General features: G+C 42.1%; 1 protein-coding gene across 7 annotated transcripts; it reads right to left on the minus strand.

Moving 5' to 3' along the window:
- Positions 1-40,404: 40,404 nt before the first annotated feature.
- On the minus strand, positions 40,405-54,763 carry LOC309335039 (uncharacterized protein). Of its 7 annotated transcripts, none has more exons than XM_081849951.1 (6): positions 54,230-54,622; positions 52,268-52,347; positions 50,924-50,963; positions 49,259-49,313; positions 45,899-46,108; positions 40,405-41,239 (listed from the first exon to the last, which is right to left on the minus strand). In XM_081849951.1, exons 1-6 carry the CDS (start codon positions 54,281-54,283, stop codon positions 40,872-40,874), a joined length of 807 nt encoding a protein of 268 aa, XP_081706077.1. In that variant the 5' UTR covers positions 54,284-54,622; the 3' UTR covers positions 40,405-40,871. The 7 variants fall into 7 exon arrangements, 5 of the variants coding, with proteins under 5 accessions (XP_081706077.1, XP_081706080.1, XP_081706079.1 ...); XM_081849954.1 differs by lacking the exon at positions 50,924-50,963 and adding an exon at positions 46,935-47,016 and having other exon boundaries at positions 54,230-54,610; XR_014153320.1 differs by lacking the exon at positions 50,924-50,963 and having other exon boundaries at positions 54,230-54,763.
- Between the last annotated feature and the right edge of the window lie 17,326 nt (positions 54,764-72,089).

The raw sequence follows: 72,089 nt of genomic DNA on the forward strand, positions 1-72,089 counted from the left end.
CAGAACCTTGAACTGCTCCTGGTAACATATTGGCAGCCAGTGGAGTTCCTTCAGCACTTAAATATCAAGGCAATGTCCAGAATGTATGCAGATACAGGGAGATGTGAAATACCATTTGAACAATGCAAAATGATGAGCTCACTATTGCCATACCCACAATACCAAGCAGTGCCACAACCATAGCCTACTTCCCTGAAGTCTCAGAGCCCAGCTGGGGCACAGCAGAACACCAGATACCTCCACCATCTGTTTTCTACTGGAAGTCTCCTGGCAGAGTGGAGAGATAATCATGAAAAAGGCTTCTGCCCCGGCCTTCATTCAAAGGTAAAGGGACCCCTGACCATTAGGTGCAGTCGTGACCGACTCTGGGGTTGCAGCGCTCATCTCGCTTTATTGGCCGAGGGAGCCAGTGTACAGCTTCCAGGTCATGTGGCCAGCATGACTAAGCCGCTTCTGGCGTACCACGGCAGCACACAGAAACGCCGTTTACCTTTCTGCCAGAGCGGTACCTATTTACCTACTTGCACTTGACATCCTTTCAAACTGCTAGGTTGGCAGGAGCAGGGACCGAACAACAGGAGCTCACCCTGTCATGGGGATTCGAACCGCCAACCTTCTGATCGGCAAGTCCTAGGCTCTATGGTTTAACCCACAGCGCCACCCGCGTCCCTTCCGGCCTTCATTAGGCAGCAGCAAAATTGGAAGCACCGAGATCCCTAGCTCTCAAAGGAAAAGTTGGGCCAATAATAACTCCAGGCCTTTCATCTATGCTATAAAAGCTTCCCTTTGCATCTTCTTTTTGATGTAGACTCCCTGGAGTCAGCTTCTCTCACACAAGGATGCAAAGGTTGGGCAGTGCCCTCCCCATTGCTCCTCTTCACTAAGTCTGACTGCTGTCCCAGTGTTGGCACAATGCAAACCTAATTCAAGGGGACAAGGAGGGCACAGTCCAAACCTAATCTGAAACGTTTAAGGGCAGATGCAGAGTAGATGGGAAACCAGAAGAAGCTGGGCTCAACTGGGGGTGGAAACAGCACTCAGGTCTTGCCAAGCTTGGGTGGGTTTTCCATAATACTAAAGGTTTCTCAGCCAGCCATAATCATTTTTCTCTGGCACTAAAAATTAGACCACCACACCTTTAATGGACATAACTGCCTCTTTTTGACAGTGTTCCCATTTCCAGTGAATCACTGTTTGCTTTTTGCCCACTTCATTCTGCAAGAACTCAACAGCCAAGCTGCTAGAGTTAACCATTTCCTTCCCTTGTGCTTTATGGGGATGCATAATATTATACAGCCAATTAAAGCCATTTAAGGAACAAGGTTTTCGGTCTCTTGTTTGCAGGTCGGGAAAAGTGATTTGTTTATTACTTAATCAAAGGGTGCAATGTCAGTTGGCTTATTTATTTGAACCTACTGATATCAATTGGTATGTTTTTATAGCTGTCCCTTTTAGCAATATTATTTATTTGGATTGCCATATTCTGTTTGGAAGTGAATTAGCATTTAGGCAGTTGTTGCAATGAAATATTAGTGATTGACTTATTCTTGGTCATTTTAGTCAATGTTCTGCAAGCAATGCTTAAAAACAGCAGCTGAGGGCAACTCTGGAGCACAAAGGACATGGCTGTGTACCTCACTTCAATTTCCACCTCCATGAATCTTTGGAACTCATTGATCCTGTGAATTATAGGTGCAGCTTGTCTTTAATTTGGGGGTTATTGACACTTCTACACAATTGCAAACTCCATGTCTTACATGCTTTCCAATAATGTATTGGGAGGAGAGGTCCACTAAGCCATCATCAGGTTTTGTTCTCTGCAAGAGACCCACTTAAACTAACACCACATTTTGTGAGCTATCCCCCAAAAGGTCTTAATCAAACCCACACTATTGATAGTGGCAGTCAGATGGAACTTGTGACATGCAGAGAGAAGACACAAAGATTTATTGGGGAGGGAACTTAAGCAGCAAAAGAACGCTGCCAATTCAGCTCCAGTTCACAATTCCAAATCATAAGGAAACCCTTGGCCAAATTTCAGCTCATGTTTCCGAGATAAGCAGCAGTGCTTTCATCATCATCCCAACCCCATATGGCAGGGCTATTTCTTCCAGCAGATGTGAATAAAAAAGAGACATATTTACATTCATAGTTAGACAAAGGCTGGCGCACAGAAAACACACATGGAACGGCGGTTTTCATCAGCGCTATGGCCATAATAGTCTGGATTATGCACTGTGTTCTTGCTGCAATAACATTCATTTGCTGTCAGCGCTCCTGTGTGAAAACAAATTAGCCAGATGATTAATGGATATCAAAAACAGCATGTGGATTCTCTGCAGTGATGCCCCAGCCCTGGGTGAAACATGTTGCTGAAGGAGCTCTTTGGGCTCCTTTTTGGCACTCAAATGTCTCTTCGGCACATGTTGCTAGTAGTCATGTCGTCTGTTTTCGGAACCTTTTCTTTCAGGGCTATTATTCATTAGGGATGACAACCAATTTATGAGCTTTGCTCTAGTCAGTTAACAGCTTTAGCTGATAAATCAAATCAGTTATTTGATTAAAACTCAACGCAGTTCAAGCTGAAATGGATGCTCCCAAAACTGGATGCCCTCAATAGATTTCCCTTTATGTACATGCACACATCCACACCACAGAAGATACCCCTATTTTCTTCACCATTTTCACACTATTTCTCCAACATTTTCACACACGCAAGGCTGGTCTTACCAACATTTTGATTACAGAGACAAATAAAGGAAGCTCTCTCCTTCTCAGTGCTGCCTGGGTACAAGTAATTGCAGCATTCATGGTATGTAGGGAGAAGAAGTTAGGCAAATACAAGTTTTTAGCAGAAAGATACAAGGTGTGGAATTGGTAAATAAGGAATCTGATGGGCATCCTGTTTAGGGGAAGAGATTAGGGCTGGGGGATAAATCTAGTTCAGCTTGTATTTAAAGGAGAACCAATATAATTTGTGCTTCCGGGAATTAATGCGCAAATTGAAGCACAGACATTCTTCGAAATTCGCTCTTCTCCCAATTTTGCAATACAATTGTCTGGGCAAGTAATGTGTGCAAAAGTGTATACAGTAGGGTGTGGTGTACATAAAATGCACATATTATTAAAAATAACATAGCATGGGACATAGGGAAATTGCTTGGGAAAATGTGCACATTAGGTGAAATTGCATACAAAAATACATTTGTTAGGAGAAATTTCCACCAAATGCTGGTTAATCTTCAAGATGATCTTTTTTAAAAAAAATAAACAAGCCTCAAGCTAATGTGAAAATGATAAGTGAACTTAAGAACGGAAACATGTGAAATGGAGAAAAACTGAAATAGAGAAATTCACCTTTCCCTAGAAGACATATAATAATTTCATTGTGTTTGAAAGGGTCATTGTGAAAATGTTCATTTTTTAAAAAATGTTGTTTATTCTCACTGTTTCCTTATCTCTTGGACTTCATCTGCATCTCCCTCCTTTTTGGTTATTGCCTCTGTCTGCTTCCTGGGTATTCATGTCAAGGATGGCAAAGTTTTGACTTTGCAATTATATCTCCAGGCTGTGTGTATGTGAGAAAGAGGGGAGGGGAGAGAGAGAGAGGAAGGAAGGAAGGAAGGAAGGAAACATCAAAAGAGAACAAGACAGGACAATGCAAATGAATAGTAGAACATTCTAAAGCCATTGGTGGGGGGGGGGGGAATAAAAAAATGATCATGGGAAACACTGCCACCCCCAAGTTTCCCAAAACAGTTAGTAGTTTAAAATGATGTTTATTTTAAATTGTTCCACTCTATTAAACACAAGTTCATCTGAAACTTCAGTTCTTCACTATATGCCCTCAGATACACTGAGGGCCTATTCCAAAGTTATCCAAAGAGTCATTCTTGGGAAGGGATGGAGCCAAGATGGGACATGGAAGATTATATGCTTTTGAATTACTTCGTCCTACTGTCTGGGTGGCTGCCTTGGGAAGTTTTAATGAAAGCAAATTGTGGTAAGGTTGACTTAATCTGAGCAAAGGTTTTAAAACAAATGCAAAACTATGTTTTTGGCCATTTCCATACTCTGGAAGAAGGAAAATCTAGCTCATGAGATACAGAGAGGAGTAAATAACTATAAATGTGCACTCAGCTATGAGGAGGAGAAAAGAGCCATAAATCTGTGCCCAGCTGTAGCTGGCAAGCAAATCTGCATGGGGAGCAACACGCTCCTTTTCCTATCTGCCTGTCTCCCTTTATTTGTGGTTATTCTCACAGTAGCAAAGTTGTGGTTCCCTTGATTTCCTCACTCATCCTGATGTTAGAGGAGAACCTGGCTTCTGCCACTGGGAACTATTTTTCTGTCCTCACTCTTTTACTGGTGCTGGAATCCCTGATCATAAAAACTATTTGTCATAAAGTTAAAACATGTCTCTACTTCTTCCTTCCCATTTTCTCTTGTGCAAATACCCTACAGTCAAAAAATGTGCTCATATACTTTATGCTTGAGAGAAGGTGACTATTGATGTAGAAACAGTAATGTAAGAAAAAAAAGGGGGGGAGCCACAGTCTCTGGGATGATGAAGGCCAAGGGAAATTATATTGCAGCTAGATACCAAAAGTGTGTCTTTGCAAAGTTTACCCTTGCAAGTTTGTAAGTCATGTCTAGAGTTGGCATCATCTGGTACATAATGTGTGCCTTCACACGTCACTTCAACTTTGAAAGTTACAGTGTCAAGTCAGAGAGGGAGATTTTCTTTTTGCATAGCAGAAATTATACTGCATCAAAAGGGGTGACATGAAAGCATCTCTGTGTGTACTTCTTCTTTTTCTTCTTCTTCTTCTTCTTCTTCTTCTTCTTCTTCTTCTTCTTCTTCTTCTATCACTCGTAGCCAAGTAAGATTGCCTTCCATAAACACAGTTTTAACAATGAGTCCGTAAGTGACTGTGGAGGCCAATTCTGGATCCACATCTCCATCCACAGTGGGGACATTAGGTTCTGGGTGGGAGTTGATCACGAAGGACGCCCCGTGCTTCGGACAAGTGTCTGCAAGCCTTGCGTGCCCGGGGGGAGTTCCCGCAGGTGCGCAAGGCTTGCCGATGGCAGCCTGCAGCCCGGAGCACAGGGCACCCTCCGGAGGACGCCCTGTGCTGCGGGCAAGTGTCCGCAAGCCTCGCAAGCCCGGCAGGAGGTCCCGCTGGGCGTGCCTGGCTTGGGGCGGCAGCCTGCAGCCCGGAGCACGGGGCGCACTGCGGATCACGCCCCGTGCTTCGGGCAGATGTCCGCAAGCCTTGCGCGCCCGGCGGGAGGTCCTGCCGGGCTCGCAAGGCTTGCAGGCAGCAGCCTGTTCTGGGGGCTGGGGAAACTTGGGGCTGGGGGGGAAATATTTTTTTTTCTTTATTTCCCCCTCCCCCCCCCAAAAAAAATCTAGGTGCATCCTATGGGGCGGTGCGTCCTATGGGGCGAAAAATATGGTTTATCACTCCAGTAAAACTAGCAAAAATGTATAAAGTAAGTAATAAATGTTGGAAATGTAAAGAAAAAGAAGGAATATTTTACCATATGTGATGCGAGTGTAATAAGGTTAAAGTATTCTGGGAACAGATATATAATGAGTTGAAAAAGATGTTGAAATATACATTTGCTAAAAAAAAACCAGAAACTTTTTTGTTAGGAATGGTTGGAAATGAAATAAATAGAAAAGATCAGAAATTATTTCTATATGCAGTGACGGCAGCAAGGATACTACTGGCCCCAAAATGGAAACTACCATCTATAGAAGAGTGGAGAATGAAATTAACAGACTACGCAGAACTAGATAAAGTAACAGGGAAAGTCCGAAACCAATGAGATCACAAGTTCACCAAGGACTGGAGTAAATTTGTGGATTATATGAGAAGCATATGTGATGAACAAATAACGTTTGTGTGTTTACAGGAAGCTTTGTGAAGAAATATGTATAGAAACATTGTAAAAAAGGGAAGAGGGGGAGTAGGTGGATTTTAAGATAAAAGACAATGACAAATTTTGAACTTGCAGTATAAAGACGAGAACATGGAGGATTCACGGATGAACGGATGGAAGTCAAAAATATGTATTTGTGATTGTATTGAAAATGTATGACAAAAAATTCTTTTTTATTGGAAATTAATAAAAAATAATTCAAAAAAAGAACTGTATATAAATAATTTGTCAATATATATAAATGACAACATATCAAAGTCCCCTAGACTATTCTGCAATCTGCACTGTGTGTTTTAAGGGATGCCCTTAAACACTGTGAGTTTTAAGAGATGCTGAACAGGCAAGAGTACTTTTTAAAAAAAATAAATAAAAATGATATTTTATTAAAGTTTCAAGAAAATTACAAAAAGGAAAAAGGAAGGAAAAAAACAAAAAAAAGACAAAATACAAAAAATAAAAAATAAAACAACAATTAAAAACATTTCAGTCTTTCCGTGTCTTATCTTTCATTTACTTATTTCCCTGACCTCCTCACACCTCCCTCTTTTGTATTCTAGTTCAATAGTTGTTTCAGCAAGTCCTTACCCTTTTTGCATTTATCTTAATGCTTTATCATAATGTATTATAACTTTACATTTTTTACATGTTAACAATCCGTTTTTACATATCTCTTAATAACACTATTGCTAAAACCACTTCACTTCATTCCAACCTCCCTCTAACATTCCTTAATTTTACAATGTTTCTGTAAATAGACTTTAAATCTTATTCTACCGACTCTTCTCCCTGGTCTCAGATTCTGCCAGTCATTTCCACCAGTTCCATGTACTCCATCACCTTCGTCTGCCATTCTTCCAGGGTGGGTAGATCTTGTGTCTTCCAATACTTCGTGATGAGTATTCTTGCTGCTGTTGTTGCATACATAAAAAAAGTTCAGGCAAGAGTACTTTCACGATACTTGCATGCTGTATTCATGAAATAGTTGCTCAGCGCTGTCCTGCTACTGGCTGCCTGCTATTGAACCAACCACTACATGAACGCATTCCAGATGTGCACTTAGAAATCGAATGGGTGAAACACCCCTTCTGAGCATCAGGGAGGGATGAAAAGGAAACTTCCAGACACAGTTGTGTTTTTTAAAAAATGACCAAGACCTAAAAGGGATGCAGATTTTGCTGCTCCATGTTGAATGAAAGATCGAAATAATATTGAGGGAGTAGTTTAGTAAAAAAAAAAAGGTAAAGGACCCCTGGACAGGTGACTATGGGGTTGTGGTGCTCATCTCGCTTTCAGACTGAGGGAGCCGGCATTTGTCCACAGACAGCTTTCTGGGTCACATGGCCAGCATGACTAAACCACTTCTGGTGCAATGGAACACTGTGACGGAAACCAGAGCACACGGAAATGCTGTTTACCTTCCCACCACAGCGGTACCTATTTATCTACTTGCACTGGTATGCTTTCGAACTGCTAGATTGGCAGGAGCTGGGACAGAGCAATGGGCACTCACTCCTTCATGGGGATTTGAACCACCGACCTTCTGATTGGTAATCCCAAGAGGCTCATACTGTTATTTTTCAGCTGAGTTCCACACCTCTGTATTGCCACCTTTTCTTTTCATCAAGGTCTGCCTGCTATGTCTCCTTCCTTAGAACAGAAAAATACAGAAGTATTACTGAAAAGTATCACGCTCAGTTTTTAATTCAATGTTATGAATCAAGATTTCTGAGCCTATAAGGCTCGCAATCCTGTAAATCGAGGAGAGTATGTTCCACTGGCCAGAGTGCAGTTCTTAGACCTCAGTTCAAACATTTTCTTCCCCTGAAGCTCCCTTGATGGCCTTTTTTATCATTCATTGCAAATAACCCATCTATAATTTGTAAAAGACAGGCAATAAGGGCATCACTCACAAATGCAAAACATTTCAGCAAGAAGGAAGCGGAGTCAACTATTACAGCAACTCCAATGAAGACAGCTGTAGTCGGTATGAGATCAATTCTACCGAGCATTGAAAGACTAAAAGGCTCTGTATCGGTTTCTTGCCAGTATTCCCGGTATCAAGTGTAGCTAATTATTGGCCAATGTTCTGTAACCCAAAACCTGAAACCTAATCCATGAATGTTTGCTTAGAAGCCGACCCTGGCAAGGAACCACATCGCCTTTACTCCATCTCTTCTCTGCCTGCCTGCCTTCCTCCCCTCTCCCCCATCCATTGAAGACTTTCCAAGCTTTCTGGTGGAAATACCCCCTGGCGAGTTTTCCACCACAGGTTAATGCCAGATTTCAGGTTGTTATTCCACTCCCCACTCTCTGACATGTCGCTCATCAAATTAACATTATTAGAATTTTCTTTTGAAGAGTTACCTGAGGTGAAGTCTAATTGGACTCTTGGCCACTGGAGGGGAGACACCAACGGATAGGAGGGCTGCCAGCAGAAACTGAAGTGGATCACACATAAAGTGTAATCAGAGAAAAAAGCTTGGTTTCATGCCCGGGTTTCAAATTAAGCGAGATATTGGTCTGTTTGGGGGAGGAGGAAAAGTGCTGTTGCCTGTTAAATGATTTAAAGTTAGGGACTTGGTGAGGAGAAGGCAAGCATCATCATGAAATAGCTTATGTTTAAATGTCTATCACTGCCCCATATCCAATCGCAACATGTTAACAAAGGAAAAGTTGAGCGGCAAAGTTTAGCTCAGGCATAGGCAAACTCAGCCCTTCAGGTGTTTTGGGACTACAATTCCCATCATCCCTGACCACTGGTCCTGTTAGCTAGGGATCATGGGAGTTGTAGGCCAAAAACATCTGGAGGGCTGAGTTTCCCTATGCCTGGTTTAGCTGAACCACTTTCTCTCACTCATTGCAAAAATCCTGGGGTTGCCAGCAAATGTTGCAAAGTCCATTTATTCAATGTCTGGATAAAATTTATGTGTTATGAACTGCAAGTTACACAATGCTGGAAAATAAAGCGGCCTGAAGCCTATCACCTTGCACTAGCATATGGGCACCAACATATATTTATTTAACCAGGGATAAAAGAGGATAACGATTGCGGTTATTGACCTAAGTATAATTATGCATTATGGATCTCTGTTCTGTTGGTAGTAGGAGAGGCAGCAAAGGTCCTGAATCAGTTCCTGGAGGCAGTAATGGGCTGGATGTGGACCAACAAATTGAGACTGAATCCAGACAAGGTGGAGGTTCTGCAGCTTCCAGGCCCAGGGTTTGGTGGAACATCATGTTCTGGATGTAGTTGCAGGTTGACAGCTTGGGGGTACTCATAGAACTATCATTGCCACTGGAGGTCCAGGTGACCTCAGCAGCTAGGAGAGCTTACATTTACCTTCAGCTGGTGCATCGGCCTAGGGCCTTTTCTGGACAAGGACAGCCTGGCTACAGTTATCCACACTCTCATAACCCCTGGGATGGACTGCTGTATGTGGGGCTTCCCTTGAAGAAAATCCAAAAGTTGGAACTAGTGCGGACTAGTGAACTGTTTTTATGTGGCCTGCAGGGATTCTTCATGAGAGCTAAACCAAAGCACAACAACAACAAGAAGAAGAGTTTGGATTTGATATCCTGTCTTTCACTCCCTTTAAGGAGTCTCAAAGCGGCTAACATTCTCCTTTCCCTTCCTCCCCCACAACAAACACTCTGTGAGGTGAGTGGGGCTGAGAGACTTCAAAGAAGTGTGACTGGCCCAAGGTCAACCAGCGGCTGCATGTGGAGGAGCGGAGACACGAACCCGGTTCCCCAGATTACGAGACTACCACTCTTAACCACTACACCACACTGGCTCTCAACAAGTGCCAGAGATTCCCGTTTAACAGTATAAATTTGAATGGCGACTTAATTTCGAAACAATTGGCAAGTGGTCAAACTTCATGGTGCCCCGAAGGTGCTGAAATTCCTCTTGAAGAAATCTAATTTTGCTTCCCTCCCCCAATATATAAAGAAGATGCTCAGTGATCTCATAAATGTGGAAGGAAAAGAAAAGCAGCGCTGCTTATTTTTCTGAAGTCCAATCAGATGTTTTAGAGATTAAGAGAGAACCACATGGGAGAGAAAAGAAAAGCAGAGCCATGTTCACTCTCCTTTGTCTTCCCTCTCTCTTCCACCCCATTTCCAGCATCGTGTAGTGATTTTGACAAATGATGGCGTGTAGAGAGAATGTATTCTGGTCTCAGGCTATTAGCACATTATCACGAGAAAAACAGAAACCTTGGACAGTGTCACTGGAGACCCATTCAGAATTCTTTGAAAGTGATGCATGGGTGAAGACCCATCACGAAAGGAACTGTGGCATGAGTCTGGGTTAAAACCCAGAGAGACCCAGGTGAAGACACTGAGCATTGCATGAGAAATGGTCAGAAACAGCCCATTCTGGAAAGGAAAGAGGGCTGGTATCTCTCTCCAGAGACCTGCGCACCAAATGATTTAATGGCTACCTGTAGGAAATGCCTTTTGCTTTATTGCTTTCTCTCCGTTTTATGAAAAAGAAACAAGACGTTGGCTCTTCCCCCCTTTTCACCTTTCTTCCCCAACTCTGCAGGCTCTGCAAATTTGCAGCATGAAACCTGTCATCTTTCCTCAAAACCCGCCCAAGTCACCTGGCAACAGCCTTGCAGATTAAAACGAGCAATATGACAGAATACACATTAAAATCATCATCATCATCATCATCATCATCATCATCATCTCCCCCCCTCCAGTTGTCTGCAGTGGGTTCCTGCTTCTGCCATCTTCATCTCTGAAGTCAGTTCAAGCAAAGCCAGCAGGTTAAAGCTGGGAATTGACTTCTGACTTTTTAAATAGGTGTCAAGAAACATGGATCAGTTTCCCAAGAGAGTTTAGCCAATGGCCAGAATTGTTCTCATTTGGTATGGCAACCAAGCTAAGTCAATATGGACTCCCTTGTGAAATGGCTCCCTCTGCTTCCCAAAACATAAACAATGATATCTAGATCAGGATGGAAAGCATATGTTTTTCAAATGCTGAAAATTTTCTTTTATATATAAGTTGAAAGCTGCCCAGAGTGGCTGGGGAACCCAGTCAGATGGGCAGGGTATAAATAAATTATTATTATTATTATTATTATTATTATTATTATTATTATTATAGAATAAAGGCAAAGGTAAAGGACCCAACAGTTAAGTCCAGTCACGAATGACTCTGAGGTTGCGGAGCTCATCTCACTTTACTGGCCGAGGGAGCTGACATTTGTCCGCAGACAGTTTGTCCGGGTCATGTGACCAGGATGACTAAGCCACTTCTGGAGAAACCAGAGCAGTGCACGGAAATGCCATTTACCTTCCCACCGGAGTGGTACCTATTTATCTACTTGCACTTTTGAAATGCTTTCGAACTGCTAGGTTGGCAGGAGCTGGGACAGAGCAACGGGAGCTCACCCCGTCGCGGGGATTTGAACTGCCGACCTTCTGATTGGCAAGCCCTAGGCTCAGTGGTTTAGACCACAGCACCACCCGCGTCCCTTATTATAGAATAGGATGGTCCTATTTCATCAGAGAAATGTTGGTGTATATGTTACTTAAGCTTCATTGAGCCCACTTCTGAGTAAACATGTCCATGATTGTGCTCTGAGTCTTGTTTGACTGATACATCAAAAACTCCCTCTGAGGTTCTAAGCTGAGGGGCACTTTATCTGGCAGCAAGAAGGGCTGCTTTCAAAAAATAAGTGACATAGATCCATTGCATATACGAAGCCAGTACAGGCCTCTTTACATTTTGAGGCTTATGCAATTTTACAACTTAGCTACTGTTGCAGATTGATTAAGCATGCTAGCAGCTGCACCGTGTAACAGACATTGGTCCTGCCTAGGGTACTTTCTATCTGAGGGTTACAATAAAAGTGCTGTTGTATCAAATAATCGGCTACCCAAGCTCCTGCACGATGTAGGTAGAGATGGAAGAATCTATCTGCTTCAGTTGCCTCAGTTTCTCATTTTTCCAAACTTAAATTCAGTTCTCTACATTTTTGCAGGGAACTGAGTGGGTTTATTTTTAAAATCCTCATAAAGAGTTATCAGCATTTTAGTGTGAATTTCTCCTAATATACAAATTCTCATTAGTTTTGTTGTTGTTGTTGTTGTTTAGTCGTTTAGTCATGTCCGACTCTTCATGACCGCATGGACCAGAGCACGCCAGGCACTCCTGTCTTTCACTGCCTCCTGCAGTTTGGTCAGACTCATGTTTGTAGCTTTGAGGACACTGTCCAACCATCTCGTCCTCTGCCGTCCCCTTCTCCTTGTGCCCTCCATCTTTCCCAATTAGTTTTATTAGCTTTGACTAATCTACACATTTTTGCATGCAATTACTCCTAATACAATGCATTTTTCAATATTTTCACTCAGCATGCTCATTTTTATGCACACCGTTACCCAATATAAGCATCTTTATTGATTTTAAGGCAAAATAAACAGTACCACACAAAGAGAAATAAATTAGAAACATGCATTTTGTGAACATTGTTTAAAGAACTCAATCACCTAATTCATATAGGTATGAACTTCAGTTCTAATATTGTTGTGGAAAATGCAAATTTGATGGTCTCAAGTTAAATATGAACTTAATTGCATTTATAACCATCCCTAGGTGCAGGCCAGCCTTCCATGCAGCTGAGGGGAATTATAATTGAAAACATCTGGAGAGCACCAGGTTGGGAAAAGTTGATGCTGGTTATAGACTCCCTGCAGTATCCAGGTAAACCCAAGGCTGCTCCTTAATTGATCAATATCCAGTGCTATTTTTCTAGAAAAAGAGGTGCTGTAACTCACCATGCACACCTCCCTCATTCTATTAGAATGGCAATGGCACCCACCTGAGAGGCGCCAGAACTGAGTTCCAGTGAAATCCGGCTGACAGAAAGCCCTGCGGCTAGATTTAATATAGTGATGTGTTTGGGGCTGCAAGAGCTGAGACACTATTTCCTGGAATTTCTGTCCATTCACTCCCTTACATTGTGAAATGTAAGTAGCCATTCCAACATCTCAATGGTCACATTTTCAGAACAAATACCCAAGAATTCTAATCTTTCATAATTTCTTGTGTCTAAGGTCATCTTAATTCCTTCATCTGAAGACTTCACACATTTCCTTTACATCTATGAGGGAAAATGGAAAAAGCTCCTGGATTCAGGCCTTGGCATTTCCTCTGTAGAGCTAGGAAACACCTCTCTTTGTCTGAAATCCTGGATAATTGCAGCTAGCCTTGGTAGACAATGCTGAGCTAGATCAACCAATGGTATTGACTCTGTACAAGGCCACTTTCCATGTTCCTAATATTGGCAAAATATGTTCCTGTAACTGTGAGAGGGAAAGAGATGAACCCGTTCAAGGAAGAAATGATTGCGATGGGCAGGCCAGTTCTTTAGCAGTTTGATCTTCTGGTCTAACTTGGACAAAGCAAAGCCGGGTTTTGATAGACACCGTTGTAATTGTGAGCTATGGAGGGGGAAATAATGTGGTTGATCATCAATATATTGGTGGCACATAAAAGGCCTGACGTTGAAATTTTGTAGCTCTGTGTTTACAGAGAAAACAGAGACCTGATGCTGTTCAGAATCCTATCAGTCCCAAGGTGTGTGTGTGTTTAAAAAATGCATTGGGGAGAGGGAAAAGATTGTAGCCTTTCACAATAATCTAATCCATAAGGGAATTTGAAATTATAGAATGCATGCAAAGAAGAACAAACCCTGATGAATTCAATTATCGAGGAATTATTCATGAAGCTGTGTATATAAACTAGCTCAAGGCAAACACTGTGGAGTGGCAAAATCTACTCATTCTAATTCATGGTGCCATTCAGCACAACGGCTGCTCCGATAGAAGCAGATAACAGTAAGTCCCCAGCCTCCCATTCTTTCGGCATTGGAAAGAATGCTACATAATTAGGGCCCTTTTCTTGCTATAAACAAAGCAATGACAATTCAAACAGAGGAATCTAAACAAAGCTCTAAGGTGACACAGCTTCCTCAACTAGAAGGTGGCATTGCATATTCAGTATCACCGACTTTTTAACTGGCATCAGAATAGAGTGAAAATATATTAACAAATGGACCCAAAGCTCCTCTGAATAGAATTCTATGCCAATAGCTTCCCATCCAAGAAAAAGTGGTGGCAGCAATTGTCACCAGTTTGCCACTGCCAGTCAAGAGGGGCAAATGGTTTGACTCTGCATACATCAGGTGGCCACCATTTTGTTGCTGTTTAGTCATTTAGTCGTGTCCGACTCTTCATGACCACATGGACCAGAGCACGCCAGGCATTCCATTTAAATAGCTGTTGTTATTGTCCGTGGAGTTTTCTTGGCAGGGATGCTGGAGTGGCTTGCCGATTCCTGCTCCAGGTGGATCACATTTGGTCAAAACTCTCCACTATGACCTGTCCGTCTTGGGTGGCCCTGCACGGCATAGCTCATAGCTTCTCTGAGTTATTCAAGCCCCTTCGTCACGGCAAGGCAGTGATCCATGAAGGTGGGCCACCGTTTTAGGCACGTCCAATTGATGGGCAGGTCCTTTTGGATCCAGAAGAGGGCAGAATGGGGACAGAACAGGAGGCAGAACGGGGTAGAACAGGGCAGGAGGTGCATATGTGCACTAGGGCCAACACATGCAGGGGCCAAGATGGAACCCCTGAGCAAAATGGTCACCGCCTGTACTGCTTCCTGTCTTTGATATGTTTTAATGACATTGGAAGGCATGGTTTGTCAAGACAGTGTCCTCCAGCTGCTGTAGACTTCCAATCCCATTATCCCTGGCCATTGCTGGGATAAAGGTGGCTGGAGCTGAGGGAAATTTGAGCCTACAACAGCTGGAAGGCACCACATCAAATACTTTTGCTCATGCATTTGTTTGTTTATTTAGAACATTGGAAACAAACAAAATGGCAGAAGGCAGGTTACCTGTAACATCTGGGATTTAGTGCCCAATTATACCAAACAGCACTAGACAAGTAATTGTTGGCAATTTGCAATTTAATCGCGAAGTACAATGATTGGCTATGACAAATCAGCGGAAATTGCAAAAAGGAATAGTCATGGAAGAACCATTGAACAAGCCGCAGTTCCCCTGCTACTTAACCATTTCCAAGTGTTTCCTTGATAGGCAACAGGAATGTTTCCTGAGGTAAAGAATATATAAAGGACAATGATATATCAGGCTTGCAGATATTTGCTTTGGATTTACTTTCTTTTTTATATATAAAAAAAACTTTTGATTTTTCTCCTATGTTAAAAGGAAAATTTTTAAATTATTCACTACACATGGGAACTATAAAATAAAAATGGAACACATTCAGGTTTCTTTTAAACTTCTAATAGGAAAAAATATAATAAAATATGGAAGGGAGCCAGCTGAGTGTAGACTGATAAGACTTAAGGTAGATAATTAAAATAAAAACATGTTCATGGGCAGACACCACAACCACCGGATTCCTTTAACAGAATACGCTTCAGGGTAGGAGGGGTAGGTGATGGCCACAACCTCCCCTCCAACACACAACACATTTTCCAATGCCTAACCACCAAACCTTACAAAGTTGTGACGATTTGCTACGAGGTAGGTGAAAAACCTACCTGGCCGATCAGAAGGTTGGTGGTTCAAATCCCCGCGATGGGGTGAGCTCCCATTGCTCGGTCCCAGCTCCTGCCCACCCAGCACGTCAAAGTGCTGGTAGATAAATAGGTACTGCTCCGGTTAGAAGGTAAACGTCATTTCTGTGCGCTGCTCTGCTTCTCCAGAAGTGGCTTAGTCATGCTGGCCGCATGACCCAGAAGCTATCTGTGGACAAACGCTGGCTCCCTTGGCCTAAAGAGCAAAATGAGCGCCACAACTCCAGAGTCATCCGCTACTGGACCTAACAGTCAGGGGTACCTTTACCTAGGTGAAAAACCAAGTGGCTGGTGACAATCTGCCAAGTGGAAAAAATTCCTAACAGGCCCCTTGGACAACCAAGGCGACCAACCAAAGTCCACAGCAAGGTCAGGTACAGAAGTAAAACCTAGAGGGAGGGAGGATGATCTGAGATCCGAGGAAGCCGGAACAGCAAGGCAGCGCTCGTGTGCCCGCGGCCGTTTTTGAACAGCTAAACCACACCCCACACCCCCCAGCCAGCCAGATTGGCTGGCTAGGGTTCATGATGCGGGCACAGGACTCCAGTGACGCAGGGGCCTGGCCACACACCCCCTGTGAGCACGAGAAGCAATTCCCGCTCACAACTCCTCCCCTCGGGGAAGAGGAGAGGTTCTATTGAAACCATTCAATTTACCATCCACTGTGTCTTCCCTCAAAACCTTTCAAGGGGTGGGTTTTGTTCCTGTGTCATGTAAACATGGTGTAAAGTGAAACCATGTGGGTGGAAGGTTTTGGTTTTTTTTAAATGTCCCAGGAGTGATTAGGATGCTACACTTGCAAACACAGAAGTAGAGGTAATCACATCATTCGAATGTTACGTGCTAATGGTCTAAGTGCAAATATGTAAGTTCTAGGTGGTCTAAATGCAAACAGAATCTAAATGGCTGTTTTCCGTGTAAAGGTGGTGTGGTGCAGCTGACTCACACAAGAAGTGGATGTGATCTTGTAAACTTAATATAGCTTGTTTTTGAAGGTTAAATTTTTCATCCTATGCCAACGCACTGTGAAATACTCAAGTCATGAGTTATATTACCAAACTGTGCATATTTTTATTTTTATTTTATTTTATTTTATTTTATTTATTTTATATAAAAAGGAATAAAGCTATGACTTCATGTAACTAAATGCTTATCGTACTTTCAAACTGTAGTCTAACTGGAGGAATTCTATATGGAATGCATACTGAAAATTCATTTCCAACCTTAACAATACTCAGGCACAATTGAAAGGAGATTGTGGCAATGTCAAGTGTCTTGAACCCTGCTTAGATGCAGGAATCCAATTCATGATTGTTATACACCCATAAGTAGTTGAGCATTTATCATGAGCAGGAGTCTATGCTTTCTGGTGGATTCTTTAAGAGACTGGATTACTAAATTAATTATATCTAGCCATAAAAGGCGGGCTGTGGTTTTGCAGCTCAATTTTTACACTGGGATTTCTTGCACCCTGTGGCTTTTTCCAAGGACAGACCTGAAGATGACACCTTATTTTGGAGCTGATAAATATACCGTATTTTTCGCCCTATAGGACACACTTTTTCCCCTCCAAAAATGAAGGGGAAATGTGTGTGCATCCTATGGGGTGAATGCAGGCTTTCACTGAAGCCTGGAGAGAGAGAGGGGTCGGTGCGCACCGCCAGCCCCACAAGCTCGGGGGCAGCGGGGAGGCGGAACGCCGCCATTCCGCTGTCCCCCGACCTGGTTTGGGGCTTCTCCCTGCCGCCAGCCCCCGCAAGCTCGGGGGACAGCGGGGAGGTGCAGCACACCATCCCGCTATCTCCCGACGTGGTTTGGAGGCTGGAGGTGGGCTTCCCCTGCCCCCAGCCCCGCAAGCTCCCAGTGCGGGCTTAGCGCAGCTCTCCGCAAGCTGTGGGAGCCCGGCGCGTCTTCGCGCTGGCCTCCAACAGCTTGCGGAGAGCTGCCTGTTCTGGGGGCTGGGGTGGAGGAAGTTCAGACTTCCCCCGCCCCAGCCCCGTGCCTGGGGGGGGGGAATAACAATTTTTTCCTCCCCCCCCCAAATCTAGGTGCGTCATATGGGCCAGTGCGTCCTATAGGGTGAAAAATACGGTAATTATTACAAAACAGAATGGCAGAACCAGAGAACAGATTACTCATCAAGCAACCCCCCCCCTTTTTTTAAAGGCAGGTACGAATACAAATTAGACTTGTCAGTCTGCAATCCTTCTGCCCTCCATGTTAATGGCAGAGGAATGGGGCTATGATTTAACACAGGTTATCCCTATGATTACAGAGGAAGGTATAGTTTTCAACATGTCCTCTGCACTGACAATGGCACACCCATTGCTTGGCTTCTAGGGGAAAAGGTGCTGCTACTTCTGAGTACACCCAGAAGAAAGCACTGGGAGTACCAATGATTGGGATGGTGGGTGGTGTTCTACAGTGGCAAGAGGGTTGACCTCCGTCTAAGTGGGCAGTAAGCTACCCCCAGCAGAAAGCCCTGAAATGGGTTGTTTTAAGAGCATCGGAAGCTTTGAGTCTGTGGAATTCCAAGATCCGTAGTTCCCAAAAGGGGTTTGGTCCTTGACTCCCTCAGCTCCACCAGCCCTGGATAATGTTGAGCAAAAATGGGTAGAAAAATTCACCACCTTCTATCCACACCAGCAGAAACTGGCAGGGGTTCAGATGTGGAAGTAGTTTTGCTACTCTACTCAGCCCTGGTCCCAATTAGGATTGCTCTGTCCATTTATGAGTTCGGATGGAATAATAATAAAAAGTCTGTTTTTTAAGTTTATTATAACTCCAGGAAGATTTTATATGAATCATTACAAACACCTGTAATTCAGATAGCATCCTTGCTTTTATCTTTATAGGGGATATGGAAGATGTAAACATGTTGTGTGTGTTGCCTAAGGTTCCTTGATAACACTGAGATGGCATCTCCTTAATTGGCGAAATTTTCTGTCTTCTGCTGTTGAAGCATTGGCCCATATGGTGGTTGTACAGTGGTACCTCATGTTGAGTAACCTCCAGGTTATGGAATCTTTGGGTTACGGCCACGGCAAACCTGGAAGTGTATACTTCCAGGTTTCGCCGCTCACACATGTGCAGAAGCGCTTTCCATGCCTTGTGCGTACGCAGAAGCAGTGCCTCTAGTTATGGATTTTTCGGAGTGTACACAGCACCCCAAAATGAATTAAATCCATAACCAGAGGTACCACTGTACTTGGGAAGAGACTATAATAAAGTTAAGAACGGCTTCATCACCAGAACACCAAAGAGTATTGGGTTAGCCTGACCAACCCTAACAGTTGAAAAAGTGCTGGTTGAGTGTTCAGTATCATCCAAACCTAATACCATTTTTTTTTCTTTGGGGAGGGAAAAAATCCCTTCCTTTGACATGAATAGTGCCTTTCATAGGAGGCAGAGAGTGCATAACTGTGCCAACCATTTACAAGACTTCCAGCTCACTTACACTGGTCACAGGCTTCACCACGTCCGCTCCTGCTAAGGATGCTGTGCCCACCTTGATGCCAACATTTAGCCATTTTGGATTAGCACTTGGCTGCACAATGGCATTTTAACTCCTGCAATTTGAAATGACAATTCAAAATAGATTTTTTGTTTTGTTTTGTTTTGAAAGGAATTAATTTGTGTCAATGTTTCGGGAAACGTTTTGTTTTGAAGCCAAAATACATATCAGTGTTTCCAAATAAATATGGTCTAAAACTCCTGATTTTATGAATATTTCCAGCATTTGCTGGGGGGGGGGGGAGAAGCAGGGGTGTCATGTTAGAATAAAAAGCCTAGGCAAATGTGCAGAAATTTCTTCAGGATGGAAACCACGTTTTCTGAACTGTTTGACTCTATACATTTATAATGAAATGGTGCTTTATGTAAAACATAACATAGGAAGGGAATGAAGGAAAGTGAAAGGTACCTAAACAGTATAAGAACTAAAAATGGCAAGAAGCAGACCAGAAATCAGAGCACAAGAGAGCAGTTTATTTTATTCAATAGAGCATTCCACAAGCACTTTCAAAATGCCTAAGATTTTTCCCCAAACGGATGTGAAAATCAATGTTATTGTAACAATTGCTTAAACTCTTGATGTGGAGAAAGAGTTAGGTTTTATTGTTTAGAAATTTAATTTAATACATTATTGGTTCTGTAGGGATCATTAAGTGGATACTTTGAACCTAGAATACACTGAGTAGACTTTATCTGGGTAATTTCTAGAATTTTCAATAAATGAGTAGTTTGTGGAGTGTTTTTTTGCTTGGTTTGGGGTTTTGTTTTTGGTTTTTTGCCCCACTATGTTCCATCTTGGGTCTTTTCCTTCTCAGACCTTCATAGATTCTCTTTTGCTGTTAGAGCTTCTTTGGATATTTGAAGATTCATTCGGGGGGAATAGGAAACACAGTTATTTCTTCCCTGTGTACATCATTACCACAACACTGTGGGCTTGCATATCTCACCATGAAGAATATGAGGAACACCTAAAAAAAAATCATCATCATCATTACATTTGTATGTTGCCCTTCCTCTGAAGATCCCAGGCTGGTTCACAACAGAAAAATACAATCTAGAAATGTAGAAACAGGAAGTGCTACACACATACATTCCTGTTTCCCCATACTGTATAGCCACACATGTTCATAACTGTTCTTACTCTGCCTCTCACACAGACGGAATGACCATACAGTACAGTTGACCAAGTATCTCTACATCTTATCTGTTATTAGTTCATTCAGATTGGACTCAGTCAGTCACCTGCCTCATTTAACCTAATTCCCCCTTTTCCATAGTTCTAGATGATAGTTTGAAGCATACCCCCCCCCCATTAAATCAGCACATGTGAAGGGACATTTTTAGATCTCTCTCTCTCACACACACACCATGGAACTTTCTGTCAAGTCAAAATGACCAGCTGAACTTTTAGCATCTGCTCAACAACACATACATATGGTTGTCTGCTTATAAATGATATAGGCTGAACTTTCATCAGAAGGGGTGGGATACATATTGTATTTGGCAGAAAACCTTATTAACATCACATGATGCTTTTAAAATATACAGTGGTACCTTGGGTTAAGTATTTAATTCGTTCCGGAGGTCCGTTCTTAACCTGAAACTGTTCTTAACCTGAAGCACCACTTTAAGCTAATGGGGCCTTCTGCTGCCACCGCGCCACTGGAGCACGATTTCTGTTCTCATCCTGAAGCAAAGTTCTTAACCCAAGGTACTATTTATGGGTTAGTGGAGTCTGTAACCTGAAGCGTCTGTAACCTGAAGCGTATGTAACCCGAGGTACCACTGTATATATATCCACAAGCTGCTACCTTTCCAAAAAGGTCAATCTATGCCTTTCACTGTAATACTGCTCCCATTATGTCATATTGCATTCTGGTTGGAGGTAATAACTGATACAGTATCTGAATTTGCTTATTTCCTCCTTCACCATGCCTTCTTCCTTTTGTATTCTGTTACATTGTAACCCATTATTTATATTATTTTTTATACCCTGCCTTCCTTCTATAACAGAGTTCAAGTCTATATACATATGGTTCTCAGACAATCTCCCATCTAGCCATTGACCAGACCACCCCCTGCTTAGCTTCATAATCAATAACATTATTGTATGATGCATTTTTTCCATAGTAAATTATGTGCTCTCAAGGTGATCCGCACCATGAAAAGACATCACACAATTCACTAAGTTAACAAAATACAACAAAATCAATAAGTTGATGAAAGCATCTCATTAGGAAATATTCAACAGAACCAAACAATACCCACACCATACACAATAATGTCACACAAGATACAAAAACATAATCACAAAAAGAGCAAGAACAATGGATCACCAAAACCATTTCAGCTAATTAGTAGTCTCATGTGCCTTCAGACCATTCCTGAAGAATAGATGAGAGAGACACGTCCGCTGCAATCTTTGCACAGCACATTTAAGTGTAGTAATACAGGAATGGGGATCATTACAACGAGGATGTATGTCATTTGCATCTTGCAGTTCTCTTATGCATGGCTTACGAATCTTGATTCCAAAAGATATACATTGTCTTCTCCCAGGGCATCTTTGAAATTAATGAGGACATGAAAGTTCACAGCTAGTGCTGAAGACTCCATAGTAGACTTTGAGTACCTGACTTCATAGTGGTGAAACAATCCTAGACTCACAACATCTGGGTCTCATGTCAACACATGATAACTTTGTTCGTTGTTACTTATGCCCTAAGAGACTAAAACAAAATCCTGTGGAACAGTCAATATACCAAAGGATTAGAAAAATGTAACTCATCCTTCATACAGATTACACGGCTATCCAACCCTCTATCCTTTCTGTAGATTTCCTCAACTGTCTTTGCTCCCTCATTCCATCTAATAAATATCCCCTTTTTTATCTACTGAGAGACATAACCATTTCAACTCAGCAAAATAGCTCTTCCTTACTGGTGCCATTGGAAATGCCTTCCACTATACCTGTCCCAACAGACTCATTCACTCACTGAAGTAAAGGATTGTATTTTCCCCCTTCCATCTCTCTGTATTTAAGAAGGTGATGAGATCATTTATTGTTCTTAACTTTTAATGGAGCCTGTCAATGGTGTGTTCCCCCCCCCCCTTGTTGGTTTTTCCGCTTGCTGCTGCTGCTGCAAGATCAGTAACAGCTCCAAGCTACATGATGCTAAATCAGACCACACTTCACAGAAGGAGAAAAATCAAAAAAGGAAAGAACGAAAGAAACAAAAACTTACCACAAATGAAGAAGCAGTATGAGCTGGTTTGAGGTAACGGGGTGGGTGCAGGGGAGTTAACGTTGGATAGAAAATAACAAACTTTTACTCCCTGCATCTTTCGTATATGTTGAAGAGGCAGTTTGGAAAGGAAATTAGTAAAAACAAACAAGAGTGCGCCAGGTTTTCTTTATCATACCTGGAGTAGGATATGCTAAATTCCACAAGCTTTCGTACTGGCGCCAGGTGCTGTGTTTTTTTGAGGGAAAATGGCACCCATGGCTCTATAAAATGTTCTGTTGTGGCTTCAAAGCCATGACAACCCTATGTGGCACAGGATGTACTCAATTAATTATGTGATTTTTAAATGACATGCGTGAGGAAAAGTAAAAATAAAAAACTCAAGACGAAAAAGTACATTAAAAATAAGAGAGACGGAGAGAGAAGTAAACTCAAAGGCCTTGTTGTCTGTCTGCCAAACAGCAGTAGCAGATAAGACCTGTAGTTGCTGTGGAAACATAGGCCTGTAGGAGCCAGAATCCAATTTCAGAAACCACAAAATCAACATAAACGTGTGCAAAAATAAAAAGGTTTGTTTGGCAAGTAATAAGGAGAAGGCTACCAATGTAAAAAACAGATGAACCAGGGTGACCTTAGCCAACTTTAAGCCATAATAATGACGGCGTCCCACATCGATTTGGCACCTCCAAAATGAGCGGTAATGAGACACAGTCCATGTTGCCTACAGTTATCATATAATTGCTACCTTTTTAAACAGTGAACACCAGAGTGAAGTGGCGTAGAAGGAAACGTCATTAAAGCAACATTAGGAGATCTTGCAGATTACAAAAATCAGAGCAAGGCTTTTCAGTTTCAGAACTGCTCTTGCTAATGAGACACTTACTTTTTTTATACCTGGATTAGGTTTAAACTACAGGATTCAGGTTAAACAGAGAGAAAATTGAAGAAGCAGCTCACAAATTAGATAAGTGGCCTAGGAAAGTTTGATGATTCCTTTTTTTAAAAGAAATGGAAGGTAATGGTGGTGTCCTTCTCTGACAGAGGTATAGGGCTGACTTGTACACAACTTACATCAACAATCCTGAGCAAAGTTTGTATGCTCCTTTTGCCTCTCCTCCTGCAGTCAAGAGGACTTCTTCAAGTCTTAAATAATTTTGGCTTAGTACAATGTGCATACTGGGAATCCTGGTTTGTAACAAATGGCACACGCCTTCCTCATAAACCATGGCTTGAAATTTTGTTTAGCAGCCCACCATTGCTTGGTTTTAACTGGGATTCCTGCTCACTGGGATGTACCACTAAGTTGAAAATCAAAGTGATCTTGACAGATGTTATTCTCCTGGCTGTGCAGGAGGAAGGGATGCGGAGTGTGGAGTGATGTGTGTAGATGCTAGGAGAGGATATATTTATTCAAGATCATCCTTCCTCACGTTTGTGAGTTCAGCAGAGTGCATCCTATTCCAGCTTAAAAGGGAAGCTTTGAAAGGCTAGTTTGAAGTAATCCTGGATGCTTTAAGGCAACTGGATTCTCTGGGTATTTCTCCCTTTCCTCCCCCTTCAAACAATAAACACCCGAACAATCTTGTAACTTCCAATTAGGCAAGATACAGAACCTTAGCTAAGCTCAAAGCCCATTAAATAAAACCATCTATTGGTTGGAGGTGATGCTTTCGTTTCATTCTTGTCCCATTTACGTTTTCTGGAGTCAGCTCAGCCTTTCTGTTTCAATAACCAGGAATAGCTATTGTCTGTTGAGACAATTTGGGGAAATGACAACACATTCCAACCTCCAGGTTGTGGGTGAGTCCAGCTTTGCCCACGACCCTTGCCAGGCTGCAGAATGAGACTGTTGGGGTGAGGCTATCCACACTGGCATTCTTCAGGCTATCCAATGATAGGACTGGTCAGGACTCAGAGTGAATTTGAAGATTTCTACTAGTCTCAGTTTGAGGAGGAAGTGGTAGGTTACCTACTTCTCCACAGAACAGCCAGGTATTGCCACCTGCCATTTAGGACAACAAAGCAATTGTGAGCTCCTTTCCCTTGATAGTTTGGGGAAGGTGTCCCCATTTTGCACTGTCATGTGCTGGGGACAGATGCAAAGTTTGTCAAATGATCCTAACAGCCAGGTAGAGGTACATTGGAAAGCACTCTTAGGTATAACAGTAGTGAAGTGGGACAGGTTGACAAACCAACCTCTCGCAGCTTGCTGGGTTAAGGGATCTGGGAAGGGAACCCCTTAGATCCCAACAGCTTCATTTACCCTCAGAGCTTTCTGACTGACAGAGGGAAATAACAAAGTTGACTGGTCCCTCAGCATAAAAGGAGCCAGAGTGAGTCTTAGATCAGCTGATGCTGTGTAACAGGGTAGAGTTGCTCTTTAGGAAGGTAGACAGTAGAAGATCTGGTCTCCTACCTTCCACCTTATAAGTCTAGGTAACCCACACTGTCCAATAAGGGGGAGGGGTTTAAGTATACAGTGGTACCTCGGGTTATGAACTTAATTCATTCTGGAGGTCCGTTCTTAACCTGAAACCATTCTTAACCTGAGGTGCACTTTCGCTAATGGGGCCTCCTGCTACTGCCGCGCCACTGCTACACAATTTTCGTTCTCATCCTGGGGCAAAGTTCTCAACCCAAGGTACTACTTCTGGGTTACTGGCGTTTGTAACCTGAAGTGTCTGTAACCTGAGGTGTTTGTAACCCGAAGTACCACTGTGCAAGCTCTGGGACATCCTTCCTTTGTGATTTAATAAAGTTGTGGCTCTTAATTTAAGCCATATGTCTTTATTTTGGAGTTGGGAGACAAGAATTCAAAAAACGATGCAGGGTCAAGGATTTCCAGGAGTGGAAGGATGGTAATCCCCTCACACTTCACATTTTATCCTGATTTCGTTTCATACCCGTCTTCATTCAGTCTTAGATATTTGCATATCAGTATCTGTACATACTGGTACATTTGGCAGGTAGGTGTGTGCATGTGTTAAATAAAATATGGGATGTAGTAGAACACTGTGAAATAAATGCAAACAAAAACAAAAATGGAAGAGAAAATGGAAGTTTGGATGATGAACGAAACAGCTTGTCTGCCAACGCATCCCTTATAATGCCTAGCTTCAAAAACTTTCAGCTTTCCTGAGCAAAAGCTTAATGTATTCTAAGGATTTGGGAAAGGGAAATAATGAAAAGAATATGAAAATGACCAACAGGAGGGGAGAAAAACCCAAGAAACCTCCTAGAAAATTGATGTGTAACCTCTAAGCCACTGTCTGACTCTGCCATTCCCCACCATGAGGGCTAATGTTAAGTCATTTTCTATTTCACTGGGCAAGCTTAATAAAACATGACTATTTGGGGCTACCATACTGTGCTGGAAGTATATTATATGTGGTTTGGCGAGCTTTTGCATTGTCTGCAGTGGATAAAGCTGTTAGGGCTCAGCTACCCTGAAGAAGAGGCTGCCTGGCTTTCATCTCAAACATCCAAAGGAATTGCTCTGTCAGCTAAACCTAGAAACAAGGTGGCATACCTACAGTGCAATAGCCAGATCTATCCTTTATCCATGGTATCCATTTAAAAGGCTCACAAGTTAATCATGTGCTTCTTCTATGTAGGCCTAAAGAAGCTATAATGTCAATGCCAAGGCATTCTAATCGCAGGCTGGAATTTGCTTTCCCTTCCATCACTTCCTTGCTTCTGACGTTTCTTTCAAGTGCAGAAGGATGGGACCATGCCAACTGCACCCATATATCACGTCTATCCATCCATTTTTTAAGTTCCGAGAAGGATTGTGGTTTTACCTTCAGCTGGAACTCGCCAGAACTCATTCTGGCCCCTCTCAGGTGGGTGCCATTGACCTTGAAAGCCCTAAACGGCCTCGGTCCAGTATATCTGAAGGAGCGTCTCCACCCCATTGTTTTACCTGGACACTGAGGTCCAGCACTGAGGGCCTTCTGGCGGTTCCCTCACCAGGAAACCAGGCAGACGGCCTTCTCGGTAGTGGCACCCTCCCTGTGGAATGCCCTCCCGCCAGATGTCAAAGAGAACAACAACTACCAGACTTTTAGAAGACATCTGAAGGCAGCCCTGTTTAAGGAAGCTTTTAATGTTTGATGTATTACAGTATTTTAATATTTTTTGGAAGCTGCCCAGAGTGGCTGGGGAAGCCCAGCCAGATGGTTGGGGTATAAATAATAAATTGTTGTTGTTGTTGTTGTTGTTGTTGTTGTTGTTGTTATTCCAAGGAAACAAGGGAGGTGTTCATGGTGAATTAAGGCACCTCTTTTTCTAGAAAAATAGCACTGGGAGAATGTACAGTCATCCCTCATGTTACGTCCACTACATGTTATGTTCTTTTAGGTTACGTCCCGCGGTGATCCGGAAGTACCGGAAAGGGTTACTTCCGGGTTTTACCCCTCACGCATGCGCAGATGCACGAAATGACATCACGCGCATACGCAGAATCGGTGAATCTCAACCTGCGCATGCACAGACTCGATGTTGCGGGTTGTGCTCTTTTCATGTTGCGAACAGGCCTCCAGAATGGATCCTGTTTGCAACCAGAGGTACCACTGTATCTCAAAATTGTAGCCAGTAGATGTCAGGATAGTGAAACATGAAGGGGAAAGACACCTGGGAGAATTTTCACTTTTCTGTTTATTTTAGGGGAAATCGGATGGCAACTTCCAGTAGAATTATATTCAGGCCCACTTGGAGTACCGGTAAGTCCCTTTGAGTTCCATGGGCCATGTTTGAAGTAAGTACATATACCTGGGATTAAGTCCCATTAATTTCTATAGGACTTCTGAGTATGCCTGTGGAGTAGACCTTAAGGCTGGGTGCACATCATGCCTTTAAAGCCCCTGGGAACTATAGTTTACCCCTCACATAGCTCTGTGAGGGGTATTGTAGCTCTAGAGCCAGTGTGGTGTAGTGGTTAAGAGCAGTAGATCCGTAATCTGGTGCACCGGGTTCGTGTCTCTGCTCCTCCACATGCAGCTGCTGGGTGACCTTGGGCCAGTCACACTTCTCTGAAGTCTCTCAGCCCCACTCACCTCACAGAGTGTTTGTTGTGGGGGAGGAAGGGATAGGAGAATGTTAGTCGCTTTGAGACTCCTTCAGGTAGTGATAAAGCAGGATATCAAATCCAAACTCTTCTTCTCTTCTAAGTATTTCACATCACCCAGAGATCTACCCAGTGGATTTCCAGTTCTACCTTTTGTCTATATCCCAACCAGACTTTTATACTTGGCAAGTGGATTTCAAATGCTTCATATTTATGCAAGCGAGTGCCTTATCTCTACAGCAGTGTCAAGAGAATCCAGTCTAATGAGACAAAGCAGTGACTGACAGCGATACTAGGAGATCATTATTTGTAAGCGGGAATACCTCTATTTACACAAGTGCCTTGGTGAGTAGAAATGATGGGAAAGGAAGTAAAGAGAAGAACTAGAAAGAAAATAAATGGGGATTTGGTAAAATATGTTTCGAAGGTAGACCATGCATGGCAAAAGCTCTTTAAACCTATCTAGATATATTGTTTTATGTAATGTGTCTCTCTTTCTAAGTAGTTTACCAGTCTATCTGCGGTCAATGGCATCACAGCTGCATTTAAAATGATAAATATTTTTAAATGAACCTATAAATCTTTTCAGGCTTCTGGCCTGTTTCTAACTTTAAAAAAGACCCCACAATTTCAGCAAGTCGATCGCTGACAGTAGAATTTTGCAGCTGTCAAAAGGCCCAGCAAAATTTGCTATAAGCCCTCATCCTGCAAACACCTGGGTATGAAACATTTGGGGTGAAAGTATCATAAACTTGCATGCACTTAACCGTTTTCCCTATGTGATCTGTATACCCTTCACAAACCCACCTGCCCATATCCCTAATGACTGGAATGTCAACTACCAAGAGGAGCAGCCTCACTACAAGAAATTCATTTGTCTTTCTCCCAAGGAATGGGCCCCTTCTAAGGGATCATTTCCTTCTTCCTTAAACCCTCCCCCTTTCCTCCAGGCCCTCATTATCCAGAGCAAAAGAAGAGCTGTCACTCTGGGAGTGAGATGCCCCTATCATGTCCCTGAAATCTTATTCAACAAACTTCTCTGCCTCTCACAGCTTCCCCAGTTCAGCTACCTTGGCCTTAAAGCAGTGGTTCTCAAACTTTTTTTTTCAGAATAAAAATTTGCTCATGCCACACCATTTTAAAAAAAAAATATATTTATGATTTTCAGGTTTATACATTTCAATAATTTCACAGTCAATTTAACATTTCAAAACTTGACTTCCTTCCCCCTCTTTTCTGTGGTTCCTTAAATTTATTTTTAATATATTCTGCATATCCAAATTAACTTAATTTCTTCATTTATTCATCTATTTTAAATATTTCATTGATTTGAAATACATTGGGGGAGGGGGAACCAACAACTCCTAGCAATGCTTATTTTGAAAAGATGTTTTGCAAGTAAAAAAGGATATTTTGATTATATTACGCTATACTACACTACACTGAAATGTTTAAATGTTGATTTGTCCTTGAATCTTCCTGCTGCACTTGTCATCCTCTCCTGCCAGCCCAGTGTGGTACACCACACCCTTTGAGAAGCACTGTCTTAAAGGAACAAACTCATTTTCTGCCAGCCAGGAGCAAATTGTATCAAGCACACCCCAAGAATTCTGTCTAGCAGGCAGATAGCCATCCATGAGACATTCTGCACCATACGCTTGATAGCTAACAGGGTTGTCTGCATAACAACATAACTGTTATTGCTCTTTGCCAAGTTCCTTGCCAACCAGGCAGAGGGCCTTCTCGATAGTGGCTCCTGCCCTGTGGAACGCCCTCCCATCAGATGTCAAAGAAATAACTATCTGACGTTTAGAAGACATCTGAAGGCAGCCCTGTTTAGGGAAGTTTTTAATGACTTTAATGTATTTTTTTAAGTTTTTAATGAATTTAATGTATTTTTACTCTTTTGTTGGAAGCTGCCCAAAGTGGCTGGGGAAACCCAGTCAGATGGGTGAGGTATAAATAAATTATTATTAGAAATTAGAAGTACTGGAACAGGTTACTTCCAGGTTTCAGTGGTCGCGCATGCTCAGAAGCACTAAATCGTGCTTTGTGCATGCGCAGACGCGCCGAATTGCAACCCACAGGTGCAGGTTGCGAACGCTGTGGGTTGCGAATGTGCATCCCACACAGATCACGTTCGCAACCCGAGAGTCCACTGTATAAGCAATTTGTCAATGGCAGAGAATGTATTTGGATATCTTGGTAATCCAAGTTGCTTGTGTCAGTTGTATGCAAGATATAAGAGGTATGACATTAGCTCTCTGCACACCTGAAGAGAGCACATGTGGAGATGTACATAATATCCCCGCCTCCCATAACCTTGTGAATCCTCTTACCCTTTTGCATGTATTAAGTGTGCTTTGGCAGCAGATGACCTTGTGTATCCATGGAGGGTTCCCAAACAAGTGGGAACCCATGATTCTGGGAGATGTAGAACAGGCATAGGCAAACTCAGCCCTCCAAATGTTTTGGGACTACAACTCCCATGATCCCTAGCTAACAGGACCAGTGGTCAGGGATGATGGGAATTGTAGTCCCAAAACATCTGGAGGGCCGAGTTTGCCTATGCCTGATGTAGAATGTGTCAGATAACATCCAAAGATGGCTCCTATGCAACATCCTTTATCGGACATGGGATGGACAACTTTGGGAGGGGTTGCCTGCCAATAGAGAGTGGTTAAACAGCCATGTCAGTGTTTGTGGCGCTACACATAAATAAATAAATAAATAAATAAAACTATAGGACTGTGAATATTACTGAGGGTATTACAGAGTCAAATGTGCACACCTTGCTCTGCTTCTTGTCCTACCACTTCCAGAGATATGAATACATATAGCTTACGGATCTAGAATAACAGAATGTGCCCTAAATTATAACTATGTAAACTAAATTGTGGTTTTTTTTAAGAAAAAAGAAAAGAAAAGAAATTGAAATACCCCATTCCTTGATTTATACTTCTCCCTTTTTTCTTATGTATATGAAGAATGTTTTATTGTTTTTCCATTAAATCTTATCTTGACACTGAGCACAAGAAAGAAAGGGAAATGTTTGAAAAGCCACATTTTAAAACAGTGGTACAAGTCTGAAAGCTTGCTTTTTTAATGTTTCATGCATATAATATACCAAGGCTTCGCAAAGTCATTTGAGGTCTCCTCATAATGCATTTGGAGGGCTATAAAGCTATATATTTATATAATATATAGTGGAATCTCACCTTTCAGCACCGAGCCTTGGCTTCTTGCAATTTTAATCAGATTTTGGCCAACAAGTGCTTTGATGGCCTCCCCCTCCCCATTCGGGTTTGTGTGTGTGTGTTTTCTTTCCATTCTATCACCCACTGCCAGAACTCAGCTTAGAAAACAGTCAGCATAAATGAGGTCTGCTTTTTGCGGCTCTGATTAAGCAAGACAAAATCAATTAGCATCGGAGACCTCACAGGATCCTAGAGGTGAACTGTTCAAATTAGCCAGCTCTAGAGAGTCAAATTAGGAGGCAATTAAAAGGAGCAGCTGTGATTTTGCTGACATAGTCTTGCTGCTGTGGTTGCCTCCTATGCTGAAAGACAGATTGATTAGAAAGGCTGCTGGGCTGTAAAGTCATTCTTTGTTGCCATCAGCTATGTGTGTATATGTGTGTTCATATATGTACTCTCTCTCTCTCTCTCTCTCTCTCTCTCTCTCTGTGTGTGTGTGTGTGTGTTTGTATTGTTACAAAAACTGGGTGCCCCCCCCCACGCTTTGCAAGATTCTAGGCACTCAGCCAGAGTCTGTGCTCCTTGGGAGAATTGAAACATAGCGGAGATTGTCATACCTTATAGAAATATGGTTTATTCAACTATTTTCACCGTCAGAGTTCAGATCTCACAGCATGGTCATTTCCAGAGGGGCTCATCCCCCACAGCACTGCAGCCTTGGGATCCAAGGTATCTCAGCCAGCCAGCCTTCAGCCAGCCTTCCCAAGATGGATCCCTGTCTTTTCTCTCCCCATCTTCTTCCCAGAACTCCTTGCTGAAAAACTCTCTTTTCCTGCCATGTCAAATATATACTCCATCACCTTGGCAATGCCTGTTTCCCCAGGCCAAAGGATTCTTTTCAGAAAGCCCATCAACCCCTTTTTGTCATGTTAACAGATTTGCTCTTTGCTAGGCTGGCCAGGCTGGTTTGCATAAGCCAGCCCAGGCATTCCTTGCCTGGCACAGTTCTGCAGTTTGTACTTTCATCCCTACCCCAATTAATAATAATCCTACCATTTATTGATTTCTAGAGTTTGGGAGGGTCCCCCGCAAATCCATATGTCTTCATCTGTAAATGAAGCTGATGTCTAAATAACTGTTTTCTGCTGTGTGGCATAGGTTTATATGAAAGGGATATATTGCACAAACATCAGTATAGGAGTTGCTACTGTTATTCTAGCCTTAATTTCTACAACTCAGGACTATAAGTGATATCCAAACCAACCACATTTACTTATGGGAGTATAAGAATAAGTCACATGCCACTTAAGGGACAGAACTGACATGCTACCTGCTCACAAAAACAAACAAAAAAGTACCCCCATGTAAACTGATCTATGGTTTTGAATACTTTTTCTAAAGCAAAGTGGTACATCAGCATATAGAGAGATAAAAATTCAGCAGAGTGCTATCAGACAACATTTGGTGCCAAGCTGAACTTCTGCAAACTGCAGAAATTGAATATTGTGGTTCTGTTCCATGGCAAGACACCAACTGAATTTAAGATGGCAACGATCTCACCCTGTTTCTCTTTATTTATCCCAGCTCAATTGTCCTGTTTTCCCAAAGACATCTATTGTGCCTTATGCCAGCTAATTTGCAGTCAAATATGCTCTGTCATGCTCGGGACAGACAAAGGAAACGAAAACCAGCACGCTCCAGCCTTGATAATTTTCATTACTCATCTCCCAAGGCAACAGAGGGCTCTTGGGTTGGTGACGATGGGGTCATACTGCTTAGGGATGAGAAACACTCTCAGTAAACAGATCCCCACGCCTCCCTCCCCTAAAAATTTGCCTCTCACAAATAACAAGTCACTGATTCCACCCAACAGCAATTGGCTGAGTTGGTTGCTTGCTAACTCAGTTGTTCCCTTGACACAAATGCCCAACCACTTCTACACCAGTTCTTCTCTGGCAGCCAACTTCACTGAGAAGCTTACAGGTTATATTTATTGTTCAAGAGATGTACACAAGCAAACAGAAACATACACAAACACTGGGTTGCTTGCGTAAAAATCTGGACGCAGAAAGTTTTTGGGTTTTGTTTTTTTTAAAGAAATAAATGGGGACTAAGCACCGGCACGTTGCCAAGTCAGTGGAGCTCAGCGGCGCGTTCCATTTGAGGTGTTGACAGTGCATAATAAATCCCGGCCCTACCTAACATTTACAGGAACATTATAAAATGAGTGAAACGGCGTGAGCTGGTTCCCCAGGCAACCAGACAAACATAATAAACAGTCAGCAGTGGCAAAAGTAACTTACACCGTGCTCAGTCGCAGGCCTGAAATATATCACTTAACCATAGCCCCTTCTGCTTTTGGAGCTCTTGAAAAAGCTTTGTATTATTGTTTCTTAATCATATGGGAGGAAGGAAGCTCAGCCAATTTTTTTTTTTTTAATAAATCATAATCTTATTTGACTTATTGTCTGAAGAGACCCCTGGCTTTATTGTTCTGACTTAGGCAAATAGTAAGAATTTAGCTTCATCATTGGCCTATCAGGCTTTTGCCATTAGGGGCATCAGAGTTGAAGGAATGTTGGTTAGACAGAAATTGTCATCATGTAAAGATCATGAACTTCATTCAGAACGAGGACATCTGTGAGTGATGGACTCCTCTAAATAAGACACTTTCTTCACTCATGGTAAAGGTAAACAAGTGGAATGGTGACTCAAGTGACCCTAAGTGATCCTGAAGGAGCGCCTCCACACCCATTGTTTGGCCAGGACACTGAGGTCCACCTCCGAGGAACTTCTGGTGGTTCCCTCACTGCAAGAAGTAAGGTTACAGGGAACCAGGCAGAGGACCGTCTCGGTAGTGTCACCTGCCCTGTGGAACGCCCTCCTAACAGATGTCAAGGAAATAAACAACTATGTGACTTTTAGAAGACATCTGAAGGCAGCCCTGTTTAGGGAAGGTTTTTTTGTAATTTCTGATCTTATATTATGTTTTTATATGTGTTGGAAGCTATGTAGAGTGATTAGGGCAACTCAGCCAGATGAGCAGGGTACAAGTAATAAAATAATAATAATAATAATAATAATAATAATAATAATAATAATAATAATAATGGCTAGGCAAGGCTATGAAAGCTTTAAAGGCAGTTATGGCAAATGGCTGTTATTAATGCCTCCACATTAAACAATTTTCTACAATATTAAGGAATCAATGTCAGGGCTAAATAAAGGAACATAAGGACAACAACCTAAGAGTCCAGCTAATTCAGTTGAAATGTTTGCCTCATGGGTAGCCAATGTGGTGCTCTTCAGATGTTTTGGGTTCCAATTCCCAGCATCCCTGACCACTGGCCTTGCTGAGTATGGCTGATAGATAGTTGTAGTCTGAAACATCTGGAAGGCACCTTGTTGGCTACCCCTGATGCAAAATATCTCAAGAAGCTTAGGCAATAGGATGCTCTATATTTTCTCTGGGTAATTGGATTATTATATTTGGGGAGGAGTATTCTGATGGGACAATCATATTGTGATGTCATAGTGTGAGAGAGGCCAATTGTTTTCTGGTCTTGACTGGGCCATTGGAAGCATAGTGGTCCCTGGCTCCTCCTTCCATGATTATTATTTTTTGCTGCTTTCAAGACCAGACCAGGCCAGGCCAAGGACATCTGTAATTGTAATTTGTAAGCTGTCTTGATTCAGGGAAGAAGGTAAGACATCTTTATTTTCCCTTTTTTATTTTCATGTATTATTTTTATCTTTAACGTCCTTCCTTGTAAACCGCCCGCCCTGGAAATATCACTGCTCTAGTGGCATGGGGCTTACATAGTAGATATATTAATATGCAAATAATAATAATTAATAATTTCTTATTGCTGCTGAAAGGAATCCAAGTTGGGTGGGGCAATAAACACAAATTTTACCTTTGTGCAGCAGGCTAGTTCCTTCACACACTCATTCTGCCCACCATCTAAGCAAGTAAGACACAAATTTATCAGTGCTCAAGGACAAATTCCAGTCAGGCAAGAACACCCAAGGAAGGTACAAATCAGGGCTGCTGAGGGGTGCAGCTCAAGAAGGTGTGCGGCCTGAGGAAAGGGTTAAGACTTTTGAGAGCTGCATTTGGGCCCTCAGCGTCAGGTTCCCCGTCTCTGATATACACCCTTGACTGCAAGCCCCATTGAACTCAGTGGGGCTTATTTTTCTTTTTAAGAAGTGATTTTTTATTAAGTTTCAAAAAAATTAACAGATTTACTTCACAGACAGCATACCATTTGCATATATTTCTTTTTTACTTCCCACCCTTCCCTCACTGATGCTTTGGCTCTTATCCTTGGTTGCTGCATTATGTTGTTGTTGTTGTTTAGTCATTTAGTCATGTCCGACTCTTCGTGACCCCATGGACCAGAGCACGCCAGGCACTACTATCTTCCACTGCCTCCTGCAGTTTGGTCAAACTCATGCTAGTAGCTTCCAGAACACTGTCCAACCATCTTGTCCTCTGTCATCCCCTTCTCCTTGTGCCCTCCATCTTTCCCAACATCAGGGTCTTTTCCAGGGAGTCTTCTCTTCTCATGAGGTGGCCAAAGTTTGGTCAAATTCATGCTGGTAGCTTCAAGAACACTGTCCAACCATCTCGTCCTCTGTCGTGCCCTCAATCTTTCCCAACATCAGGGTCTTTTCCAGGGAGTCTTCTCTTCTCATGAGGTGGCGAAAATATTGGAGCCTCAGCTTCAGGATCTGTCCTTCCAGTGAGCACTCAGGGCTGATTTCCTTCAGAATGGATAGGTTTGATCTTCTTGCAGTCCATGGGACTCTCAAGAGTCTCCTCCAGCACCATAATTCAAAAGCATCAATTCTTTGGCAATCAGCCTTCTTTATGGTCCAGCTCTCGCTTCCATACATCACTACTGGGAAAACCATAGCTTTAACTATATGGGCCTTTGTTGGCAAGGTGATGTCTCTGCTTTTTAAGATGCTGTCTAGGTTTGTCATTGCTTTCTTCCCAAGAAGCAGGCGTCTTTTAATTTCGTGACTGCTGTCACCATCTGCAGTGATCATGGAGCATTATACTTGCTACCAAATCCTCAGTGGGGCTTATTTCTGTGTAGGCAATGCATAGGACTGTGCTGCAAGACTGCAGCCCTAAACCCACTTATTTGGGACTTAGTATAAAGCTCAGTGTGACTTACTTCAGAGTAGGCACGCGCAGGCTGGCTCTGTAAGTGTCATGGTTCTTTCCAAAGAATCCTGGGAAAGGCAATTTGAGAATTTTATTACAGATCCCTAGGCAGCCCCTCAGCGAGCGGCTGTTCCCAGCATTCCCTTGGGAAACTGAATGACTGTTAAAGCAGTTTAAAGGTGTAGAACAAATATGCTGGGTTCCGTTTTGCCACACAAAGTAACTATCAAATACCAGGCAGTAAAATGGCACCAGGGTTTGGGGGCACTGCTTTGGGCACTGGGGCTAAATCCTTCTAAGTTTTCTAAGAAAAGCTGACCTACATGGAGCACAGTCTTGCAAGTTTCCTCCTTTGTTTCTCCCCGTCTCATAAACATTTCCTTTTCTGGAAGACTTAACACCACAGTCACAATGAAGGGGCGGGCTGTGTCACATGCTGCTTGCTTCTTGGCGGTATATATGGGAAACTGTTCCAGCCTCCTCTGGTTTATGGGCTTTGGCTCTCTGGCCCTGCCAAGTAATAAGCTGCTGGCCTGGGAGCTTCTGGGTGGACAGCTGCTACACAAAATCATGTCTGTTCATCATGTTGTGAAAGCAGAGGGGTGAGGCCTGGAAATCTCATGCTTAAAAGAGAGGGTTAAGAGGGTACAGAGAAGGTTCTTCTTGACTTTTTAAGTAGGAACTGCCTGAAGGATAACTAATTAGGCCAAGCAGGGTCTGAAGGACACGTCATCCTGAATGACGTCAAGATGGGATCCAGATATTTTCATGCAATCTTTTTTTCCTCGAAGGACTGGGAAACACCAGGGCCTGAAGGACTTCTGAGTCAGACTCGTTGGTCACGGGAACACTAACATACACAGAAAATATAAAGAAGAGTGATGCATGCCCAGAACAGATTGACATGGTTAAAAATAAGAACAGCATACTTCCTTCATGAATGTTTTGAAGATGACATCATTGTATGTTGTGTTACGATGTTAAAGGAAGAGCTACAAAGAGTAAATCATTCAATGTTTGACCTGTGTGGGATAGTGATCTGTTCTCCTGCAACAGAAATGATATATTTATCGGAGATTTTTTTTGAGGGGGGGGCGTATTTGGGAGAGGAAGTGCTGTTGCACATGAATTTGTTGTCATGGAAGGCTTGGAAGCTTTTACATCCAAATTTCTTCCTGGATTTTGGAGTTCCTGGAGTTATCTGGGCAGGCATCGGTATGCATCCTGCACTATCCTTTGTCCTCCAGACAAACTATTTAGCATTCATTCTGATTTGCTTTCATGAGGCTTGTGTTAGACTATGTCCGATCTTTATTGAACATTTGTTCTGATACACTTATGAGGTGCTCAGATGACAATGAGAATTCATCCTGATATGCTTGCAGGCTGCTGATCACCTATTCCTATTAATCATTCATTCATCAAATACTTTTAAATTCGTTTCCATGTCACCTGCCAAAAAAGATGAATTTCAGAGATGAATTTTGGTGTTTGTTGTACTTTGGTGGCAGAGTGCAATACAGTGGTATTTAATATGTTCTGGAGGTCCATTCTTAACCTGAAACTGTTCTTAACCTGAAGCACCACTTTAGCTAATGGAGCCTCCCGCTGCCGCCGTGCCGCTGCTGTGCGATTTCTGTTCTCATCTTGAAGCAAAGTTCTTAACCGAGGTACTATTTCTGGGTTTGCGGAGTCTGTAACCTTAAGCGTCTGTAACCCGAGGTACCACTGTATGTGCTTGATTGTCTTTCACCAAGTACTGACTGTCAAAGCACAGGCACCCCAAGACAATCACAATGCCTTGGCTCTGGGTTATTTTAAAAGCCTGGACTATCCACACTTAACAAAAACATATACTTGGCCATGTTACACCTATGTTTTGATATGTATTTTTTGAAAAATAACATGTATGGTGAAACTCACTTTAGAAGCAGCCCTCGATAAGGCTTACTTTAACTAGATAATCAAGTTCCACATTTAGGTTTGAGAGTATTTTGTTCCTTAAAGTTAGCCAGAATGAGAAAGTTAATGTATTCCATGAGGTATATACATGTACATTTAGAAATGCCTGGGCAAACTGGACTGAGTCAAACACATAATAAGGGTGAGGTTTGTGGTGTGTAATTATAGACTTCTTTGGCTGTGTAAAACTCTCAGACACTGAAGACTAATGGCTCACAAGACATCCCATTAAATGTATTGTACTTGTGTGCAAACACTGCAGAACATCCCCTGCCCCAGCTTCCATGTGGTAGGGGGCAGAGGGAGATAGCTCCCTTTGGCATAAAAGAAAATTCTCTATGCCAGGGTTATCCAACCTGGAGCCCTCTGTATGTTGTTGAACTCCAGCTCCCATCCAGGCCAACCTGTCATGGCCATGGTAGAGCTCCCCTCATCAGTTCTCCTTTCCATGCCACCCTAACCACCACCACCCAAAGGCAAAAATATCAGGGCACAGTTATGACTACAGCCTCAGACTTACCTGGGCGTAAATCCCACTGAACTGTCAGTAGACTCACACAGGATTCTGCTGTTCCATTAAGAATTTTACTGTGTAGTAAAATTGTGTACAATGCAAAGGGAAAAGGGCCTCATTGTTTTCCCACAAGTTGCCAAATTGCCTTCTAAATTTGCAGCTCTCAAATCTATTTATTTAATTTCTATACCGTTTTATAGTTCTAAGAAAAATCTCAAAGCAGTTTACAGCATATTAAATCAATAAAACATAAATAAAACAATCCGAAGAAAGTCAAATATAGAGTATACAGTCAAAGCAACATAACAGAAAACTAAAATATTATCTTAAAGATTTCAAAATAAAACAAATGCAGTAGTGGTGATGCAGTGAGGAAGGGATTTTGCCTCAACACTAATGTTAATTAATTTTGTTCTTTATAATTATTGTGCTCCTTCATGGATCACTGCCTTGCCATGGTGAAGGGGCTTGAATAACTCAGAGAAGCTATGAGCTATGCCGTGCAGGGCCACCCAAGATGGACAGGTCATAGTGGAGAGTTTTGACCAAACGTGATCCACCTGGAGTAGGAATCGGCAAGCCACTCCAGTATCCCTGCCAAGAAAACTCCATGGGCAAAGACAACAGGCATATAAAAGTTATGACGCTGGAAGATGAGCCCCTCAGGTCGGAAGGCATCCAACATGCTACTGGGGAAGAGCGGAGGACAAGTACAAGTAGATTCAGAGCTGATGAAGTGGCTGAGCCAAAGCTGAAAGGTCGCTCAGTTGCGGATATGCCTGGAAGTGAAAGGAAAGTCCAATGCTGTAAAGAAAAATATTGCATAGGAACTAGAATGTAAGAACCATGAACCTTGGTAAGAGAAGACTCCCTGGAAAAGACCCTGATGTTGGGAAAGATTGAGGGCACAAGGAGAAGGGGACGACAGAGGACAAGATGGTTGGAAAGTGTTCTCGAAGCTATTAACATGAGTTTGACCAAACTGTGGGAGGCAGTGGAAGACAGGAGTGCCTGGTGTGCTCTGGTCCACAGGGACACGAAGCGTCGGACACAACTAAACGACTAAACAACAACGACATAAGTATTGTGCTTTGAGGGCTATTGAAAGAGAAGGCAAATGAGGGGCAATGCTAGAGAATGAGAGACCATTTGCTGAAATATAGCGAAACTGGGTAAGCAGTTCTCGGCACTGCTGAAAATGTTCATTTAAAAACTGAATAGTTTTAGCTCAGATGAGATGAAAACACTATATCTAATCTCTGTAGCTGATTTTCACCTCCTCAGTGCTCACGTGGAGCATCCTGTTCTATGGGGTCTTGCTGATAGTGGCCAGAGCCAAATGTGTACACCAAATTCTCTTGGGGGTGTTGACCTCCAGTGAGCCATATTCAGAAGTATTAATTGGTAAGGCATGCCATAGACACAGATCTGGGATCACATTATCCTTTTGGTGTGGTGCCTTTTTCTGCAGGACTGTACAAAGTCCTCTTAGATCAAGGATGATACATCCTTTGTTCTGAGGGTCGCACACAGCCCTCAGTGAAATCTCATGCAGCCCTTGGCTTAATGTTGAAAGACCTCTGCTAGCACCTAGTTCAGACCTCTTGGAAGAGTAATCAACCTTCTCCTGGCAGTCCACTTCACAACAAGTAAGAGAGAGAGCAGGGCCGGATTTAGGTTTGATGAGGCCCTAAGCTACTGAAGGCAATGGGGCCCTTTATATGTCCAGCTGTCCTTTGTCAACAGCAAATTGTCACTGTTTTTTGTGTTGAATATATGCTATATGGTAATTTATGGACCTAATAGGTATCTAAAGCCATTTTTTTTGTCTTATATTTTTGAAATGTACACCCAGTTCTTTTCTTTAAATTTTTCGGGGGCCCCCAAAAGAGTGGGGCCCTAAGCTATAGCTTGTTTAGCTTATATGTAAATCCGGCACTGGGAGAGAGAGAACAGGGTAGCTGCCCGTGCCCACTTTTTTGACTCTGACCCCATGCACCCCTAGCATGCAGACCCCAACAGATGACACCGCAGGAAATTTTGCCTTCTCCAGGTAGCAATGGTTGCCTATCCCTTTCTTAGATCACTGACACACAGAACATCAAAGCATTTGGTATAACTTTGAGCTTGAATACCTAACACAATTCTAGAGCAGATAAACCAAGAAAAAGCATTTATTTGCAAGTCAGAGTAAATAAGAAGACATTGACAATATATACCGTTTAAAAGAAAAAGAAAAAGTCATTCCAGCTTCCTTACTCTAGCTATCCACTGATCTCAATTTTCAGGGCTGACTTTAAAGACTGCATGGATTACTGTGCTATGAGCTAAATATTTCCATATCAATTATGATACAAATATGTGGAAAGAGACACCTAACCAGAAGTGATGTGCTTCTTCATTCTTGCCACTAATTTATTGGGAGGTTCTGGAGAACAACTCTATGGCACATCTCTGGTTATTTTCTGGCACATGGTTACATCAGCTTCCTCTCATAGAAACCCTGTGGTCATTTTTAACTTCTGTGCATTTTTTTTTTCCATCTTAAGTATCTGTTGCAATTGCCTGAATTCATCTTTGTAGTGAAGAAGCCAGAATAGAACAGGTTCCTTCTCGTCTCTTTTTACAAGGTCAGCCCTGCTGATTTGGACATTTCCCTAAGCACACTATTGGCTTCTTCTCTGAACTCCTTGGAAAACTGTTTGGCCTGGCTTGTTTTCTCAATATTTTCTCTCAGGTTTCCTTCTAGCCGTATCCGGTCTAGGTATTCGGAGTTGGCAACTTTCACTCTCTCCACCAATGGCTCCTGGTTCTGAAGCACCAAGGAGATCATTTCCTGAAGCTTTGTTTCCATGCTGATGACTCCTTTGGTGGCACGGTTCAGCCCCCCCACCTGCTGCTTAGCCCACTCCAGTTTCTCAGGGACCTTTTCCTCCTTTGCATCCAGCCAGAACCTGTATCCCTCCATATGCACCTGCACATTGCAAGCACCTGAAAGACAAAGCAGCGGTTAAGCTCCAACTTGATGTAAGTCCAAGAAAGAAGGCTCATTGTGTTAGTCCCAAGAAAGCTAAACCCTTCAAGCAGCAAAGCTTCTAACAGTGGCCAGCTGTCAAAGATATTGCCATGTCATGAAATCTGATTATTTCCACTTTACTTATCAGAGACCCGGTTGTATACCTACATATATGTCTGTGTGCATGTGAGCTGTAATACAGTCATTTGGCAATATTAAGCCAAGATTATCCATGCCACTTTCTTGTAAGAAACAAATCCCTGGCATAACCCCATTGGCATGCTCTTCACTGAAGCCACTCTGGTGAATTTGACCCATAATCCCATGGCTTTTTCCTGCTATTCATTCAACACAAAACTATCAGGTATTGGGTAAGTCTCTCTAACGAATTCTGATCTAATCTCTTTTCACATTGCCCTCTTGTCTCTCTCATTGTTAGTTTCACAAACACTTGGCTCTTCTTTCTGAAGAGGGCATTGTTGAGCTTTTGGCATGAGTTTAGAAGGCTGGCATTACATAGGAAGGATTGGATTTAAAGGCATGTGAAGAGGTAATACACAGGAAGTCAAAATCTAAAGAGTGGGGAAATAATATAAGGCCCTCCTGGATACAGCATCGCCATGTAATGTGCAACCCAGTCAATAGGTTATTCAACAGGAAAAAATAAAGCCTACGATCCTTAGCATCTTGATAACTTACAGAGGCAGAAAAGCAGGAAGCTGAATTAATTAATCCAGCCAAGTTTCTCCTGAAAAGGAGCCTTAAAGCTAAATTTCTGCCCATATGACCCCTCCCCCCCCCCCAGTTCTAAGCAGCAGGATCAGCATATCTGCCTGGTAGCTGACAGAACATTCAACAACATTAGCACAATGTCAGATCTTTTACCTCTTCATTGTGTCCAAAATTCACCATTAAACTACAAGTGTTATTCTAATCCTGCTAATGATTTTAACTGTTTACAATGGTTTTTAGGATAAATAAGCTGAATCCCATGCACAGCATGGATGCTAATTTTAGGATTGGGCTGACTGTTACCTAAAGATTGAATTGCCGCTGAGAGATCATGTCTGTTATCTTTGCTTCCACCTTACATTGCTGCCTAAGAGTAGCACAAATCATCATCATCATTTTATTATTTGTACCCTGCCCTTCTGACTGGGTTGCCCCAGCCACTCTGGGTGGCTTCCAGCATAAGAAATGGTCAAACTAATTTTGGGTGGCATTTGGAATGTAGGTAAAGGTAAAGGTAAAGGACCCCTGGACGGTTAAATTGAATTTGACTATGGGGTGCAGTGCTCATCTTCGCTATCAGGCCAAGGGAGCTGGTCCACAAGCAGCTTTCTGGGTCATGTGGCCAGCATGACTAAACAGCTTCTGGCACAACGGGACACTGCGATGGAAGACGGAGTGCAGGGAAACACCATTTACCTTCCCTCTGCAGCAGTACTTATTTATCTACTGGCGCTGGTATGCTTTCGAACTGCTAGGTTGACAGGAGCTGGGTCAGAGCAACAGGAGCTCACCCCATCACACGGATTCGAACTGCCAACCTCACCATTGGTGGTTTAGACCACAGCGGCACCCGCATCTCATTGGGAATGTGATGCTAACAAACAGACCACTCAAAGGGCAACAACTTCTCTTTACTTGAACCTGATGGAGAGGCTGGTGCAGAATTTATCTTAAGGTAAACACCCACAGTCTCCTGACCATTGAGCCAAATGCAACATGGTGTCAGAAATAAAAGAATTATGTCATGATGTGATATTTTGATGCCACAATGTATATAAATGTCCTTCTTTATGATGGACCAGGTGCATGAATATATATGCATCTGTGCAGTTATGTTCCACCTCCTCATGGGTTTATTGCATAGCTTTGCCCCTTGCATAACTCTATCCCCAATCCTCCCATTCTATCCTTTGACAGGGTGCTAGAAGATGGTGACATGCTAGCCTCTTTACATGTTCCTTGCTACTTCAGCCCTGATTGCAAAGTCATGTTCCTCCTCCTGCCCCAAACTTTGCCACCCTCCTGTTCAGGTTAATATCTGCAACAGAGAGTCCGCTCTATGCATGCAGCTCCCCACAGGATTTTGAACCTTGACCAATTCTGATTGTAAATCATGTGTGGAGTCAGCATACATAGAGAAGGATACCAGCTGCAAACATTATCCTGAACATGCCAAAGATGGTTAAAAATGAAAACTGCTGAATTCATAAAAAGGTATGCATTTCCTACAAAAGAGACACAAAACTTTTGATTCCTGTGTTTGCTAAAGCCATCCAATATTAGAAATGCTGGGGAAGGCAGCAGTATTTCTTTTAATCATGGGTTTTTACGGTCATTTCCCATAAAACGTGGGCTGCTTGCCCTCTACACATGAGTAACATGTGAAAAGGGCTTCAATGTATCATAAAACAGCCTATTGCTATGATATCTGGCCTCTGCAGATATGATATCTGGGACGCAGGTGGCACTGTGGTCTAAACCACTGAGCATCTTGGGCTTGCTGATCAGAAGGTCAGTGGTCTGAACCCCTGCGATGGGGTGAGCTTCCATTGCATTGTCCCAGCTCCTGCCAACCTAGCAGTTTGAAAGCACACCAGTGCAAGTAGATAAATAGGTACAGCTGTGGCGGGAAGGTAAACGGCATTTCTGTGCACTCTGGTTTCCGTCATGGTGTCCCATTGCACCAGAAGCAGTTAAGTCATGATGGCCACATAACCCAGACAGCTATCTGTGGACAAACGCCAGTTCCCTCGGCCTGAAAGCAAGATGAGCGCCACAACCCCATAGTCACCTTTGGCTGGACTTAACCATCCAGGGTTCCTTTACTCAGACATGCATTTGGGAACCCAGTTCTTAATCTTGTACCATCATTAAAACATATGGTAATGTTCCTATTGAGGTTTACTTTTTTTTTAAAGTAATTTTTATTAATTTTACAACATAAACAAAAAACAAACAAACATAACACGACTTCCCCAAACCTCCCCTTCACTGCATCCTTATTTTAAAATTTTTTTAGCAATCCTTCATCCCTTTTTATATTTAATTCTCTTTAAAGCTTTTTTTTTCCCCTAGATTTCAATTTTTACAGCTATAATTCTTTATATCCAATCCCTTGACATCTTAACATTCCGAAATTTTGCAACAATTTTTAAGATAGATTTTGAATTTTTTCCAGTCTTCTTCCACTGTCTCTCTCTTCTGGTCACGGATTCTGCCGGTCATCTCTGCCAGTCCCATGAATTCAGTCACCTTGGTCTGCCATTCTTCCAGAGTAGGTACTTCTTTAGTCTTCCAATACTTCGCTAAAAGAATTCTTGCTGCTGTTGTTGCGTACATAAAGAATGTTCTATCTTTCTTTGGAACCGTTTGGCCCACCATGCCCAAGAGAAAAGCCTCTGGTTTCTTTATAAATGTCCACTTAAGGACTTTCTTAATTTCATTATAGATCATTTCCCAGTAGGCCTTAATCTTCGGGCAGGTCCACCAAAGATGATAAAAAGTTCCTTCGCATTCATTACACTTCCAGCAATTGTTATTGGGCAAATGATATATCTTTGCAAGCTTGACTGGGGTCATGTACCACCTATAGATCATTTTCATTATATTCTCTTTCAAGGCACTACATGCCGTAAATTTAATAGCTGTGGTCCATAACTGCTCCCAGTCAGCAAACATGATATCATGACCAACATCTTGTGCCCACTTAATCATAGCTGATTTAACCGTTTCATCCTGTGTGTTCCATTTTAGCAGCAAATTATACATTCTAGACAAATTCTTAGTATTGGGTTCTAACAATTCTGTTTCTAACTTTGACCTCTCCTTCTGAAATCCTAGTTTCCTGTCCTGCTTAAAGGTTTCATTAATCTGGTAATAATGTAACCAGTCTCGGACTTTAGGTTTCAATTTCTCAAAACTCTGTAGTTTCAGGTTTTCACCATCATATTCTATAATTTCACAATATTTTGGCCAATCTGAGTCCATGTTCAGTCTTTTTACCGCCTTGGCTTCCATTGGTGATAACCACCTGGGGGTTTTACTCTCTAACAAATCTTTATATCTATTCCATACATTATACAGTGCTTTCCTAACAATATGGTTTTTAAAGTTTCTATGTACCTTTACCTTGTCATACCATAGATATGCATGCCAACCAAAGTTGTTATCATAACCTTCCAGGTCCAGAATATCTGTATTCTCAAGAAGTAGCCATGGTTTCAGCCAGCAGAAAGCTGCTGCTTCATAGTAGAGTTTTAAGTCCGGCAGGGCAAAGCCCCCTCTATCCTTTGCATCGGTCAGAATCTTAAATTTTATTCTGGGTTTTTTGCCCTGCCAGACAAATTTAGATATATCTTTCTGCCACTTCTTGAAACAATCCATCTTGTCTAAAATTTGCAATGTCTGGAACAGAAATAACAATCTCCCTATTGAGGTTTACATAGGATCAGGTCCCGACATCTCTTACCAACCAGATGAAGAGCTGCTGGGCAACTCCAGGAACAAAGACTGAACAAATCACCTCAGGTTCATGCATAAACCCACAATGCTAAAATGGAGGGCTTGGCCTTCTCCATTCTCACACTCTATATTCTTCAGCATCATTTCTCCCACCAACTTACTATGCTCTTGCTGTATCTTCTCTATGCATACAGAAAGACTGCTTGCGGGCGAACAGCAATAGGTGTCTTTGAGGTCCCGGATGGTTTTCCGGATAGCCATGCAGTGGCATTGCTGCTTGTTGAAAGCCTCAGCGATGTCAGTAAATAGTGTGTCAATCTCAGGCACGTTGACCAGTTTCACGGCGAAGGGTTTCTCTTTGTTGAAAAGAACTAGAAATATGGAAGCCCATAGAAACTTCTGGTTAGTGTGTTACGTTAGGGGGTAAAATAAATATGGAAACCACAACAATATTTGAATATGATTCCTGAAACTAACAAGAATTAAGTACATAAGATGGATCAGTACAAACAAATTTACAAAGGTTATCTTGTTGCCATTCCTTGTGCACTGAAGTATACATTTTTTAAAAATGGAATTTCCCTCTTACATATTTACAATTGCACACCTATTTTTCTTGAGGGGAGGGGAATCCTTGAAATTATTACATTTTACTTGCCAAAGCTTCCCACTTGCTTAGCAGTGTGGCAGTGGCATTATCCCAAAATTATTTCTGTGAGGCTTAGCCTTCATGTGGTGTGCTTCAAGAATAATGTTTATGGGCATTCTTGTTTCGTGAAATGTGTTAAACGGCCAGCAGAAATGGCCAATTGAGAAAGGTGCAATCTGATAGTGCCATATACTTCTTTTCTATATCCAAGGAAGTCTGGTTCTCTAGCCCATGTCAGAGATGTTGGGTTGAATGAACCATTAGTCTGGCAAAGTGCGACTGTTCTTCTTGTGCAATGATGACTATGTAGGTTGAGGTTTTCAAGTACATCCTAAGGAAAGTTCAGTGCCCAGCTGCCATTAATTTTAATGGAAACTGGCACTCCAAATCCCTCGGAGTCGGCTTTGAAAAATCACAGCCATCATATCCGGAAGGCAGTTTCAACAGAATAAGCACGGGAGCCATAATTAAACCTTGAATTATCCAATTGAAAATCAGACCAGTGGTTCCATGACAACACAGTTTAGACTAGAGTTTATTTTTCAAACCTGCAGAACCTAATTGCATCTTTCCAAGCAATGGAATACATGATCCATTTGCTGGTAGTATTTCCAGCAGATGTCACAGAGACTTTTAAAAAAGAAAAAAGGAGGGAGGGAGGGAGGGAGGGAGGGAGGGAGGGAGGGAGGGAGGGAGGGAGAAAGAAAGAAAGAAAGAAAGAAAGAAAGAAAGAAAGAAAGAAAGAAAGACAAACTCTGGTCAATTTTTTGTCCACAAAGAATGGTCACAGTATGCATCTCTACTGCCAGATTCATTCTGAGAACATTTGAAAAGTATTTCATTTCTGAAATAACAAAATAAAACATCCTTTTTTTTTCTTTGAATGTGTTTGCGGGGAGCACTTAATTCCACATTATTTTGGAAGAACATGAATAATCCAATCCAGCTTTCTGAAATCATAGTATAAATGTAAATGATCTCATTTGGATTAAGCACCAATGTACAATGGAACCAAATTTTTGACTATAGGTGGTTTATTCTTCAAAATTTAAAGTATCACATAAAGAGAGAAAGAGAAAGTAAAACATATTTTAAGGAAATGATTAGAGTAATTAAATGTGTAAGATATATTGAAGTGGTTTATTTTTTCCCACTCTCTCTGTATGTTTCACCTGCTTCTGTAGGGTGTAGTGCATTGTATTTTCCTGAATTTAGTTTTACTAAACATATTTTATTTTGGAGCATTTTATTTAAGCACATGAGATGAATTGTATATTTGATTATGTGAGATGAATTATGACAGATGTTTGGTATGGAATATTGTTCATTGCTGCATAGGGTGGAACGGAAGATGTATATACCTTTTCTGATTCTCTTAAATGTTCAGTTTCCCCAAAACTGAGCCTAGATATAGTCAACTAAAATATTTAGAACCTCTACAGGTTGATGAAGCTGAGAGAAATATGTGGGGTATGGATGCATGTCTGGAATAGGAGCCAACTTCCAGGGGCCAGTGTCCCTTCAGCTCCCTCAATAAAATATTTGAGTAGGGCTGCCATACATTCAGGGGTTAATTTTTTTTTAAAAAATGACCCCCTCATTGTCATTCAAATGGTGTGCATGCACTGTGCCATGTGATCGATTACGCAGGTGGGACTGACTTGGGCCCCCTCAATATTTCACCCAAGTTAGCACCCCTGACCTGCCCAAAGATTTAGAGTGTATTTGAAGTGCAGATTGGGGCCTAATCTAAAATGTAGGGTAACTTTGGGAGCACGAATTGGAATTCCCTTCCTGTAGATTCTTCAAGACTCCTTGCTTTGATCTCACTCTCAACTATTCCATTCTTTCCTCTGTGACATCATCACATGACTTGCATGACATGTCCTCTGACGTGTCCTCTGTGACATAGCCACTTCCGACTTCAGGAGGAGGTGGTGTTACAGGCTCATGCCCCCAACATACGCACAGAAGCTGACTTCCAGCCCCCGTGCGATCAGGGAATCCTCGGGCCAATCGGCTGGCTCAGGGGGTGTGGCTTGCATCATTTAAGGCAAGCGCGGCCAGGGATCTCCCTCTTTGGCCGCTCAGCTTTCCTCAGGTAGGGGTATTGTTATGTAGATGTGTTGGGGGGAGCAGCGCCATCACCTCCCCCAAATATTGAAGTGTAGTTTGGTAAAGGACTCCGGGGGGCGTGGCCTCATCCGCAGCCTATGGAGGTCAGGGCCTAAAGCGCGCCCCCAAGCGGTGACCTCGGGGGAGTCCCTAGTTGAGGTGCATCAGAAGGGCTCCGCCTGCTGGTGTTAACCCTTCCCGCTCTTCAAGCAAACAGGCTGAAGCTGGATAGTCAGATAGAACCAATGCCTAAGCCAATACCGCTCTTTACCTGTAACCAATAAAGTTGTGGCCTATTTTAGCCCATTAACCTAAATACTTGTGTCACGTGTCGTTATTCCTACTGGTGGGAGGGGGGATCTCGCCACGCAACATCATATGACTTGTTACATAACAACATGTCCTCTGTGACATCATCATATGACTTGTTACATAATATACCAATACCATAATATACCAATTCTATCCTGTTCGCTACAGGATCCCAGCACAAATAACCCAGAATGATGAAAGAAGCAACAGATAGGACTGGGATATGGCATCAAAGAAGTTTGGTACAAAGTTGACTTATCATAACTGTTGCTGGTGGTGGGTGTTTTCCTTCTTTAAAGAATGTCTACCCATGCAGAGTGACTTATTTTACAAAAAGAGAAAGAAACAATAGTATATTAGTTGAAGCTCTAATTACAATTGACATACATAAAAGTATTATGAAATATAGGAAAACAAAAGCAAGTAAAATGACTCAGAATTTTACCACTTTTGGTGCCTTGATGAGATTGTCTGGAGTGCTGTGCATTGAGAGGTTCCCTCTGTGAATACAGCAAGATATTTCAAAATAAATGCATACTCTTTCCGAATCCACAAGTCATTCTACTACCCTCCCCTTCCACACTTGTCTCCCCTCTGTTGTATTATGTGTTGCAAGCCCTTCAACCTGCCCTCTTGTGCTTTGTAGAGTGCAGTGCACACTATATTATTTTTATTACTACTAATAATAATAATCCTGTTTTCCACTATTTGGACTCAAAGCAGTTTTCAACAATAAAGTATACAGTACAGTCATACCTCATGTTGCATTAGGTTCATGTTGCGTCTTTACGGCTTGCGAACGCGGCAAACCTGGAAGTGTATACTTCTGGGTTTCGCCACACGTTTGTGTGCAGAAGTGTTCTGCGTGCTTCGCATATGCGCAGAAGCGCTCTATCGCGCTCCGCGCTTGCACAGAAGTGCCCCTCTAGTTGTGGACTTTTTAGGATGCGAATGGCACACTGGAATGGATCGTGTCCGCAACTAGAGGTACCACTGTATGCAGAACTTAAAACATAAGTTAAACCTCCAAAATGTGGAAATCTCAGGAATTTAAAATCTCAAATGTATACATACACATACTAAGTGCTTTTTTTTTGTAAAAAGAAATGTTTAGGGGTACTCTCATTTTCCTGCTCATATTGAAATATTGCCCCTGAATGAGGCCAAACTTAGATTCATAAAATGTTTAGGGGTATGGGTACCTTTGCGTACCCCCAGAAAAAAAGCATTGCATATACTCATATATTGATAAAAGTGTCGTGAGTGCCAGCATAAAATGGCTGCCATGGGCACAGGGCACAGGGAAGCACTAACAGTGCTCCCTCCCCCTTCCAATGGTTTCAGTGATCTACTTGGTGGTGAATATTACAAACACACACGATCCTATTACTGCAAATAGAACTATTACTGTACTAGTTCATGTTCACATGAGGAGATGCGCAAGATTGAGTTGTTGATTTTTTGTTCTTTCTCTTGGGCTTTATAAGCACTCACGTGGTCCCTAAGTTATTGGCTGAAATGGGGTGTCTGCTTTGCTCATTGAATATTGTGTAAACAGGGAGTACAGATTCTATTCTATGAGTTGGGAGATAGTAAGGCATTGGATAATCCTTGTTGTGTGCATCCATTCATGGACTCACAAATAGAAAAGGAAATCCCTGCTCACATGCAGCTCTGGTACACTCTTAAGAGTTTGGATATCAGTCCTTCAAGACCAGTGATGGCCAAAGTTTGCCCTCCAGCTGTTTTGGGACTACAATTCCCATCATCCCTGATCACTGGTCCTGTTAGCTAGGGATTATGGGAGTTGTAGTCCCCAAACAGTTGGAGGGCCAAGTTTGGCCAACTCTGTTCTAGACAAATAGGATGAAGTCGCAAGGGCTCTGGATGTTATGTTAAGCAGAACTGTGAACGTGGAAACGCTGAATATATTTACTAGAGTCAAGATCTGTGAATAAAGCTCTTATGAAAGGAGCAAAACTTCTGATCACCTGTAACAAAGTGTTTCACAACCTTTAGGGCCTGTCATCTTACACTGCCATTGCAAGTTTGGAAGCGTGTGCTTTGCTTGTGAGTTGACAGACCTTTCCCATTCCCTTTGGAAAATTACCGGCAGGTTTGCTGCACTCCATGTTTTGCTCCACTTTTTTCTGGTTTTCCATAGAGAAATAATAATAATAGTAATCATTATAATTTTGGAAACTTTGTTGGAAAAAGGATCCTGCCAAAAAAATCTGATTTTGGGTGGAACAAAGCAATGACCTCTGTCTAAGCAAGTGTAGCATGCCATGCCATCATTCAGAGACAGAATCATGGAAGGAGCAAAGTTTTAGATTCACCTCCTGTAAAGTTAAATCTCTCTCTTTTTTTTTTTTTAATATCTATACCCTGCCCTCCCCGGCCAGAGCCAGGCTCAGGGCTGCTAACACCAGTAAAATTACACTCCTTTGGGGAGAAGAACTTTGTTTCTGCCGATATATTAAGAATTAGCCAACAAATGTTTGTTGAATGTGAGGAGTTGTTTTTGCAGAGCCAAATAGACAGATGGTTATCTTGCAATATTCATCTCATCACTAGGTGATGGAAGTTTTAACATATTCTTGAGCTTTTTTAAAAATATACAGATTGCTTTGGTTTTTAATTATCATCTAAGGGCCCTGCAGCCAAATCTATGGCTGACTGCTTGGAATCAAATATATGATTCTTCTCCATCACTACCGCTCAAAATCCACCCTCTCACCCTTTCCTTTCCTTTCCTTTCCTTTCCTTTCCTTTCCTTTCCTTTCCTTTCCTTTCCTTTCCTTTCCTTTCCTTCCCTTCCCTTCCCTTCCCTTCCCTTCCCTTCCCTTCCCTTCCCTTCCCTTCCCTTCCCTTCCCTTCCCTTCCCTTCCCTTCCCTTCCCTTCCCTTCTTCTCAAGCCTTCCTCAACCTGGTATTCAGATGATGCTAGAATATAACTCCCATCATTCATGATCATTGGACATTCTGACAAGGAAAAGGGTGCAAAGCCTCTGGAAGGATCGGGTATGGGAAGAATGCTCTAGACAGTACCTGCCCAACTCCTACACATCATTTACTCCTTTAAAATCCTGTTCGCTTTCAGCCACATCACTTCAATCTTCTATTCCTTCCCTTCCTCTGTCTATGCTTCCTCTCTTTAAAATCCAAGGAGCTCAGTAAATGCCAGACAAAACTTATTTCCCTCTCCCTCCCTCCCTTTCTTTTGCACACACACACACAACCACACCAGGACTACACTTTAGAAGCTGATGACTTCTAAAAGCTTCATTGTGTCCATTACCACAAAGTCCCTTATTATAAGCAATACAGATAAGTGCTGCAATCATAAACACAACTGCTCAGAATTCCCCATTGTACTGTAGGATTGTGCTGCGGTTACATCATTGGTGATCCCTTGTTACCATTATTATTGTGTTCTCTTTTAAAAACGTACATTCTACTTTGGCCTGCTTGTCCAAAATATGCAGCAGCTGCTGCTACTGTTAGCATTGCCACTATCATGAGTGTGGAGATCTATCACAATGAGGTAAAGACGAAAATGATGCACTGAAATAAGCACAGCGTGAAGCTGTCCCACAAAGCATAAGTAAACTTTTGATCCTACATTTATGCCTGGCTGTCAGAATTACGACATCATGATTCAGCTTCCCTAACAGTTTCTGATACATGTCTAGCTTGTTATACTGGGTTTTCATTCTCTTTCATGCATTTATTTACTAACTTTGCTGGTCTCAAAGTCCCATCAGACCTTTAAAGTTAAGCAAGTTGGGTTTTTTGATGTGGGGTGGGTGGGGGGCTCATTTACTTCATCTACTGTCACTGAGATGGACTTTAGGGTTTCTTACAAAATCATGGATGACCACATGGCCTAATGGATAAGGCGTCTGACTTTGGATCAGAAGATTGAGGGTTCGAGTCCCTAATCTCTCACTGAAGAAAGTAAAATCTCTCACTGCCTCCATTTCTTCCCCATCACCTCCTGGCATATAGAAGGGGAAGAAATGGAGGCAGTGAGAGATTTTACTTTCTTGGGCTCCAAGATCACTGCAGATGGTGACAGCAGCCACGAAATTAAACGACGCCTGCTTCTTGGGAGAAAATCAGTGACAAACATCTTAAAAAGCAGAGACATCACCTTGCCAACAAAGGTCCGTATAGTTCAAGCTATGGTTTTCCCAGTAGTGATGAATGTAAGTGAGAGCTGGACCATAAAGAAGGCTGATTGCCAAAGAATTGATGCTTTTGAATTATGGTGCTGGAGGAGACTCTTGAGAGTCCCATGGACTGTAAGAAGATACACCCTATCCATTCTTAAGGAAATCAGCCCTGAGTGCTCTCTGGAAGGACAGATCCTGAAGCTGAGACTCCAAGACTTTGGCCACCTCATGAGAAGAGAAGACTCCCTGGAAAAGACCCTGATGCTGGGAAAGATGGAGGGCACAAGGAGAAGGGGACAACAGAGGACGAGATGGTTGGACAGTGTTCTCGAAGCTACCAGCATGAGTTTGACTAAACTGCAGGAGACAGAGGAAGACAGGAGTGCCTGGCGTGCTCTGGTCCATGGGGACACGAAGAGTCGGACATGACTAAATGACTAAACAACAACAACACTTTCAAAATCAACCAGTGGGTTACCTTTTGTAGGCCCCAAAGACCCTGCCTTGACTATGGATGGGGCATAAATTTATTTCATTTCACTGTAGTAGGTGGCCCTGCTAAATTTGCACTTTTCGAAACCAAAAAACAACCATCTTTCAAAATTCACACTTCTCTGAATTTTGTAATGCAGTCAAGTAACGCGTACAAAAGAGGATCTACAAGGATAAAATGCCAGGTCATGTTTTTGGCAGGAAGGTGTGGGAAACTGAACAGAGAGGAGTTTCACTGAGCACCTTACAACATATTTGAGCGTGAATGGCATTTCACAAGACTTTCTCCTCAGGGCTCTGGGGCCCGTGAGCAAGGTACAGTGTGCCTCTGAAGCAAACATGTCTCACCCAGCTGGAATTGTTGGCCCTTCCCACAAACATTAACAGGTGTGGCTTAGGGATAGCGGCTGTTAGAACCACTGCCCTCCACCCTGGGCAAAGCCCCCCTACACACGTGATGCTGCAAACTTTATTTTCCTGCACTATCATGTTGCCTCTGCGGATTTAATCACAATAAACATGGCCCTAGTTCAACCCACTAACCTGTATTTAACCTCTTGATTTCTGACAATTAAATGTGCATCTTAAGCATCATGCACCTGCCTGTTTGACTTCTCTCTACAAACTGAGCTGTCCTGTTTCCTTTTGCTAACAAGATTTGCTAAGAGCAGCTCAGGATTTGCAGCGCCTTTGTTTTCCCCAATGTTTCCCCCCCTTGTTTGTTTTCCCCAATGTTGATCTCTTACCTCTCTTGAAGCAACTTGGAAACAGGGACAGCAGCAGCAGAAGGAGACAGACATACTTTTCAAAGCTACAAAAGAGACCCTTTTTCTTTTCTTCCCAAAGAAAGCAAACGTTAATGAGAACTTGTCAGGTCACGTGCCTTAATGAGCATGCACCCCACCTTGATTAGAATTAAAACAACACAACAAGTGGCAGAAACCGTTTCGAAATCATTGTACGTGGCATGGCAAACTAGGGGCAGGATTCATGGTCAAGCTGCGGTTCTCCTTGCATATTTATCTTTGCAGACATAATTGTCTCAGACAAGTCAGACTTGTTCCTTCAGCAAACAAACTCTGCATTGTCCAACCCTCTGGACTTTAAAATGTTACTTCCTCTACACTGGCACTCCTGGAATGTACCATTGCCCCCAATGGGGGTGGAATAGGGAGAACAGCAGAAGGAATATTCCAATGTGCTGACAAAATGAATCTTACATGCTATCTAAGCAACTGCTCAGTGCCGGAAAATAAATCAGCTTCTGGTTTTTATAGCAACAATATATTGTATGCAGTTAGTTGGATGGACTGAAACTCCTGTAGCAACTTTTAACTCCACCCAAGATTGTTCTTTTTAATGGATCTGTATGTCATTTCATCTCCTTAGGTTGTAATATATATATATATATATATATATATATATATATATATATATATATGGAGACTTCTGCACTCCACACTAAAAAGGTGAAAAGGTTCGTTGATTGGTTGGCTGAATGAATATTTCTGGGCTGCATTTCCAACTTATCAAGGATGATTGCCCTGAGCCCGGTCTTGGCTGGGGAGGGCAGGGTATAAATAAAAAATTATTATTAATTATTATTATTATTATTATTATTATTATTATTACTACTACTACTACTACTATTATTATTGATATATCAGAGTGACATATGCTGAAGCACTTTTCAGCTGTTTGGTTTTCTCCTCCTGAATGCGTGTATGATGGGTAGAGGGAGAAAACAGGATCCACCCCCTACCACATACCATGTGTGTCCAGTCAGCACATCTGCACTGTGTCTATCTATGCGCAAGCATGTTCCCACATGCATAGGTATATTGCAGATGGGCAATGAAACAAACATATGACAGAGAAATAATTTGGCAGATTTACAAGACTGCCTCTGCCTGACACGCTTCCATTCAAAATGTGGACAGATGTACCTGGACAGAGTGCTTAATATCAATCATATGAAGAACAAAATGATAGAATAGCGCTCGTGCCCATATTTCCCCCTGCTGAATTGCTTAGTGAATCTCTATGATTAGGACACAAATGTTATCTTGTTGCAAGTAGTGTGTAGTTCCAGGGCCAGCATACAGCAAACTCCCCTTCCCTTATATTCCACAGGTTGTCACATCCCAGTTCCAGTCATCCTAACTCCTGTTACTGTTGTGGAGCCAGACATCGGTTTTTGAATGGAGACAAGCATTCCAATCCTCACGTCTAGTATAATAACGCATGGGACCAAAACAGATTAACCTAGTTAGTGATCATTGTACAATGGTACCTTGGTTCTCAAACACCTTGGTACTCAAACAACTTGGAGCCCAAACATTGCAAACCTAGAAGTAAGTGTTCCAGTTTGCGAACTATTTTCGGAAGCCGAACGTGCTCCGTTTTGAGTGTTACACTTCCGTTTTGAGTGTTATGCTGAGGTCTGTCTGCTTTTGCTATTTATTTTGCATTTTTTGTTTATGCGGCTCTTTTTGTTTTGTATTTATAACTGTGTGGAACCCAGTTCAGCTACTGATTGATTGACTGTTTATTGCTTTCATTTTATGGATCAGTCATCTCAGATAGTAAAATCCATGTTAAATTGCTGTTTTAGGGATTGTTTTTAAAAGTCTGGAACAGATTAATCCATTTTGCATTACTTTCTATGGGAAAGTGTGCCTTAGTTTTGGAACACTTTGGTTTTGGAACAGACTTCTGAAACAGATTAAGTTTGAGAACCAAGGTACCACTGTAGTCCAATATGACCAGTGGCTCAGCATAGGTACTATCAATTAAAACGTTCACCCAATCAGCCATTTTAAATCACAAAAAGCACATAGTTGAAAAGATCCTATCTATCTCTGGACAGTAGAACACCCTCAGAGCAACCATTGTCAAAAGTTTTAGATAAAAATCCCAGAACATATAGATGCTACTGCCTATTATTAAGCATAGCGCTTCATTAAATCTTCACCTGTACTCCCTTGCCCCCCACCCAGATATTCTGTTTGTTATCGATGTCTATGTTTCTTCATTACTCCCTGTCTTTTTCAAACATGCTTCCCAAACTGTCTTTCACACTTGCATTTCATTCGCAATTCTCTAGCTAGTCCTCTTGGCCATATAAAATGGAACAATTAATTTATTGCCGCTTCAAACACAGTTGTTTTATTCATCATCTGTCTTAAAGGCCACTCAGATGTAGCCCCCGGGGATGTAATATCTCCATTACTGATGCCAGGAGAGAAGAGAACTCTGAATATTGGAGAGAAGCTGGATGGAAGGGTATTGCTAAAAGTATATTTATTTGGTAGTTATGAAATGGTTGGAAGAGACCGTAACATGCTCCAGCAAGTAATACCCACACTGTGAATGCGGGAGAGGGAGTTGTCCACAAAGAAAATAGCAATTTTCTGATAAATGAAAGATAGCCATCTCAAATTCCGTTTTTATGAACTTCTTCATAATAAGATAGTAAGAAGGGCTGGAGCTTCTCCTAGTCTCCAGACTCCCTTAGTTTGACCTCTGCTGGAACTCTTCAGATATAAACACCCCACCTCTGTTTTCCATGGCTAAGAGCCTTCTTAAATCATCCTCTTCTAGATTTCGCCCAAGTTTTTGGACCTCCAGATCTCCTGGTCTTATTTCTGATGTTGGCCTGAAGCATTATGTCTCTTCTGTTGTTCCATAGTTTAGTCATGCTGGCCACATTCTGTGGACAAACACCAGCTCCCTCAGCCTGAAAGCGAGATGAGCGCCACTGTCCAGGGGTCCTTTACCTTTACCGTGGATGCACAATTTGCTGTAGTTCCTTCAGTTTTGGGGGGATTTTCTTCTTTGCACCCTGCTATGTACATTTACACAAAACCCTCAATAATCTTAATATGGAGGGCCACATGCCTCATCTCTATATATTGAAAGAACACATGACTCGTGGCCTCAGGGCTGTGTGGGTTAGCCTCAACAAGGTGACATGGTAATTTCTTTTGCGCCAGCTGCACACAGCAGAAATGCTTCTCTATTGCCTCCATGTCTGGTGAAGGACCTGCAAGTGGGAGGCTTGCAAGGTTGAATATCTCAGTTGAAGGATGGTCCTCTCTCTCTGCTCTCGCTCAGGTTGATTCAAAGACTCTTATGGCCCATGGGACACTTTTTTTTAAAAAAAATATATTTTTATTAGAAATTTCAACATAACAATTTATCAAAAACATGTCATCTTCATTTCCCCCTATTTTCCCTCCCCCCCAAAAAAGAAAAAAAGAAAAACACCCCCCCAGCTTTCCCTCAGCTCCTCTCTCTGTTTTCTCAGCACATGTTGTTTTCTGCATATTATGAAATTGTAAAGATCCTTAGTTTATCTATCTATATGTTACCAAAAATAAATTTGTGTATGTTTATTCAAAATCTGCCAAGGAGTCCAGTTCATTTTGTTTTTTCTTTAGGTACTTTGTAAAAGGTTCCCATTCTTCTTTAAAGTCACAGTTGTCCTTCTCATGCAATTTGTGTGTCAATTTCACCAGTTCCACATAGTCCATCAATTTCTCTTGCCATAGTTCTTTGGTCGGGATTTCTTCGTTCTTCCATCCTTGTGCTATTAAGACTCTTGGCGCCGTTGTCGCATACATGAAAATATTCTTCAGCTTCCTTGGCAGGTCTTCTCCTACAACCCCTAACAAGAATGCTTCAGGCTTTTTTTTACAAATGCTAATTGGAACATTTTCTTCAACTCATTGTATATCATTTCCCAGAATTTTTTAATTTTACTACAATCCCACCACATGTGGTAAAAAGTCCCTTCTTTTTCCTTACCCTAGGACACATTTTCAAGGATCTTAGGATCGACCCTGACAAAATCATTAAAATAATTCCATCCAGTGAACGGGCTTGGCTTCCAGTGTGATGCATCCTCCTGTTAACTGGACGGTAAATATACTGGGAGATCCCACGTAACCAGAGGATAGCTGAGGAAGCACTGTGTCTCTGGGCGCTCTGTGAAGCACCCACCCAAGTGCCTCCATCTTCCCAGGGTTCCAGCTCAATTTATTGGCCCTCATGTGGTCCACAACTGTGCCCAGACAATGGACCAGATCACGCATGTCCTCACTTGGCTACAGCTGTGTGTCATCAGCATACTGCTGACATTTTGCCCCCAAATTCCTAATAATCACACCAGGTGGCTTCATACAGGTGCTGAGGAGTACCACAGCTTTCAGTGTGGTACCTCTGTTTTGTGCAGCAGCTGTATACTTTCCACAAACAGTCGACTGCATATTTGTTTGAACAACCTTTTCAAGCTGGGTGAAAAGGCTTCTGCCTTACGTCTCGATTTTTGCTATTTTAAAACCTGTTTTCTGTTGCCTTTTGCACTGTTTCTAAAACTAGTCGAGCTGTTTTTATGATATGAATCGATACACAAATGTTATCACTGTGGCAAAAGTGTGGTGGGACCATGGTATTGTCAAAATCCTACCAGTACATTGTCACTCTACCCTGCCATTATCTTAATTCTTCCTTCCCAGCAGAGACAGACTCTTTACCAATTTAATAAACCAGCACCAGTCTATAGAATCTGAAGTTCCTCACATTAGCCAGAACTACAAACTATCTAGCTTCTCTGTTTCAGACCTATCCTTATTATCTAATTATGGTTTATTGCAACTCATTTTGAATGACCACATGTACTGCTGAGGGGGAGAGTAGTAGTGTATGTGGAAAACCACCTTGACACACAGAACAGGACTGTCAAACGCAAAGGTTGCCAGACTGCCATTACGAAATATAGCTTGTGAGCAAAGTGCCGCTGCCTAGCTGTCTTTCCTGTGCCAGGGGATACTGAAACATTGCCCTGTTGGCACTGGCTCTGTTTACCACAATGGCATCAACTTCATGAGCTGGGGACCATTTTGTTTGGGTAGCCCCAGCCAAGGTCATCGTTGCGTAGTGTGTCAACCCACGAATAGCAATTTCTTGCTATTTCTGAGGTGAATTACTAGTCTCCGTTTGCATCAAAAGCTGTGAGGAATCCCTGCTACACTTGGGACGTGGCAGGGCCGACTTAGTCAGAGTTTCTTGGATTAAGCCCTTAAAACAAATTAAGCAGGGGGAAAAATCTGCTAAAAAGATGAGTCACTACTATATAAAACTCATTCTGTACCATCCCACAGAAGTAAAAAAAAATTACCCATGGTACAGAAAATTTGAAATCCAATTATCTGTAGAGATGTACAATCTACATTCATATATTTACCTCCAAGACCAAATTATGATGAATGATATAGCCAAATCAGCTGACCTCCCTACAGTAGCATATGTGGAAAACCTTGAGGTGGGAAACCTCAAGTCAAAGGGCCAAATTCACCATCCAAGCCTCAGTGTCTGGTCCTTGTGGGTTTTTCTCAGGTCAAATCCTTCACTAGCCCTACTCTGCACCCAACTGAAGTGCTTTTGCCTGGCAAAAGTATGTCCTTGAACTGTATTAATAATGTCCATTGCTTGTCTCCACTTCTCTTTCTTCTATTCTATTTGCCACCACTTATGATGGCAGTGGTACTGATTTTGGTGTCTGTCTCTTTGCCAAGAGACCAATTTATATCTCCCAGTTTTGGTGATGCCATCCTTCATGGGCAGTCACTATTCTTTCTCCAGAATGGCAGGAATTTCCTGTAGGAGCACCCAAAACACTTCCAAGCCCAGGGAAAGATAGTCTCACCATGCTTACAGTTTCCTGAACCATGAATGTATGGTGAATGGGTACCACTGAGGTAATGAAGATGAACCCTACTGGTATCCATTCATTTTGCTTTGATTTCAAAAACCAAATGAAAATTGAACCAAGTGGGTCCCATTCAGTTCAATTTTTCATCTGTTCTGCAATGGAGGCACACCCCTTTTCAGGATTCTCCCCTCTCCCCCTAAACATATTTGTTTGTTTGCTTGTTTGCTTGTTTGTTTGTTTGTTTCTACCTCCATCTTTCAAGAAGATGCCCAAGTTGGCTTATAGCAATTTAAAGAGGTAATATGTAGTAACAGCAGTGCAGATTAGTTATTAGCAGAGAGTGAAAAGGCACAGCAACTGCAACAATACAAACCACAAAGGGCTAGTTTCATAGGTTTCCTTATGGAGTTGCCCAAGATTACGATCATAATATTCACAGTACAAACACATTAATGTCGGCTTACTGATGCCCACCCTATATAGAAAGCCATTCCATATAAAATTAAAGGATGCAGTTTACATGGCTGGTAAAAGCATTGCTTAAATTAAAAAGTATTTTAATTTACCTCCAAGTAAATTAAAGTATTTTAATTTAAATTAAAATACGCTGTGTTTCCTCTGAAGGCACATGAATTATGAAAGGAAATTAATCTAGAAAATTCAGTGAGGGAAAACAGCTTATCATCCCTGACACAACTATAGAAACCATATTGCCAGAAAATGTTTGGAAGCCAAATGATAAATTATAGGGATCTGAATTATATGCTAGATGCATAGATTTCATAGCTTAACCATCATCTGATCAAAGTACTACCTTCTGATGCTTTATATCAGTGGTTTCCAATTAACTAATTACTGAGGACCCCCTATTTTTCAAAAGCCAAGCCACAGACCCCCTACCTTTGAAATTTTTGATGGCTCTATGGTAGTTATCTCTGCAAAGCAACTTTTTGAACAAGATGTGGGGTAGCCCCTAATAAGCAGAGTATTTTAGGTATACTAAAAAACAAACCATAAAAAATGTGACATTACCATGCAAAAATGACAAAAAAATTGTTAAGAGGGAGACATGGGATGGGGCAACGGACCCCCTGAGAGTGTTCCACGGACCCCCATTGGTCCCTGGATCCCTAATTGGGAACCGCTGCTTTATATTGCTTAATTAAAGCTTTTGGTCAAGTGTGTGGATGTCTTCACTTTGCAGAACAAGAGACACACCTCCCTGCCTTTCCTGCAGTCACTGCAGCATAAAGGAGACACCTCTATATAAAACACAGCTGCAAGCCATACAGACAATTTACAAGTCTCAGTGTTCTTATTTAGGTAGAAGCCCCACAGCACAGATATTCTTAATGGTGGACCCCAGTGGTGGAATGCCATTAATCAGATGGTAATGGACAGGAAGGTGGGTGGCTGCTGATAGTTTTGGACCATTTGAGATGGTTTTGGAAAGCTGCCAGCTTGTGTGTTAAAAAAAAATACTTTGATAAGTTTCAAACAATATGGGCTTTACAATGTTGTAAAATATGGGGTGGCTGAAGCTGTTTTTGAACTGGACTGATGCCAGCGAGACCTCAGGATTTCAGTCAGCTGTAACCTAGAGTCAAATGTTTGTCTGAGCTGTTCAAGGTCATCTGTTTTCCTTGATTTGTGTGCCCTGAGGTTTGTGCGGTGCCATAAATGAGATACTGCCCCTTTGCAGAAGACAAGAACTCATTGCAAAACTCCCAACTTCTTTTGCACATTCCCCAAATGCAGACTTTTTAGACGGTTGAATTTAACACCTTCTTGATCTAAAGTAGAACCAATCCAGCCAGGATTGCACTCCAAATAGCCCATGATGGATGGGGATAAGAGCAGAGGCACAAAATTCTAGCCCTGCATGTTGGACAACAGACAATTGCAGAATGAGATTTGAAGGTATCCCAAAAGTCAAGAAAATGGTGGATTGCTAAGTGATGCAGCTCTGGAGCAGTGCAAGGAAGGGGTGGACCTTAGAGTCATCCTTAGCTAAATATAATGCATTGGTGAAGGGAAAAAAATTCAATTAGGTATTACTGAGAACTGGAGCTGTAAGCGAGGAATCTATGTATGAGTAAATCCCAAATTCTGACCTATTACAACTCACAAATCAGACCTGTAGACAGGTCTGATTTGTCTTGTTTAAAATGCCATTTAAAAAAAACAAAAAACAAAATCTGAGGGATCCTTTCCTCTGATCAAACTAGAGATCCTTATCATCCATATGAACATTTATAGACTATTACCATTTGTATCATCCTGACTGCATAAACTCAAGGGTTTTTTGTCTTCCAAATTATGCCATTATTTGATCCTGAATAGATACTGAAATAATGAATCATTTTCATTACCATCCTTTGTAAAATATAATCACTTTCTTCTCCCCATTTAATATCAGCCATAAAACCTTTTTTTTTTTTTTTTTTTTTTTTGGTGTGGTTGTGTATAAACCTAATACCTGAAGCTTTTCCTATGCATAATTTGTCACAGCTGTTAAACCCCAGCAGAAATAGTCTGTCAGAGAAAAATACTCATCAAAAGTCAGATGATAATCCCAAACATCTGAAGCTATATTTCCAGCTGAAACATGCTAATGGAAACAGAACATTTCAATATTTCAACCAAGTTTGGGTATCCTTTTCTCCCCAATGTTTTAAAAAGGAAGTGTCATGATCTGAAGCTCATGATTCATGCTGATTGCAATGTTTGACCACAACACAATAAAGACAAGATGGAGGTTAACCATGGTGTGACTGAAATATCTGTGATGTGATGACTTTTGTAACAAATGAGAGCATTCACAGTAAGAATAGAGTGTTAGAAAGTTTATTGCTATGGGCTTTGCAGACTTCAATCTACTGAATATAACTTTAAAGGACTATTGAGCCTACTTCCACCTAGATTATCAAAACTGGCTGGAGTCCTGAAATCCACTCACGTTGAAGCCAATTTTAAGCCAGTTCACACTGAGAGGTTTTGAAGGCTGCAGCCATGATGTGTGTCAGGCCTAATCCTCATGTCAGTTTCCTGCTCCACACCACTGCAAAACCCCCCCACACTGATTCTTACAAAGCTCCCTTGTGCAGAACATTGGGTCCTCCTGGCTCAATATTGTCTACAATATCCAGGTCTCCAGCAGGAATTATTCCAAGTCCACCTGGAGATGCCAGGGTTTAAACCAGGGACATTCAACATGCAAAACATGTGTGCTCTGACGTTAAAACCATGGGTCCATCCCAAAATGATCCCTCTGGTTGCTTGTATTGCTGCTGCTTATTGGGAAGTAGAGAGGGGGGAGCAAAGCAGTTGTGAGACCAGTGCAGTGCGAACACACAAGCAAGAGTGCTGAGTTGGCTCTGCTGGTGCATTTGCCCTCACCGTCTCCTCTCCCGCTCTGCTAGTAAACATCACTGCCACGCTAGACCAGAGATTGGGTGAATGCTGCCAGTCAACTGTGCAGCCTGATTCTTGGGTCTTAGCTATAGCTTTATATGGGAAGAAGCATAACTGCTGTTTCAAGCAGAACCTACCTTGTTGTTTAGGACAGAATTCCCCATGAGGATGATGTTTCATGGCTGAGCAGAGCTTTAAAAAGCAATTGGCTACTTACTGCAAGGTAAAAGCTGCACCTATCACACCACCCTGCCTATCAAACTAGCTCCATCTGGTAAAGAGGCTGAGACCCTACCTGCCCACAGACTGTCTTGCCAGAGTGGTGCATGCTCTAGTTATCTCCTGCTTGGAGTACTGCAATGTGCTCTACGTGGGGCTACCTTTGAAGGTGACCCGGAAACTACAACTAATCCAGAATGCAGCAGCTAGACTGGTGCCTGGGGGCGGCCGCCGAGACCACATAACACCGGTCTTGAAAGACCTACATTAGCTCCCAGTACGTTTCTGAGCACAATTCAGTGTTGGTGCTGACCTTTAAAGTCCTAAACAGCCTCGTTCCAGTATACCTGAAGGAGCGTCTCTACCCCCACCATTCAACCTGGACATTGAGGTCTAGCGCCAAGGGCCTTCTGGCAGTTCCGCCACTGCGAGAAGCGAAGTTACAGGGAACCAGGCAGAGGGCCTTCTTGGTAGTGGCACCTGCCCTGTGGAATGCCCTCTCACCAGATGTCAAAGGAAAAAACAACTACCATGCTTTTAGAAGACATCTGAAGGCAGCCCTGTTTAGGGAAGCTTTTAATATCTGAAGGACTATTGTATTTTAATCTTTAGTTGGAAGCCGCCCAGAGTGGCTGAGGAAACCCAGCCAGATGGGCAGGGTATAAATAATAAATTATTGTTATTATTATTATATATACTTAGACATCATTTGATCTGCTGGGGTTCTGGGTTGTCTTGAAGAGAGTCTGGAATAAGCTTCACCTCCTCCCAAACTCAATATGCTTCTTCTCCTGGGCTTCCTTTGTGATAGGGCTCACCTGAAGTCAGCTCCAGCATCCGTTTTCAGATCCTGTGTTCAGCCCCAGAGAATATAAGGTTGGAGGATATGCCCTATCAATGAATGTAATATAAGTTACAATGCAACAGAAAATCAATGGCAATTTTGGCATCAGATAAAGGAATACAACAGGAACATCACGGACGTATGGCTGGGAAGTCAAATGTTATAATTTAATTATTATATTATATTATATTATATTATATTATATTATATTATATTATATTATATTATATTATATTGAAAGTGAATTGAATAATGTCAAATTTTGTGTTAAAAGCTCATTAAAATTATATATATTTATTATAAAAGAAAGGTATCTGCATTTTTGTCACCGCTAAGCAATGACAGAAAGTTCTCCCGGCACAGCATGGATTACTGTGGTTGCACTTCAGCACAGAGCATGCAAATTCCTGGAGCACTGGCCTTTCTTTTTCTTCTTCAAATGAAGCACACTTCCTCTCCCACCTTACATGACCTTGCCTGCTAAGCTGACCGCGCTCGCCTGCTTAAATATTTGGCAGGGGCAGTAGCACCCGGAATGTGGCTTCTCAGTGTTCCTTGTCAAGCCAGCATCTGAATGGGTGGTTGACACCGAGGATGTTTTCTGCTTGGAATGAACTAACGCACAACTGTTTCATCTGCTGCTGACCATTGCAGAGCAAGGCACGGACATTTTCAGTGAAACTCTAGAAGGCAAATAGTAAATCTGCTAGCATCAAATCAAAACTTTGTTGTGGTCCAAAGACCCACAAAACAATTTCAAAATTAGATATAGTGGTATCTCAGGTTAAGAACTTAATTCGTTTTGGAGGCCTGTTCTTAACCTGAAACTGTTCTTAACCTGAGGTACCACTTTAGCTAGTGGGGCCTCCCACTGCCGCCGCACCGCAGCGGCACAATTTCTATTCTCATCCTGTAGCAAAGTTCTTAACCCAAGGTACTATTTCTGGGTCAGCGGAGTCTGTAACCTGAAGCGTCTGTAATCTGAAGTGTCTGTAACCCGAGGTACCACTGTACAGTTAAAATGACCAGACAGACAGATGGAAGAAACTAAGGCAGTCATTTTGTTTTATCTAGGGCATAATGATCTTTGTTTCTTATAACCTCTGAAAGAAACTTTGCCACGGCCTGTGTAATATCATTTGACTTGTGTTCCAAAAGATATTTAATATGGGAGGCTTCAGATTTTCCCAGCAGATTTTCCAGTAGGGGTTTGATCAGCTGATCCCTTGCTTGCTCATATTGCCCACAATGCAGTAGGATATGCTTCACACAATCAATGTCCTGGGAACATAAGAGCGAGAGTTTGGATTTGATATTTCGCTTTACCACTACCCGAAGGAGTCTCAAAGCGGCTAACATTCTCCTTTCCCTTCCTTCCCCCACACGAAACACTCTGTGAGGTGAGTGAGGCTGAGAGACTTCAGGGAAGTGTGACTAACCCAAGGTCACCCAGCAGCTGCATGTGGAGGAGCGGAGACGCGAACCCGGTTCCCCAGATTACGGGTTTACTGCTCTTAACCACTACACCACACTGGCTCTCAAACAAAGCCTATTCTGATAGGGGATGCCTCTCAGTCTGAAATTAGAACTTCTGAGAAAATACATTTAGTCTGGCTTTGATAAATAAACACCAGTAAGTAGATACAGACAAATTCCTAGCATAGAACACGGAAGCCTACGTGGCCAGTTGTGTGGAAGTGCGCAGAGTAACTCAACTGAGTTTGTAACTCTGGCGAACAGCTCAGCAGAACTCAAGTCTTGATGCCGAGCCAAGGAGCTTAACGGGGAGATGTAAGAGCAAAAACAAAAACTTGCGCTTCTACTCAGCTCAGAGGTTGCCAAGGCCATATCCCCCAAATCTGTGCCTAGCCCATGTCCCACTCCTCCACGTCTCATGCTCACTTCATTAACTTTGTGACTACTACTGTGAGTCTCAGACATTACGGACTCTTTTTCTTAATATAAATTATGCTGCGATTATATAGGACTTTAAGGGGCAGTAACATTAGAAGCCGCTTCAATTTTCCTATAAAAATAAAATAAAGTTCCTTTAAAAAGGAAAGAGAGAAAGAATCTTTGCTGGGAAGGAAACAGATGGCATATAATCTTATGGCTGTTTCTTTCCCCCTTTTCTCCTCTTCCTCCTTCCCATTTATGCTGCAAGTGGCTTTTAATGACAGAAGAGGGGAATATATTGTGGTTTCACACATAGAACAGATTTTATGGTCACTTATTCCTAACTAGAAGATAGAGAGATGCAGTAAATAAGAAATCATTCTTCGTCCTGAATGAATTGACAGTCCCATTTAACAATGTGTATTTAAACATATTTATTTACTCTTTAAAAAAATTATGTCCCAACTGTCTTTACAAAAATAAAAATTCAAAGAGAATAACACTCTGGAAAAAATGTCACAGGTTCAAACCCATCAAAGAAAGCATCTTATTCTACACTTTTGATATTTCAGCGCTCTGTACAATATTGAGATACAACAGGTGACTTAGTGCTTGTTCTTTACAGTTGTTATTCTTTATAACATTTTTCGGGGGCTGGGGGGAATTAAAACCATCCTAGAGCAACAGTAATACAGAACTCAATTTAACAGCCTAGATCAGGGGTTAGCAAGGTTTACCGGCCATGGGCCAGATCACTCCCACAGAAATTGTCCATGAGCCAGACTGGTGCAGCACAATGCCAGAAATCGCCTCTGTGCATGTCCGTGGCGCCAGAAATTGCTTCTGCGCATGCCCAGATGCTGAAAATTGCCTCTGCACAGAAGCAATTTTCAGCGTCTGGACATGCACAGAAGCGATTTCCGGTATCTGCGCATGCGGAGACGCGATTTCCAGTGCTGCTCAGTGAGTCCCCATGCCACGCTGTGTTGGTTTAGTGCAGCGTGCAGGGGACTCACCAAGCGGGCGGCTCGGTTCGGGGGTGGCTTGTGGGCCGGTAAAACGGTCTTTGTGGGCCACATCCGGCCCATGGACCACACGTTGCCAACCCCTGGCCTAGATCTTATCAAAAGTAATAGTAAAAAACAAAACAAAACAAAACAAAACACACACACACCAGCAGCAGCAGCATAAATAACCGAAACATAAGCCCTGTTAAGATGTTCAAAGAAGTCCCAGCATGGGTGTTGCTTGCCTCCTCATAGCTCTAGAGGGAGGCAGAAGCTCAGCAGAGAGCCTGTCATGTTGTGCCCAGGGCCACCCTTGTCCCCCCACCTCAGGTCTCTGCCTCTGGTCCACTCATTTATTCAGCGAGCATCCTGATTTGCTTGCACCAAGCTTGTGCAAGCCAGACTACAGACTGTCACTATTTTGCAGGGGGAATTTGAGGGAATACCAGAACTTTAGGTTTGTGCTGTTAGAGTAAAAGACTCTCTTGCCCTGGCCTAGAACAGCAACCTACTTTTTTCAAAGGATTGGACCTTTGGAGGTTTAAAAGTGATGCATTGAAAAGTGTCGGGTGAACAAATGATTTGATCTGTATTTTCATGAGGAACTACCTAATTCATATTAATTGAACCAATACACGAATTAAAGCACAGCCCTCTTTCAAAATTTGCGATTCTGTGAATTTTGCTACGCAGTTCTCCAACTAATGTGCACACGAATTCATGTATTTGGGAAAAGTGTACGCGGAAATGCATATATTGGTGAAAACAACATATAGAAATGCATTATATTAGGAATTTTTGCTTCCAAAAATATGTATATTAGCACATTTAATTGTGAATTGCTGCAGAAATGAGGAGAACAGAATTCAAGATTGGAAAAATGAGGAATCGAAACTGATTTTGGTTTTCCCATTCCTAGTTCCAGTATTATGCTTGAGCCCCTCCTGTGAAATACTGATCATTTGGAAGCACCCTGGGGGGACCCACAGCGGGAATAAGCATCTAAAGGAGAGACAGAAATCCTGGTAAAAAGGGAGGGGAAAGAGCAAAACCTGATCTAAACCATATGCTTGTGGGCCTTGTGGTTTTAAACTCACCGACAGCTATCAGGGAAAGTTTTAGTCTCTATTCAGGATTGCAACCAAGCATGCTGAAATTAAAATGGAGCAGGGAGACTCTTCATTACCCACCTGCCAGATTTTTAGATTTAGATCTGTTCACTTTGCATGCAGTTAGGGACAGAGGCAGGTCTGTCTTCCAGACAAACTCAAAGGGGCAATGAAAAATGGTGTATTTCTAAACTCTGTGAGTTTGTGGAAATGGCAAAATTGACGGCAACTCTTAGAGGCCATTCAAATCAGAGAATAATTAAAGAGTGGGAGGGAGTGAAGGAATATATGAAAAAATATGGTTCCGGAACTGGAATATTAATAGATAACGTGTAAAACGTGCAGGGGTAAGCAAGGAAATAATAAAAGAATCAGCTGAACAATGATGAAATTATAACAACACAACAAGACAGAAGAAGTAAAAAGAAATAATGAGATCACACATGGGTGAAGGGGAACTTGAAATATTATTTATAATATAAAAGCTTTAATATAAAATTTCTAACTGTGTTGTATTTGTATACAGCAAAGAGAAGTTTAGAGTAATTAGGTATATTTTAATTTCGTTCATTATGTAATAGGTTTATGTTAGAAAAATGAATATGGATGTTGAAGTTGATGTTTGTAATTTTTCTTTTTTCAGTTTCGGAAGAAGAGAAAAAACAAACAAAAAAAAAAGAAAAAAGAAAAATGGTGTATTTCATCCCACTCTGCCATAATTCTTGTGATTTAACTCTGCAAAGTTGTGTCAAGGTGCAAAGGGGGTTATTGTTCTTCAAAAGCTGCCCAAATGGCAGTCAGGAACGAAATTTGGGGAGCAATCTAGGTTAAAAGTTTCAAGATGCCAAGAACATTCTGAAAGGCCCAAATCCCAAATGGGTGGAAATGGTCATAAATGTACTGAATTCAAGGGAAATGTGACCCCTCTGCAAGAGACCATTTGAGGGTACAGCAGAACTGAACAAAATATTTTAGTGTAAGTGGATAGTTTTAAGTCTTTTCATAAGGGCAGGATGTGGGTGTAGGGTACCCTCTGCATTCTAAGCAAAGGGGTGCTTAAAGTGTGTTGGTATTAAGATTGGGCAGATAATAAGTCTATTTAGTGGAAGCCAAAAAAGGGGTTTATGTGCCATACACAATGGTTGGACAAGGCTGCCTTTGTCAAGAGATTTACTCTTATATCTATTGTTTTTCTGGGCAATGCCAATAACTATATCAAAGACGGATGTCAGGGAATTTGCACCTGCTTGCAGCTGTTCCACAGCAGTGAGTGTTAAGGGCATAGCTCTTTGGCACTGAGGAATTTTTGTTTAGCAAAAACTGATGCACCCAGGATTTTTTCAATATGAATAATAGAATTGTAGAGTTGGAAGGGACCCTGAGAATCATCTAGGCCACTCCCTCCTGCAATGCAAGAGTGTGTAGCTGTCCCATACAGGGATCGAACCTGTAACCTTGGTGTTATCGGCACCATGCTCTAACCAGCTGAGCCCTCCAAGTATTTCTCAGCCCTTGGTTAAAAGCTGAAATGAATCAGCACACCAAAATGCTCCTCCAGAAATCTCCTATGCAAATGTTGGTGATGGGTATTCGCTAAATCATAGGTTTCCAAATTGTGGTCCACAAGTTTCATCCAGGAGGTCTGGACATCCATCTTTGTATATACGCCTCTCCAATTTTTCTCCACTGCATTCTGTTGTTTGCTTCCTGCATCAACCTAAGACCTGTTGTTAATTTTAGTTTGTTCACCCAAATTTCATAGGTGGCCATCCTCTTGATTTTAACAAATGTAGAGTCTCCACAATAACACTGCCTTGTTCCATTGGCTTGAGTTGTCTCTTTCCCCATGCCCCATGTCTTATGGCAACCTCTGCTGACCCAGTGATTCTTAGTACCCTCTTTCTCTTTAGCTTTCTGACAGCTGCCGAATTGAGATCTCCAGGAGTGCTGGGAACTCAGGGCCTTGTTGTCTCATAATTGAAGGTGTTAGACTTTACCATTCTTTGCTGGCCTGATTGTGGGTTGGAATGGACCTTTCTTCCTTTAGGGCAATAGACCCAGCTGAAACAGTTATCCCACTACACTTCGGTCATCAGAGTCTGATTTGCATAAACAGGGTATATCAAGTCCAGAGCGGACAGTAGGTGGGGGTTGACATTTGAGTAAGAAAGGCTATATATTACGCTTAATCACCCCATTGATCATTAAATAATAAGCAATGGTATCACCCAGCAAATACATTGTGTTGAATCCAACTGTGCTCATCTGTCAGAAGGATATTTGATGCAGTGGACACCACCAATAACAGAAAAGGAGCGGAAGGGTTTGTTTTGCTGATTCCCCCTTCTTGTTCACTATCCAGAAGATTACAGATCCCTTCAGAACAGCATAGAAGGTGGCAAAAGTCCTCCACTTCCTCTTCGATTAGTAGAAACCTTCCTAGATGAAAGATTCTTCCGCAAATGGGAGCATTGAATGTACAGCCCATTGTGATGTACCCTGCTCTGTTTTCTCTTTTCTCAGATTCTGTTGGGGTGGGGAGAGATACTTGCTACAGACGTCATTATTCTGAACTGAATCTGGTAGCCTTGTTAGCTTTCGGCTTATGTTTTTAAACATATATTGTGGACTACCTCCTGCCCCCCGCACTTAGCATGCAAGAACATGGAATTACTTAGGTTCTTCAATTAATGTTAGTCTTACAGCAGTGTACATGAGACCAGAATCCGACCCCATAACCCTTTTACCTTTAAATGGATATATTTTCTTTCCACTGTTGCCTTCAAGTTATATGATCTCCTACTTAAGATGCATGCAGGCCGGGATGCCACAAACTTCCTCAGGGTTCCTCAAGGGCTAAAACTAAAACCTAATTATACCTATTTGGTCAGACCGAATGTTCTACCTTTTGTTTCTTGTCCACTCCCTCCCCCCATTTTAATATTGCCTCCTTCCCATCTTTTTCTGCTTGCCAAAAAATCTCCTGAAGAGAAAATAGAGATTGTTTTACTTTTGCCTTAAAGGGCTCCTTGTCTTCCTTGCCTTATTAAATAACCACACCAGAATATCTAATATTCTGTGGACAGCTCGGATGAAAATGAAGCATAACACTGGTGGAAGGAGCAAGTATGGTGTTGTCCCTAATTTGGTACCCAGCCAACAAAAAGTTTGCGTTGACCAACTTGAGGACTCCAACACAGCTTTCTGCATTTTAAGGAGATGATATACCAAAAAGAACTAATCACTCTCAGTCCCAATGTGATTGGACCCTATTCATATAAACCCAGTGAACTAAAAGGGAATGTTTTCACCGAACCATCATTTCCCAAGTGTCATTCTAATACTACATTTGGAATATCTGCAGGATGACAGGAATTTTAAGTTTGGGGGCCCTTCTGCAAA

The sequence above is a fragment of the Podarcis erhardii genome (genome assembly GCF_964252035.2).
Source record: "Podarcis erhardii genome assembly, chromosome: 2".
NCBI lineage: Eukaryota > Metazoa > Chordata > Lepidosauria > Squamata > Lacertidae > Podarcis > Podarcis erhardii.

What these genes read in the sequence shown, in the direction of transcription:
- LOC309335039 (XM_081849951.1), bottom strand. Translation starts at nt 54,283, where the DNA reads ATGTCTGTCTCCTTCTGCTGCTGCTGTCCCTGTTTCCAAGTTGCTTCA. An exon ending in TCCAAGTTGCTTCAAGAGAG is followed by an intron (nt 52,348 to 54,229) that starts GTAAGAGATCAA and finishes TCATTGTGATAG; the next exon opens with ATCTCCACACTCATGATAGT. An exon ending in CAAGCAGGCCAAAGTAGAAT is followed by an intron (nt 50,964 to 52,267) that starts GTACGTTTTTAA and finishes ATGGAAAACCAG; the next exon opens with AAAAAAGTGGAGCAAAACAT.